Genomic DNA, 60948 nt, shown 5'->3' on the forward strand with positions numbered 1-60948 from the left:
TTAATATATACACAGACACTTTAATGGGCTCACTCGAATACCCAGGAGTACTGGAACTGGAACTCATCTTAACAAGCAACTTCCTTTAGATAGAAATCCAACTCTGGATGCCCAAGTTACACCAACACCTGAGCGTGTGGACCTACTCCAATTTATAGGATCCAATATGTTGAAGATGCATAAACGGATCAATGAATAAATATGCAGACTCTCCATGATGAGTTAGAGTCACTAAAAAAGGAACAAACCTAAGGGTTTCTAGCATTATTTTTCTTTTTTCTGTTATTTCAGCTGCCGGTGCCATTCTCAGGGTACTAACTGATCCATTTAATTACGGACACATTCCAATACCGAGGACAGGGTTTTATTGAAATGTGCATAAGGCACTTTTCCAGAGGCAGAATTACACTTAGAGCAGCGGCAGACCCCACGGCTGTTAGAAGGGTGGCGAGCGAATGAAAAAATGTGCAAAATCACAGGTTACCCGCAATGTGCTATTATAGCCGTATGGGAAATGTTTGGGAGTTTCTGTTTCCTTGTAATAGAATCTAAGGTGCTTTAATGAGCCAGTGGACTTAGGGATTGATGAGAAATTTGTGATAGCGATACGCCAGGCAAGTGAAGTCTAATATTATAGGGCAAGCAATGAATACATAGTGCTTACATGATCCCTTGGTGTGCTGCCCTGGGCCAACAGCCATGGGAATAGATAAGGGAATGTATTTTCCCTTCTCCCAGGTATCCCTTGTGATGCCCTGGGTGCATGTGCAGTATATTGCTTCTTAGGAGCTTACCGTACTGTAACCAGCCTACACTGGCACACATGGGAAAAGGAAAGACAATGGTGGTGCAACACTCAGTAGGAAATTACCAGGATGGTTAGTACTTTAAAGTAAATGTGAGCTTCCTGGACTACAGAGTGAGTGATTTTAGTCAGTTGGGGGCGACTACCTGCTGTGTTTGTTATTTGTTCTTTAAACTTTGGCCACAGTGGTGCTGGGGAATAGGGAGGCTAATGTCCAACTGGTGCGATATCTGATGTTTTCTTTTAAACCAATACAGCCTACAGCTGAATGCTATGGGTGACTCCACCAGTAGAAAACATTGCCCCTTTTATTATATTACTCCTATATATCCTACACTGAAAATATAGATGTGGGAAGCTTGATGTATTAGAAGAAAGAAAACAATGGAAATTTCCCCATAGACTTCAATAGAGTTTTCATGAGCTATGACATAAGAAAAAGTAAAGCAACGCAGACCTTAAAATGAATGTATTTATATGGCTGCAGAATATACTCATATTCACCAGCAGGAGGTGCATAATTCTATAACAAAAACATGAAATAAGAGTGAATTGAAACTACATAAAAATGTGATAATTAATCTAAACACAGAGCAATTATATGAAATAATTAGGGATGCACCGAATTCACTATTTTGGATTTGGCCTAACCCCCGAATCCTTCCCGAAAGATTTGGCGAATACCGAACCGGGTCCTAATTTGCATATGCAAATTAAGGGGGAAGGGGAAAACATTTCTTACTTCCTTGTTTGTGACAAAAAGTCACGCGAGTTCCCTCCTTGCTGCTAATTTGCATATGTAAATTAGGAATCAGATTCGGTTCGGCCGAATCCTGGTTTCGGTGCATCCCTGTAACAATCGGCACCCAAAATCCAGAACCAATGCTAGGCTCCCTGGTCTCGGCTTCCAACTTTAACAGCCGCCTTTCACCTTGGGAGGAGCCCTCGGCTCATCGGATGCCGCCAGGTCTTATAAAGAAAGGAGCCAAGCTAAGGGTTCTGGATGAGCAGAGGGGCACAATTGTTATGCAAAAGTCTTTTTGGGCAGAAGGTCACAGACAGAAATCGTAGTCAAATCAGGCCGGGTCGATGCAGGCAGAAAACAAGCGGAGTCAAACAAGCAGGGGTCAGAGCCGGGAGATCAATCAAGAAACCCCCACCCAAGAAACTCACAGGAGATAACTGGCAATGAGAACATTTTTGAATTTCGCACCATTGCGCAATGGCGTCATCACGCCAGTGTGAATGCGACTATAAAAAGCTAAGATACGAGCCGTGGGTGCACTAAGTTATCGGCACAGAAGAAGAGGAGTGGCGGGCGTCCCCGCCGCACCACTAGACCACCAGGGTGAGTTATTACAATCCCTAGTCCTGCTTGTTTGTCAATCTAGATGATTTTCAGACAGATATCGGTGGGACAGGGCTGCCATTCTTATATTACCTCCTTATTAAAAATAAACTGTAATCAAGTATCTTTAAACAACCATAGAATAGAGTACCTGATGGGCCATAGAATAATGGTCTCTCATTAAACATCATGTCCCTCTCATGCCCCAATGATATTTTGATATGACCTATGTTCATCTAGGCACCCTTTCTGGATTCTTGCTTGCCTGTCAACTCCCTCCCTGTTTTTGGTGTCACCCATGTTTATGTACTAGCATCTCTGAATCTGTCTATTAGGCAAATAAAGAGGTGTAGTGTTCAAGATGCCCCCTTGGGGGTAGATATACTAGTAATATACTCATGCACGTGGATATTTGCAGTGGACTGTTTGCAGCTCAGTTGCTATTGACTATTGCACTGCTCCAATCTAATTTTTTTGTTAGTAGATCAGCCGCATTGTCTTACTGGGCTGAGTTAGCATATCTTTAGTTATTGGGCGAGGTGTAATTGCACGTGGAATATGATCCACTTTGGCACGGGGTACGGAGTGATGAATGCAACCCACATACCATTCAAACTTGTGGTTATTGCATTAAGCTCTGCCGCACTCCAGTACATTTTCAAGCATGCAGTTCAATAAATCCTACTCTTTGTGTTGCAGATCATGTACTACTTTTTTATTGCCATTGACTAGATGAAGCGGCTATCATTACTATCAGGAGAGCTGGAGAGGAGACAATTCTACTTGCATATTTATGGGGTGATTTAAGGTAACTTTTCAATCCCTGGCAAGGCTCCTTGTGCTTATTCCAGTCCCTGCTGAGTTTGAGTGCAGTCACTGTAGATCAAGGGCCAAACAATCATCAAGATACACAAAGTATGTTAAATGTTTTATGAGAATATAAGAATGCACCCATTTCTCACTGTAAATCCAGTGAGATGTTTGTTTTTATTTGCAGGTTTCTGATGTAGACAATGATATTTCTCTGTTGGGACTGAGCAACTACAGTCAAACCTCAATTTTAAGTCAAATACACTCAAACCTCAATTTTAAGTCCCCTGATTTTAAGTTTTCCCACATATTGCATTTTTTATTTGTGATCCCACCAATTTATAATGCATTTCAATGGGTGCATTTCCCTGATTTTAAGTAATGTTTTCCCGGATTTTACATCAAACTTTTGTCCTGAAAAAACGTCTTTTTTTCCCCTCTATGAATGTTATTATTTGCAAAATAGAGGTTTAAAATACTAACCAGATGTATATTTTGCCATGATTCTGCCTGTCAATGCCAATGAGTCTGCCCCTAATACAGTCCTTCACCAATCACTTATTGCTTTAGGTTGTGTATGTGACTGACAGAGAGACTTGCACCTGCCCCCCATATTGTAACATTAACACTGTAATGCTTAATCCTTGTTATTAACACAGTAAATATTGTATGTCAAAGTAAAACTGACTCCTGTGCTTATATCCTTTCAGTACTTGAAGAAAAAGTAACTTTAACACATTTCCCTGAATTTAACTTTTTCCTAGATTTTACATAATTTTTTCCCTGGACCCTTGAAAAACATAGGGTTCTACTGTAAATCATTAATTATCTAAATGAGGGCCATCCAACAGAGACCTGCAGCCCTCAAAAGGATTTTAATAGCACCCAGTCTGCTCAAGGGATCCACAATGTGCAAAAGAAGATTTTGGCTTCTACCCAAGTCAGACTCCTACCCCTGTGATAGAAACAGCCTTACTTAAGACACCAAAGGGGAAATTTGCGATTTACTAACGGGTGCTGGTGTAACTTCGCTAGCAAAGGAGATAGACTCTAGCGGTACTTCGCACCCTAACGCCAGGTGAAGTTACGCTCTGGCGAACGAATGTAACTACGCTAATTCACTAAGATTGAGATTTGACTGAACGTTACCTTTTGCGCCAGACTTGCCTTCGCCACCTCAGACCAGGCGAAGTGCAATAGAGTAGATAGGACTTGGTCAAAAAAATAGTTGAAATATTTTCTAAGTCCCAAAAAATACGGGCGTCTTTTACTTTTTACAGGGTGATAGGCTGCAAAAGATCGTAATTTTTTTGGGGGTACCCAGCTTCCCCCCCACATTTCTTAACATATGGCACATAAACTATATACTGGGCTCATGTGTAGGGCAATATAACAATTTTATTTTATTTTATTAAGGTTCCCTGGGCTTGTGTAGTGTAATGTATTTGCTGCAACCTATACGTCCATTTAACTTTAACTTCCCGCTGTATGCAAATTAGCCAATGCTAGCGCAACTTCGCTTTGCTTGCCGCAGTAACGCCAGCGCAAGCTCGCAAGTGTTCGTCACCCTGGATGCAACTTCGGATTTTCGTGAATTAGCGTTGTCCTGGCGTATATACGCCTGGCGAAGTGTTGCCATATCAGCAAAGCCGTCACTGGCGCAATTTCGGAGTTAAGTAAATCTGCCCCCAAGGTAAGATACTCTTTGCAATATATTGCAATCCATGTGATGGTTTGACTCTACATCTTTCAGGTTGGATCTTAGCTCCTAGAGGGCAGTACTTTAGGCCAGGACAGCTAAATTGGTACTTGTGCATTTTATGGCGTGTAAATCTTTCTAAACAATGCAAATCTGCAGGATTGTGAAGTTACTCCAACACAACCAACCAAGACAAATAATTGTACAATTGAACATAAAATAATATGGGACATGGATCACAGATGTATTTATAAATTGGTAATTCAGCTGTATATTGCTATTTTGGAGTTAACTAGAAAGCACCTCTATGGTATTTGCATAACCTGTTATTTTTGATATAATGGTACAAATTGGTGTGGCACTATTTTCTACCTTGTATGGTTTGATTTGCATTTAAGTACTTCTACGACAACATGGCCTCCACAAATGATTAACCTATGTTGTAAATTATGATAAAAACCCCCAGAACCCCCACAGTGGCAATTTCACGTACAAATACTCCCAGAACTGGCACAGTGGCAATTTCATATAATTAAGGCGAGGAAAGAGTTAAACATGTGACTGTGGAAGAAACAGAGAAAACACACCAAGTAGGAATGATAAAACTGTACTGGTAGTTACTATGGAATAACATAGTAGTTCTTACCAGCATTTTCTGTCTTTACTCAGTGTTTTCTTTACTCACAGTTTTCTGTCTTTACTCACAGTTTTCTGTCTTTGCTCAGTGTTTTCTTTACTCAGTTTTCTGTCTTTACTCACAGTTTTCTGTCTTTACTCACAGTTTTCTTTACTCAGTTTTCTGTCTTTACTCACAGTTTTCTATTTGCACTGCTAGTTTGGGGGGGAGGGGCAACTGCAGAACAGCCATGAGGATTTTTACTGTCAGCCAATTCAGCCACAGTCAGGGCTGGTCCTATCAAATGTGGGGCCCAATTGGGACCATGTTGGCGGGGCCCCTAGACAAAGTTTTGCTGGCTCCCGACACACCAAGTATTTAGGAAAATAAGGGCATACAGGCACAAAATAGAAAGGAAAGGGGCAGACAAGGTAAGAGAGTGAGAGGAGTTGGGGGCAGGCCAGGCAGCATCATGTGCTGGGGGAAATATTACCTGTGCTGCCCTCTGGTGCGGGGCCCCCAGAGGCGCGGGGCCCAATTGGTCCAATAGGCCTAAGGCTGGCCCTGGCCACAGTAACATAATTCTTTTCCTCCCCAAACCCAGTGAAGCGGGGAATTCAAGTGCGTGCTACCCTTCAGCTCCCTGCACTTCTCAATCACTGCTACGTGAGCTAGTCTGAGACCATTGGAGGTCCTGAGAGAAATTGGGTGACTGAAGATACTCCTGAGTCCTGTCTCCTGAGAATAGCAGCCATTGGCTGGGGGGCGGGTGTGTTTCAGTCAGGGAAAGTTTTAGTCCTCCCTGGACGGACTGTACTGTGAGGAACAGGAGGCCCGGGGAAACAGGAGCCCGGGAAATAAATTCCCTCACAGAGGAGAGCTCCGGAGTAGTACGGAGTGTGAGGTGGTTGATGATGGCACAAACACTTTCTTCTGGTGAGACTCGGGCTAAATATAGCACTAGCGGGACTTTTTTTATTATAAAGCTGGCAGGACCCATTTATTATCGAGTTGGCAGGACCCTCCTGCCCTTGTAACTGACCGTTCACGAGTTTAGCAGGAAAGCTCATGGCAATGTAGAGAGGCGGGGGATTGAATGAGGGGGGAGGGGCTACAGGCTGGGGGAGGGTTCCTTATGCACCTACTGATAGTATTTAACAATAACAAGTGCCAGTCCACTTCCCTCTCGGCCTGGCTGGGGCCCTTCATCTGTGGCTCCTTGTGTGGATCCAGAGTTGTCCAACCTACCTGTACAACTCCCACCCTCCTTCAGCTTAGCGCAACAATGCACCTGATCCTTTACACATTACTCACTGAGGTCAGAAATGGTCACATTGTCCAGCCCTTTAAGGAGCAAACAAAGGGTTAATGAGTGGCCCCACACCCCAGTGATTATAATGGCTGACCTCAGACCTGGGGTACTAATCTATTTAGTATGTGCCACCAACATGGGTTTTGCCCAGGGATCCCTGGAGTTGACCAGTATCTTAAAGGAGAAGTCAAACTGTACGGGAAAAAAACCCTCCCATGCGTAGGCTCACCCCTGGCCTACCTACCCCCCGGGCAAATGCCCCTAACTCTTTTCTTACCCCTCCTTCCAGGTCCTCTGCTGCGGACCAGCGTTTTTTGGCACATGCGCGGAATGAGGCATTTGCCGGTAAGGATCTTCTGCGCATGCGCCGAAAGTCACGAAGAACAGAAACTTCGTGACTTTCGAGCGCATGCACAGTTGGAGGCATTTGCTGGTACAGAGCTACTGCGCAAGCGCCCGAAATTCACGAAGTTTCCGATCTTTTTTTCCCCCCCGAACTTGTAAGTAACAAGTTAGGGGCATTTGCAAGGGGGGGCAGGTAGGCCGGGAGGGAGAGGGCCTACACAGGAGAGGGGGTAGGGGTTTTTTCCCCGTACAGATCGACTTCTCCTTTAAGGGCAGAGACACACGGTCAGATTCGGGGAGATTAGTAGACCGGCGACAAATTTCCTCTTCTTTGGGACGACTAGTCTCCCCGAACTGTCTTCCCCTGCCTTCCTGCCGGCTAGAATGAAAATCGGGATGGCACTAGGATGGCTTCGTTTTCCAAAGTCGCATAAAGTTTCCTTGTGAGGCAACTTCGGAAAAAGAATCGCTCAGGATAACATTTTAAATGATAGAGCAAATTATTTGCAGTTTAAACTGTGTCATTTAGAAATAAAAAGTAAACCATAAAAGTCATGACAGAATCCCTATAAAATTCTCAGCACAGCACCCCTAGTGGTTGTTGACAGATCAGGCGGTTGTGCAAATCATTATAACAAATGCCTCAGATGAGGTTAATATCGTTACCACCACCAGGGAAGAATTTTTCCAATGTACAATTGAAAATAAATTTCATATAAATAAATATTTCATAAATAAATATAATTTCCCTTTACATTTCCTCATAAAGAAGAAAACTGGCATGAAAATACATGAAATCAGATAGGGATGCATCGAATCCAGGATTCGGTTCGGGATTCTGCCAGGATTCGGCCTTTTTCAGCAGGATTCAGATTCGGCCGAATCTTGTGCCTGGCCGAAACCGAATCCTAATTTGCATATGTAAATTAGGGTCGGGTAGGGAAATCATGTGACTTTTCGTCATAAAAGAAGATTGTTTTTCCCACTTTTTCCTTTCATGGCCCTAATTTACATCTGCAAATTAGGATTCGGTTCGGTATTCGGCCGAATCTTTCACCAAGGAGTCGGCCTAATCCCAAATAGTGGATTCAGTGCATCCCTTAAAAAAAAGGTTCCCACATTAAAACAGATCATTACACTTACTGCATAGGATGACGACAATATTGATAACAGCTAAAGCAAAATGTGGTATAAAAGATTTGTAATGGAATGCAAAGGGTTTTTTCTTCAGATACAGTAACAGAGTATATGGTTACAAGACAATGCTGTAATCCTATATGCCATGGAAAGTCAAGTGTTGGATTTGGATAGTTTAAAAAAATAAAGGCCGTCGTCTTGTTGACTTGCTGCTCTTCTGTGATTGAATAATTTACAAGGGAATGTAGGCTGGCGTCTGTGTGGGAGTCACCCAGATGAAGGGCACTTGTTGCTTGTGGCAAGGTAAAAGCACTTGTCTTTGTGAAAGAGGCGGCACAGCAACGAGCTATTTCTGAATGAACAGAAGATATTGAATCACAAAGCATTCATGTGCATAGATTCGTTTTATAAATCTACAACAAGCCAAAGTACAGGCGAGGGATCTGTTATCTGGAATGCCTGGGGGTTTCTTGTAATTTGGATGATCATTTCTTGGCTAAAGTTTCTCCAGACCAAAGCATATATTATATATTGCATTATAGGGGAGACATCTCCAGCACGTTGGGTTCCCTTTATTTATTATGGTGGCTTGGCAACTAATCCTGTTTTAGAAACATATACACCAGCGCAGATACTGAATTACTGATAAAGCAGGGGACCAGGAAACATGCATTGGTCAATCCCCTCTCTTGTATTTCCACTGTTAACCTGAGATCATGCAGTGGCACTAAAGTCAACTTTGCCTACAGAGTGAGTCTTTGCACTCCATTCTAGGAGCATAAATAGTTGCACCTCAGGGCTCAGACTTTGCACCCATTTTCCCAAGGGCAGAACCCCCCAATTGCCCATATCCCCTCATGGCCCGCTGGATGATCATGCTCAAACTGATCTGGCATAAAATTTGCGCCTGGGATGGGGGGCCGGGATGCACGGCCTACACCTGGGCTCGGGAACTACTAATTACGTTACTTCACTTTCCTATTTCTACAGTGACTGCACTCAACTTCAGCAGGGACTGGATGATAAGGCAGCGAGTGGAACAAGCACAAGGAGCCTTGCCAGGGACTGAAAAGTTACCTTAAATCACCCCATAAATATGCAAGTAGAATTGTCTCCTCTCCAGCTCTCCTGATAGTAATGATAGCCGCTTCATCTAGTCAATGGCAATAAAAAAAGTAGTACAGTATCAGCAGCCCAAAGAGTAGAACTTATTGAACTGCATGCTTGGAAACGTACCGGAGTGTGGCAGAGATGCAATAACCACAAGTTTGAATGGTATGTGTGTGTTGCAGTCATCGAAAGTGGATCATATTCCTCGTGCAATTACTTCTTGACCCAATAACTAAAGATAAGCTAACTCAGCCCAGTAAGACTATGCGGCTGATTTACTAACCAAAAATATTAGATTGAAGCAGTGCAATAGTCAATAGCAACCAAGCTGCAAACCGTTCTGATCAGTCCACTGCAAGCTGGGGATGAAACAAAGAATAGTTATTTGCTAGAGGAACCTGCATGGGTGCCAGTGACCACGTGCATTAGTATATCAATAGCATGTCTGCCCCCAAGGGTGCCTCTTGAAGACTATTTATTTGCTAGAGGACCCTGCATGGGTACCAGTAACCATGTGGATTAGTATATCCTTAGTATTTCTGCCCAATCAGTCTGCAGCATGCATCAAAATTAATTACAAATTAGCTATGCAGGATGTGGATTAAATATGTGGCCAGTGTATAAGGGGTAAGGTGGCAACCCTAATGCCCTTGTATAAAGCACAATTCTGCTACAAAATCTGTGGACATTGGGGTTGTTTACAGATACTTCATTACAATTTTTTTAATAGGGAGAAAATATAAGAACGACATGGAGGTGGGTCTTTTCTCCTCGAAAAGGTGGCCATCAGGCCCGGACTGGCAATCTGTGGGTTCTGGCAAATGCCAGAGGGGCTGCTATAAGGTGCCATAGAAAGTCAGTATTTAGTGGGCTGGTGGGGGGCTGTTTGGGCCTCTGTGTAGGCTGATTGGGCCTCTGTGTACCTGAAATGCCAGGGCCTATTTTAATTCTCAGTCTGGACCTGGTGGCCATACGTGCACCAATAAAAACTGCAGACACAGTCGCTCCAGATTGAGTTGCCCCTGTCCCATCAACATCTGGCTGAAAATCGGCAGATGTTTACATGTATGGTCAGTCCCTTTAAAGTAGAAGGAAAGTCTGTTTGCATTTGGGGGTGCCAAATGTTAGGCACCCCCAAGTGATTGTATTGACTTACCCGAAACCCCGGGCTCCTATCAGCACGGCCTGGGGTTATACCGTGAGCACCACGGAGCAATCCACTTCTGTCTTCTTATTTCTTCAAATTTCCCTGGGCAAACACATGCGCAGTAGAAGGAAATAGCCGACTTTTTAGTTAACGTTTGGCTTTTTGTTCTACTGCGCATGTGCAGCTGGGCGAAGACAGAGGAAGACGGAAGAAGAAAGCTCCGCGGTGCTCACTGGTATAACCCCGGGTCGGTGCAGTTTTCAGGTAAGTCAATGCTATATGTAAGGAAAAGTAGGGGGGAAGCCGGGTACCCAAAAAAAAAATCACAATCTTTTGCAGCCTATAACCCTGAAAAACTGAAAAGTCGCCAGCGTTTTTTGGGACTTAGAAAAATGTTCACATTTTTTTGAGGAACTCCTATCTACTCTATTGCACTTCGCCTGGTATTGAGGTGGCGAAGGCAAGCAGTGTGAGCGGGCCAGGGCCCGCACCCCCTCAGGGCCCCCCGGCAGACCGCGCGCTTCTCACAAATGCGGCCGTTCGGAGGGGGGCGGGCCCTGGCTGTGCGTCACGCACCAGGGCCCGTCCCCTCTAGTGACGCTTCTGAAGGCAAGTCTGGCGCAAGAGGTAACGTTCATTAAAATCCGCATCTTTGTGGATTTGCATAGTTACGTCCATTCACCAGAGCGAAAAATTCGCCTGGCGTTAGAGTGCGAAGTCACGCTACAGTCTATCTCCTTTGCGAATTTTCGCCTGCGTTAGTCACTTCACCCTTTAGTAAATTTGCCCCTATATTCTCAGTTACAGAAAAATGTGCCTGTAGCTGCATTTTACAATTGACCCACAGTGTAATAGTGGCAAATAAATCCTTACGCATTACTGAGCTGCGTACTGATGCCTTGCCTTTGTGTTTTGCCTGCCTGTTCCTTGGCTAGGAACCCTGCCCTCAGCTTGTGTGTGCTGCTATTATTTCATATAAATTACCTTTCATTCAGTTTAATGATCACATTTGCATGTATTTCCATTTACACTTATTTCACGTTTTTGTTCTGTGACCATGTACAGTAAATACAGGTATGGGACCTGTTATCCAGAATTCTCGGGACATGGGTTTTCTGGATTACGGATCTTTCCAGAATTTGGATCTTCACTAGAAAATGATGTAAACGTTAAATAAACTCAATAGGCTGTTTTTTGCTTCCAATAAGGTTAATTATATCTTAGTTGGCATCAAGTACAAGCTACTGTTTTGTTATTACAGAGAAAAAGGAACAATTGGATTACTTGAATAAAATTGAGGCTAAGGGGTATATTTATCAAAAAGTGAAGTTAGAGATCACCACAGTCCATTAGATTGAAATACCACCTCTCTCCATTCATTTCTATGGGATTTTTAAAGGTGTATTTATCAATGGGTGAATCTTCACTTTCACCCTTTGATAAATACGCCTTTAAAAATCCCACCGAAATGATTGGAGAGTGGCAGTATTTCACTCTAGCAGATTTTGGTTATTCTAACTTCAATCTTTGATAAATATACCCCTATGGGAGATTTTCTGTAATTCTGAGCTTTCTGGATAATGGGTTTCCAGATAATGGATCCCATACCTGTACTTTCATTTCAAGGTCTCCATTGCTTTACACATAATGGGCCAGATTCAATCCACTGAGAATTTTCTTATAGATTAGCTCATAAAAACTCTTTTGGAGTCATTGGGAAATGTTCTATTATCCTTTATTTCTTCTCCTACATCAAGCTTCCCATTCCTGTGCTTGTTAGCGAACTGACATCCATATTTTCAGTGTAGAATATACAGAAGTAATATAATAAAAGGGGGACAGTTCTCTACTAGTGTAGTCACTCATAGTATTCGAAGGCAGAAGTAGTTTAAAAGTAAACTCATTGGTTGCTATGGGTAACTAGACCTGGGCAAATATTGCCTCTTTTCTTTAGATCAGTAAAAGCAAGATCTCTTGCGACTGCTCAGGTCATGTGATTTAATAAAGACTTTTTTTTCCTCTAAATATTTAATTGGACAGGATGTACATACTGTGTTGAAAATGATGGCTGTCATGTTAAAAATGATTTATGGCTATCATGCCTCAGCACTAGGACATACCAAGTGCTTGGAGCAGGTATGTACTGTATGTATTAAAGTAACGTTTTGGTCATGTGATCATCACATTATTAATGTAAAGCCTTACAATAGAGAGAAGAGCTATCAGCATATACTCTATATGGCTGTCAATATACGTAGATTCTGACTACAGATTTGTCTACTCTATTGGATATCTCACCAATTGGACTTTAGCCTAATTCTCCTTGTTCCCCAGCACCACTGCAGTCGAATTGTAAAGGACAAGTAACAAACACTGTGGTGTGTCGCCCCCAAGTGACTAAAATCACTCACTCTGTAGTCCAGGAAGCTCACATGTGCTTTAAAATACTAACTGTCTAAGTACTTTCCTACTGAGAGCAGCACCGCCATTGTCTTCCCTTCTCTCATGTTACATAGTTAGTTACATAGTTAAATCGGGTTGAAAAAAGATAAAGTCCATCAAGTTCAACCGCTCCAAATGAAAACCCAGCATCCATACAAACACCCCTCCCTGCTTTCACATAAATTATATATACCCATATCTATACTATCTATAGAGTTTAGTATCACAATAGCCTTTGATATTATGTCTGTCCAAGAAATCATCCAAGCCATTCTTATAGTCATTAACTGAATCAGCATCACAACATCACCCGGCAGTGCATTCCACAACCTCACTGTCCTGACTGTGAAGAACCACCAACGTTGCTTCAAATGAAAGTTCTTTTCTTCTAGTCTAAAGGGGAGGCCTCTGGTACGGTGATCCACTTTATGGGTAAAAAGGTCCCCTGCTATTTGTCTATAATGTCCTCTAATGTACTTGTAACGTGTAATCATGTCCCCTCGCAAGCGCCTTTTTTTCAGAGAAAACAACCCCAATCTTGACAGTCTACCCTCATAATTTAAGTCTTCCATCCCTCTAACCAGTTTAGTTGCACTTAGTCTCTGCACTCTCTCCAGCTCATTTATATCCCTCTTTAGGACTGGAGTCCAAAACTGCACTGCATATGAGGCCTTACCAGGGACCTATAAAGAGGCATAATTATGTTTTCATTGAGTTAATGCCCTTTTTTATGCAAGAAAGAACTTTATTTTCTTTAGTGGCCACAGAATGACACTGCCCAGAATTAGACAACTTGTTATCTACAAAAAAAACCCTAGATCCTTCTCAGTTAAGGAAATTAACAACAAACTGCCATTTAGTGTATAACTTGCATTTATCAACATTTAACCTCATTTTCCAGTCTGCTGACAGTTTTCCAAAGTGGCAGCATCCTGCATGGAACCTATAGTTCTGCACAATTTAGTATCATCTGCAAAAATAGAAACAGTACTTTCAATGCCCACCTCCAGGTCATTAATAAACAAGTTGAAAAGCAAGGGACCTAGTACAGAGCCCTGCTGTACTCCACTAACAACAGATTAGAAAATGTTCCATTTACCACCACTCTTTGTAGTCTATCATTTAGCCAGTTCTCTATCCAGGTACAAATACTATGTTCCAGGCCAACATTCCTTAATTTAGCCAGTAACCTTCTGTGTGGCACTGTATCAAGTGCTTTAGCAAAGTCTAAGTAAATCACATCCACTGCCATCCCAGAATTGAGGTCCCTGTTTACCTTCTCATAAAAAGAAATTAAGTTAGTCTGGCAAGATCTATTAAGCATAAAACCATGCTGGCACACACTCATAGTATTATGATTTGCTATGAAGCCAAGTATCTTATCCTTTATTAACCCTTCAAAAAGCTTTCCTACCACTGAAGTCAGACTAACTGGCCTATAGCTTTGAGGCTGAGAACGGGATCCTTTTTTGAATAAAGACACCACATTAGCAGTTCGCCAGTCTCTCGGCACAATGCCAGACCTCAATGAATCCTGAAAAAATAGGTAAAGAAGTTTGACAATCACAGAGCTAAGCTCGCTAATACCCAGGGATGAATACCATCTGGCCCGGACCATTGTTTATCTTAACATGTTCTAGTCTCTTTTGAATTTCCTCATGTGTGAACCATGCATCATTAGTTGTATTACTAGAATTGGGACTATTAAGAAGGAAACCTTCATTAACTGGTTCCTCATTTGTGTAGACAGACGAAAACTATTATCTCAGCTTTCTTTTGTTCTCATTAACCAGCTGACCCCCCTCTATTATTAGGGGCCCACCCCTTCCTGCTTAAATTTTTTTACTATTTACATATTTAAAAAATAATTTTGGATTATTTTTACTGCTTGCTGCATTATCATTTTCCATATAGATTTTAGCTTGCCTTATAGCTTTGTTGCATGGTTTATTGGCCTCCTTGTACCTTATAAATGATTCAGCTGTCCCAGCTAACTTAAAAGCCTTAAAAGCACGTCTTTTCTTACCCACCTAAACACTTCTATTGAACCAAAAATGTTTTGCAACGACGTTCCTTGCTTACAAGGGGAATATACTGACGTATATTTATTGAGGCAGCATTTTAAAGATTTCCCATTTTTGTTTAATCCTGTGAAAAGCATTTCCTACTTAATATATAGCAGAGAAGCCCTTATACTGTCAAAGTTTGCACGTCTGAAATTTAGTGTTTTAGTTACTCCCTTATAGATTTGCTTCTGCCCCTCACCAGTGCCAGCTATGGTTATTTCTTTAGTGCGTGGCTTTAATTCAGGCTTTACATACGAACCCACTCCTCCACCCTTTTAAAATCCCTCTCTCCCTCCTAAAAAGGGTGTAACCATTTAAATTCACAGTCCAGTCACATGTTTCATCCCACCAGGTATCAATGATACCAATTATATCATATTTTTTAGAGCATCCAATTAATTCTAGGTCTCCCATTTTACCTGACAAACTCAGTGCATTTGCCAGCATACAGCGGAGGTTACTAGTTTTGAAATTTGCATTACTTAGTGGAGAATTATATCTTAAGTTAGTATTAGTCTGTTTTCCTTGTAACTGAGGGACCTCCTTAGCTGTTAAACTGTATTCCCCACTTACTCCTCACCCATGATACTTTGCTAATCCCGCTACCCCATCTACCATAGCTTCCCCATAATTCTTTTCTCACCCCCCTTGCCTAGTTTAAATACTCCTCCAACCTCTTAGCCATTCTTTCCCCTAGCACAGTGGACCCCCTTCCATTGAGGTGCAAACGGTCATGACTGTATAGGTTGTACCCCAAGGAAAAATCAGCCCAGTGCTCTAGGAACCCATAACCCTCTTTCCTACACCAAGACTTGAGCCACACATTTAGCTCCCTAAACTCCAGCTGTCTTCCTAAACTTGCACGTGGCATGGGCAAAATTTCTGAAAAAATTACCTTCCCTTGATCTTAAAGCCTAGATCCCTGATACTCACTCTTTAAGATCTTTCATCTACCATTTATTTTGTCATTAGTACCAATATGTACTAAGAAAGTTGGGTCATGCCCAGCCCCACCCAATAATTTGTCTACCCGATCAACCACTTGCGGAACCCTACCCACACGTCGAACCCAGTTTGTGCCAGTGTAGGCTGGTTACAGTAGGATAAGCTCCCAAGAAGCAATATACTGCACATGCACCCAGGGCAGCACAAGGGATACCTGGGATAAGGGAAAATACAGCTGTGTGTCCCTCCATAGGCATATACCCTGGGATGGTTTGTGTTTAAAAGAAGAGGCGCAAGGTGTCCCCATTATCCATTTCCATGGCTGTTGGCAAGGCAAGCCCTTGAGTGGAACCCACAAGGGAAAAGAAAAGTTGGCCGGCCACGACAGACATGGAGGAGGTGCATGGAGGCTGAAATGAAGGCAGCCGGATGGACATGGGCTCAGCTGAAGAAGACCGATGCGAACCGAGTTCGTTGGAGGAGTGTCGTTGAGGCCCTGTGCTCCCCGCTGGAGCAAACGGACTAAGAGAAGATGGTTGTTGGCAGAGGGCAGCGCACCAAGGGATCATGTAAGCACTATTTATTCATTGCTGCCCTATTATATTAGACTTCACTTGCCTGGGGGTAGCGCTATCACTAATCTCTTGGGGCAGCGGGGACTTGTCAATAAGATATTTTACCCTGGGCCCACTGGCATCTTAGATTCCAATGCAAGGCAATGTGAGGGTATGGAGGTGTCAGTGTGTGTATGTATGGATGCTGGTTTTCATGTGGAGGGGTTGAACTTGATCATCTTTGGTCTTTTGGTCAATGTAACCCCAAACCTTTCATCCCCCCCCCCACAAAATTGCAGGTCACTTGCTATGTTGCCATAATTGCGGGTTGCAGGTCACCTGTGATTTTGCACCTATTGCCAGTCGCTCACTACCCCCTGCTTCCCCCCCCACAGCAGTTTCCCTTAAACTCTGCCCTCAGTATTTGAATGTGTCAGTAATTAAACAGATAATTTGGTTCCCTGGGAATGGCACTGGCAGCTGAAACAACAGAAAATAGAAAAATAATGCTAGAAAACCTCAGGTTCGTTCATTTTTTAGTGACTTCAATACATCACGTGAGATCAAAGTTACACATTTACAAACACACGAGAGATTAAACTTTATTTAAACAATTATCAAAGTGAAAATGGATAAGCAAACAACAGTGTGGACCATTACTGCTCTCAGGCCACTGTGGTCAAACCACCCTACCCTCCCAGCACAGTGGTTTCCCTGAGAGCACAGTAGATCTTTATCATTATTCCTGAAGATCAGGGCAATCAATACGTCCAGTTTTAGACTGCCACCTTAGCTGAAGTCTGCTTCATGCCCATTAGAGAATCCGCGTATATACTCATTGATCCCTCTGTGTATCTTCATCAAACTGGTCCCTATAGATTGGAGCAGGTCCACACGCTTAGGTTCTGGTGTAACTTGGGCATCCTGAGCTGGGTTTGTATCCAAAGGAAGTTGCTCATTTAGAGGAGTTCCAGTTGAAGTACTGCTGAGTACTTGAGTGGCTGCTTTAGGCTTCCGCAAATTAGCCAGGTACAACTTCAGTGATTTTGTTTGTCTAAACGGAGTTGCTTCTGACGGGCACGGGGTAACTCGACCCGGTGCTGTTGGTAACTCAGACAGAAGGATCCGTGCTAGTAAAGACCTCTTAGTCCTATTCTTTTTCCCTAAAGCATCGGCAATCGCATATTTACTTTTGCTCCCGTATATCTTCCTATCGATCCATTCAGTGAATGCTTGGGTGGCAGTGAAAACCCGAGGATGTGCCCTGGTGGGACAGCCGTTTGTCCAGCTTTTTACTCCAACCACTATATACGAATAAGATAACTTTCTCTGGCATATAAGAGGCCCTCCTAAATCACCCTGGAAAAGAGAAAAAGCAAAATGAACACCACCTTAATCACTTTTGGAGAGGAAAAGGCAAGTGCAGTAGATTGTATGCAGAAGTTTTCTCTTACAATGCAGGTGTCAACGCTAATATCTCTGGCGCACAGGGTGTTCTTTGGGAGTTTGCCCTTATAATGTAATTTGCCGTTGCAAACATCCGTAGGCACAAAATCCGTGTCAGACTGAAGCTGGATAGTTGCAGATTCTGACCCTAAATAACAAAAAGAAACAGAACAGACAATGATTTTCCACTTTCCACTACTATTAGTGCAGGCAAATCCCAGTGTGTAAATTAGGGGTTTCAGTATATTCAGTATTCAGCGGCATTTTTACTTCTCGGCTCTCTCAGTAATCTGGTTGCTAGAGTTCAACTTACCCTAGCAACCATGGACTGATTTAAATAGGAAACTGGAATATGAATAGAAAAGGGCCTGGATAGAAAGATGAGTAATAAAAAAGTAGCAATAACAATACATTTGTAGCCTTACAGAGCAGTTGTTGTTTTTTAGATAGGGTCAGTGACCCCCGTTTTAAAGCTGAGAGAGTCAAAAGACCAAGGCAAATAAAAAAACGATTAAAAATAAATAATGAAGACCAATTGAAAAGTTGTTTAGAATTGGCTAATCTATAACATACTAAAGTGTTAACTTGAAGGTGAACCAACCCCTTTAACTGCAATGCCAAAATAATCAGTATATAACTATCACTCTGTAATCATGAAACATTGAACTTACCGTCCAAAGCTTTCCACCCAGCTACATTGCAGAACATCATATCCTCTACTTTAACTGATTGAGCGGGTAGACAGGCCGGCTGGGCGTAGTCATTAAAGTGGAAGCTCTCTTTCAGCTTAATCAGAGCAATATCATACGACTGGCTTTTTACGGACGAAAACTTTTCATGGACGATCACTTCTTCAACTGTTCCATTCTGGACATGTGCACCGAATCGAGTAAGCTGGTGCACTCCAATAAATACTTTCAGAGTCTTGAAATCGCTGAAACAAGAAAAGAACATCAATCAGGATATGTTGGTTTCTTTCCCTTTACTAAGGATTATTTTTACATGTTTTTCATTAAAGGGGTTGTTCGCCTTTAAATTAACTTTTAGTAGGATGTAGAGACCAATATTCTGAGATGATTTGAAAATGTTTTGTTTTATTATCTATGGCTTTTGAGTCATTTCGCTTTTTAAACAGCAGCTCTCCGGTTTGAAATTTCATCAGTCTGGTTGCTAGGGTCCAAATTACCCTAGCAACCATGCATTCATTTGAACAATAGACTGGAATATGAATAGGAGAGGGCCTTGATGAAAAGATAAGTAATAAAAAAGTAGCAACAACAATACATTTGTAGCCTTCAGAAGAAGAAGAAGAAGGAGGCAAATACTGAAACTATAAAAAAGATATAATGAAGACCAACTGAAATGGTGCTTAGTATTGGCCATTCTATAACATGCTAAAATGTAACCGCTTTAATGATACTTATTCACACTTACGTTGTCAAATTGACGAAGCAGCTCGCCGCCGTTAGTATCCATTTCTCGTTCAAGATGGACCCGCCACAGAAATGCACATACTCGCTACCTTTTTTGTACTGAATACTCACTGTCCAGGGCCAGGCTCCTGGCACAGTATTTATCCCTCCAAGAGTGCGAGTTCCGCGAAGGTAGAGTTTTACGAGAGGTCTAGTTCCACAATCTGATGGAGGCAAACAGGATACAGTAAATTATAAGGGTTTGGAATTCATTTTTTTGACTAAATTAAAAACTTTATTTACTCTATTTAATTGAAGCCATATTAGAGATGCAAATCAACAACACATTTTAGTGATTGAGGTAAAAAGTAAAACAGGAGATGTTATTAAAGTGTGTTATAGACAGTAAACCTACAGGTGCATGGAATGGAAACACCAGATATGATTATATATACAGTATAAGATTTTATATATATATATATAACAAACAAGGGAAAGTTGTGCTCACCACTAGTTTTTAAAATCATTAGGCGGGGGTGCAATGAGGGTGTGACCACAAAATACATATAGACAAATACAAGATTCCTCTGCACTCAACCCATTATCAATATATTTAAGACAGACATTTTGTGCATACTGCTACTGAAAAATGCCTTACCCTTTAAACAAAACAGGGATTGTTTGTCCATATATTGCAATATATTTAAGCTGGCCAACTACGTCAAAGTCATCCCATATCTGGCCAGTCCTACGCTCAATTTTCATCTGATTCATTAAGAATTCTATGGTTTAATTATACATTTTATAAAAGGGACGAATACGTTTTACCTGCAACTTACTAGCTGCTTTCAAAGTAAAACTCCCAAACTTGGCTGCCCTTTTATTAGACACCAGTGGGATCACCTGACTATAGTTGGAGGTGAATCAGATGAAAATTGAGCATAGGACTGGCCAGATATGGGATGACTTTGACGTAGTTGGCCAGCTTAAATATATTGCAATATATGGACAAACAATCCCTGTTTTGTTTAAAGGGTAAGGCATTTTTCAGTAGCAGTATGCACAAAATGTCTCTGTCTTAAATATATTGAGAATGGGTTGAGTGCAGAGGAATCTTGTATTTGTCTATATGTATTTTGTGGTCACACCCTCATTGCACCCCCGCCTAATGATTTTAAAAACTAGTGGTGAGCACAACTTTCCCTTGTTTGTTATAGTTATACATGAGCAGTGACCAGCTCCATGTTGTAGCTCCCACCCTCTCCAACTATAGTCAGGTGATCCCACTGGTGTCTAATAAAAGGGCAGCCAAGTTTGGGAGTTTTACTTTGAAAGCAGCTAGTAAGTTGCAGGTAAAACGTATTCGTCCCTTTTATAAAATGTATAATTAAACCATAGAATTCTTAATGAATCAGATGAAAATTGAGCATAGGACTGGCCAGATATGGGATGACTTTGACGTAGTTGGCCAGCTTAAATATATTGCAATATATGGACAAACAATCCCTGTTTTGTTTAAAGGGTAAGGCATTTTTCAGTAGCAGTATGCACAAAATGTCTCTGTCTTAAATGTATTGATAATGGGTTGAGTGCAGAGGAATCTTGTATTTGTCTATATATATAGATAGATAGATAGATCGATAGATAGATAGATATTACATCAATTAAACCCCCAACCCTAATGGAACTATTACTTACTGCAAGGTTTAGAGCCCGATGAAACAGAAATGATAAAAAATAAAGAAAAAAGAAAAAAAAAGGAAAAAAATGAAAAAATAGCTCTTAGCTCCAGAGTTGGTCTCGCCATCTCCAAAGCTAAAGCACAAATGAGCGCTTACAGCAAGCTGATCAAGATATCAACAGTTAGTTATTATGACTTCATCGGCATAAAGCAGCATTGTGACAGCATCAGCATAAGCATTGTGACATCATTAGCATTGTGACATAATCAGGGTGGTTCAAGCATTATGACATCATCAGCACAAGCATTGTGACATCATCAGCATAAAGCAAGCTGAATAGGGTGTGGTTTTAAGGGAATGTCAACCCAAAAAAAAAATATTTTTTTTGTGCTAAATAAAAACACAATTCTAAGCAACTTTGTAATATACGTTCATTACACATTTTCTATGTATGGTACCTGGCTAACACAGCAGTACTGCAACTGGAACTCAATTAAATAAGCAACTTAAATTGGGTACAAATCCAGCTCAGGATGCCCAAGTAAAGGTGCCCATACATGGAGAGATCCGCTTGTTTGGCGATGTCACCAAACGAGCGGATCTCCCTCCGACATGCCCACCTTGAGGTGGGCAATATCGGCTGATCAACGAATAGATACGGCCGCGATCCGACGGGATTTTCTTTCCCATCCGATCGAGATCTGGCCGACTTTCGGCCAGATCTCGATCGGTGAAGCCCGTCGTGGGGCCCCATACACGGGCCAATAAGCTGCCGACACGGTCTGTGGGCAGCTTTTATCAGCCCGTGTATGGCCACCTTTACACAAGTTTGTGACCCTGCTCCAATCTTTAGGGGCTAGTGTGTTGAAGATGTATAGACAGTGAGTATCCCATTACAATTAGTAAAGGAGCACTTTTATCTTTTTTATGAAATCGTCCTTTTTTAGGAACATGATAATGTCCCTTTAACTCACCACTGCAAAAAACACAGAGGATTGTTTATGATCTCAGGTTAATGGTGGAAATACAAGAGAGGGGATTGACCAATGTATGTTCCCTGGTCCCCTGCTTTATTAGTAATTTAAAACGGATTATAGTTACAAATTCATGATCATAAAGTTGCCAAGCCGCCATAATACATTATAGGGAACCCAACATGCTGGAGATGTCTCCCCTATAATGCAATATATAATATATTGAGACCTTTGGTCTGGAGAAACTTTAGCCAAGAAATGATCATCCAAATTATAATAAACCCCCAGCTCCCAGGCATTCCAGATAACAGATCCCTCGCCTGTACTTTGGCTTGTTGTAGATTTATAAAACGAGTCTAAGCACATGAATGCTTTGTGATTCAATATCTTCAGTTCATTCAGAAATAGCTCATTGCTCATTTCACAAAGACAAGTGCTTTTACCTTGCCACAAGCAACAAGTGCCCTTCATCTGGGTGACTCCCACACAGACACCAGCCTACATTCCCTTGTAAATTATTCAATCACAGAAGAGCAGCAAGTCAACAAGACGACGGCCTTTATTTTTTTTTTAAACTATCCAAATCCAACGCTTGACTTTCCATGGCATATAGGATTACAGCATTGTCTTGTAACCATATACTCTGTTACTGTATCTGAAGAAAAAAACCCTTTGAATTCTATTAAAAATCTTTTACACCGCATTTTGCTTTAGCTGTTATCATTATTATCATCATCCTGTTTAACAGCTGTGCAGTAAGTGAAATGATCTGTTTTAATGTGGGACCCTTGATTTCAACGAGATTTTTTATTTTCATGCCAGTTTTCCTCTTTATGAGGAAATGTAAAGGGAAATTAGGATTTATTTTCAATTGTACATTTCAATTCTTCCCTGGTGGTGGTGACGATATTAACCTCATCTGAGGCATTTGGTATAATGATTAGCACAACAGCCTGATCTGTCAATGACCACTAGGGGAATACAGGGATTATGTATACTAATTTGCTCTATCATTTAAAATCTTATCCTATACCAGTAAATGTTTGTGCCTGATTCTAAACTTTGAGAAGGAGCTAGCACTTCAGGATGGAACTGCTTTGAGACAGCTATTGTTTCTCCTCTTCTTGTTGTACTTCAATACGACCCAAGTAGTGCTCCCTAGTGCTAGGGAAGAAAGGGGGTGATATTACTCCAACTTGCAGTGTAGTAGTAAAGCGTGACTGAAGCTTATCAGAGCACAAGTCACATGACTGGGGGCACCTGGAAAATTAACATCATGTCCAGCCCCATGCCAAATTTCAAAATAAAATATAAAACAAATCTGTTTGCTCTTCCAGTGAAGAATTTTACTGGAGCAGCACTATTTACTGATCTGCTTTGAAAAACTATATTTTTCCCAAGAAAGTATTCCTTGAAGCAGCATCCTCTGATTATACAAGAACAAGAATACAGAGCAGCAGTGCATTGGTTGTGTTTAATCAATACACATTTAAAGGAAAATACAGGGATACTAAACCTTGATTCTAAATAGGCTTTACTTATGGATCAATAAACACAAAGACGCTCATCAGCTTGCCTGCTGTGAATCACATGCAAACTAAGGGTGTCCAAGGAGTTATTCATGTGCCACCCACTTTCTGCCCCTTATGTCTGCATGCTGTATATATATCACTAGTAAAGTGTATTTTATACTATGTAAAAGTGATATAATCCTATATTACATAAGAGTTATCACTGATTGGGAGCTGGTGCTTACTGGGCTATCGGCTCATGTGGCAAAGTTATGTTTATGTAATGTGATAACAGGGCAATAAAGTGATTATTACACTGTCACTTGCACAAAAGAAGCTTCTTATCTGTCATCCCAGTGACAACTTTTGACCTTTCCATAAGTCACTTCATTTGTACTTTAAACACCAACAAACACGTCGGAAGCTGTGGGGTGATCTGCTCACCTTATTATGTAAGAAAGAACAGAGTAAAAAGATGCAAGTAGAGAATTTGGGTCCAGTAACAAAGGACAATATTCACTTACAGGGGAGTGTGAAAAACAAGAGCAGCAGATACACTGAAATAAAGAGGAATAGCCCAAGTAAGCAATAAAGCAAAATGATTGTGAACGATCTTCAGGGCAAGATCTAGTTCCCCCAGGAGTAATTCTGCCCCTTGTACTTTCTATACCGGATTTAATTTGCATCCACTTCTACTTTCCCTTCAGAAATGAAATACTGGCACTGCACTGACCACTCTGCAGGTTATTTCAATTGCCACATTGATGACACTGGGATTTGTAGCTTACACTTTACAGTTTTCAGATGACACTGGGGTATGTAGTTTACACTTTACAGATGACACTGGGATCTGTAGTTTATACTTTACAGATAACACTGGGATCTGAAGGCTGGGATCTGGAGTTTACACTTTACAGATGACACTGCGATCTGTAGTTTTACAGATGACACTGGGATCTGGAGTTTACACTTTACAGATGACACTGGGATCTGGAGTTTACACTTTACAGATGACACTGGGATCTGAAGTTTACACTTTACAGATGACACTGGGATGTGGAGTTTACACTTTACAGATGACACTGGGATCTGAAGTTTACACTTTACAGATGACACTGGGATCTGGAGTTTACACTTTACAGGTTACACTGGGATCTGGAGTTTACACTTTACCTTAATGTATCCCACCAGTCTCAATAACAATCCCTTCTGCCTGCACTTTCTGAACCCTGAAAAGAAAGACACAAGGCAAAGATGCAGGGTTGCCAGGTTTAATTTTCAAAACCAGCCAAATTCAGCTACAAAATCAGCCCAAAACTAGCCAAGAGGCACTTCAAAAGTTGCCCAAAAATAGCCCAATATGTGCAGTAGAAAAAGTCTAAAAAATAAATGAATATATGTGACAATATGCCTTTTTCAAATGTTCACTGTTTTGCAAATTTTTCCACGAAGCAAAATGGGACAGATCCACCAGTCACCAGGGGCATAACTATAGAGGGGGGGGCCCATAAGGCCCTAGGGTTGCCACCTGGCCTGTAAAAATGATGGTTGATCTCAATGTTATTAATAGGGAAAAAAGATAAATATATAGGAAGGCCGGTCTTTTGTTCCGGAAAAGGTGGCCCTAATACATAGACAATTTCAATAAATATTGGTAAAACACGTCAACCTCTAGGCATTTTGGTGGCCAGCAGATTTTTGCAGCAAAATTGCTTGAAATTGAGGGAAATCACCGTAAAATGCTGGGGGGAGACTGGGGTACAGAGCCCGAAATCTGGTAAATCCCGACTTCTACGCAAGTCAATCCTCATTGCATTCTGGGTTTTGTAGTTTTACATTAAACTTGGCAACTTGCTAAACAAAAACTACATTACCCAACATGCATTGGGAGACGCAGGCTTGGCACATTAGGGTAAGAAAAACCATTGGCTGGTTTCCAAAGTAAAAAGGCCCAAAAAAGTAGCCCAAATACGTACCTTGGCTAGTTTGTACTTTCAAAACCCGCCTGGTCTTTAAATTAGTTGCCCATTTTGTCTGGAAAACCCGCTATTCTGGCAAAGGGAATATTCAGAAGCAGAGGCAGGTCCTGTGATGTCAGTGGGCGGTGCCACCAGCAATGCTGTCTCCTGATTGAGCAGCTGGGCTGGCAATAAGCCACAAGGGGCGTTTATAAGGTGACATCACTGCTAGTGCCCGCCCAGCCGCTCTCCTCATGGATTAGACAATGTATTACTGACAGGCAGCCTCTGATACTGCATAAGAAAAGCCGCTGCAAGCAGGTTATCTGAGGAGCCAGTTCATGTGCGAGCAGGGAGAGGCTGTGGGGCTATGCTGCGTTCCGACGGGAGGAGAGTCGCTACTGGGAGGAAGGCTTCCCTGGACGGACTGTACTGCGAGGAACAGGAGGCCCGGGGAAACAGGAGCCCGGCTAATAAGTTCCTTCACAAAGGAGAGCTGCGGAGTAGCACAGAGTCTGAGGTGTTTGATGATGGCACCAACACGTTCTTCTGGTGAGACTCGGGCTCCTTTAAATACAGCACTAGTGGGACCCTCCTGTCCTTGTAACTGTCACAGGGCCCGAGTTAGGCAGGAAAGCTCATGGCAATGTAGACAGGGGGCGATTAATGAGACCTGTGGGTTCCTGATGCTCCTACTGACCGTCTTTAACTCTTCTCTGTATAATAATAACAGTCCAGTCCACTTCCCTCTCTGCCCTGTGCTTCTTTACCTGCTGCTCTTCAACTGCAACTCCCAGCATCCTTTCGTTGGAGTGTTGTAGTTCAGTCCTTACGCTGGTATATACAGTTGCACAGAATAGTTGCATGTCCAGTGCTTTAAAGGGTTAATCAGTGAGAAATGGCAGTTTGTTGGGCTCTCCGTGGGTTATAATGGCCAACCTCAGACCTGGCAGTTGGGTTGTATTGAGTGTGTGCCGCTAACTTTGGCCAGGGACCCCAGGAGTTGGCTAGTGACACAACAGTACAGATCATGCTCTGCATTGGCACCAGCCGGGGCAGCTGTGAGTGAGTCAACATGGCAACGTTGTGGCGCTCAATGTAATAATAGTACCCTGGTCTGGACTTGGCATTTCACTAACCTTTTCCTTGTCCTTTTAAAGTCGTATAAATATAAGGGGTTTTCAATTTTACAGAATTTCCCTGCGATAAATACAGAATGATGATTTAAAACACATGATGTGCTCTCCGGGGACGACTTTAAAGGAACAGGAACACCAAAAAATGAAAGTGCTGTAAAGAAAATATCACATTGTGTTGCCCTGCACTGGTAAAACTGATGTGTTCTCTTCAGAAACATTACTATAGTTCATATAAACAAGCTGCTGAGTAGAAATTGAAAAAAGGCTACATGGCACAGGATAAATAATGGATAACAGATAACACCTTTATGTTCTACAGAGCTTATCTGCTTTGTAACCTGAGCCTTTTCTCCTTTGAATGGCTGCCCCCATGGCTACACAGCAGCTTATTTATATAAACAATAGTAGTGTTTCTGTAGCAAACACACCAGTTTTACCAGTGCAAGGCAACACTGAATTATATTTTTATTACTTGAAAACAATTTAATTTTTTTTATGCTACTGGTCCTTTAACTCGATTTGGAATTTGGCATCCTGACATGGGGGCTGCAACCTGTTGAGAAGTGCCACAATACGGTTTGTTAATCCAGTATTCGTTTGGCCATATCTACCCCTTGCAACAAGTGCTGGGATTCTGCTGAACCCTCAGACCAAATCCCACATTCAGAACGTCCCTGTTCCTACATTTACCAGGGAACCCCTATTTCTCTAACTGGGGCCCTGCTTGGAATACAAGTTTTCAGCCTGAAAATCTCAAAGCACTTAATGTTTCACAGGCCCTTTAGCTGCTGTGAACTACAACTCCCAGAATGCTCTGCTTCAACGCTGAAGGACAGCTGCCCTGCCATGTGTTTGCCGTTCCCACATTGATAATTAGCTCCAGTTTTTTTGCTCTCCTGCTGTTCATTAGTTCATATTTTTCTTGCATGGATTTTGTGATCCAAGTCTAAATGCACAGCAAGAGAGAGACTGATTTATGCCTTTGTTTTTCTATAGTGACCCATATATGTCTAGGTATTCGCTTTCCACCAAACATTTGATTTAGAATGATATACAGTATCTGTTGTGAGCTTTTTACAGTGTGCCATTTAAAGGGGTGGTTCACCTTTAAGGTAACTTCTATTATGTTATAGAACAGCCAATTCTAATCAATTGGCTTTCATTATTTTTTTTTTTATAGTTATTTGCCTTTTTCTTCTGACTCTTTGCAGCTTTCAAATGGGGGTCACTGACCCCTTCTAAAAAACAAATGCTCTGTAATGCTACAAATGTATTGTTGCTACTTTTTCTTACTCCTCTTTCTATTCAGGCCTCTCCTATTCATATTCCAGTCTCTTATTCAAATCAATGCATGGTTGCTAGGGTAATTTGGACCCTAGTTACCAGATTGGTTAAGATGCAATATAAAGAGCTGCTGAATAAAAAGCAAAATAACTGAAAAACCTTCAATAATAAAAAATGAAAGCAAATTGTCTCAGAATATCAATATCTACATCATACTAAATGTTATCTCAAAGTTGAACAACCCCGTTAATCTGTTTGTGACATTAGCCTGGGGGATAAACCACACTATTGAATTAACTACTGCTGGGACTGTTTGTTGTTGATATAAAAAGCTGCAGCGATGTTTAGCTAGTTGTATATCCATATTATTTGCTTCTTAATAATCTAACCATCAAGACATTCCTGATTAAAGCAAGTTGTTGTAAGGGTGTAATTCATCAGGTAAAAGCGCTTTGGCTGCCAAACAGCAGTGACCAATTGCATGCAGGGCTTTATCATCTTTCTGTCCCTTATTGTAGGTATTTTTATTGAAGGGGTGACTTGCCTTTAAGTTAACTTTGTTATAGAATGACTGTTTCTAAGCAGTTTTTCAATTGGTCTATATTATTCTTTATAGCTTTAATTTTTGGTTCTTCTTTTTTGACTGATGTCAAATGGGGTTGTTGACCTCGTATTAAAACCAAAAGTTCTGTAAGGGCAGAGACACGGTCAGATTCGGGAGATTAGTTTTCTTCAGGTGACTAATCTCCTCGGACTGACTTCCCGCCGGCTAGAATGTAAATCGCTTCGTTTTCTCGATGTTTCCCTGAAGTTTCCTCACAAGGCAACTCTGGGTGACTTCGGAAAACTAAGCGTTCCAAGTGCCATCCCGTCTGCGATTTACATTCTAGCCGGCGGGAAGGCAGTTCGGGGAGATTAGTCGCCCGGTGACAAATCTCCTCTTCTTCGGGCGACTAATCTCCCTGAATCTCCATGTGTGTCTCTGCCCTTAAGCTACACATGTATTGTTGTTGCTACTTTATTGCTCATCTTTCTATTCAGGCCTCTTCTATTCATATTCCAGGCTCTTAGGGTAAGATCACACTGGGGCATTCGGGAAGATTGTCGCCCGGCGACTAATCGACTCTTCTTTAGGGCGACTAATATTCCTGAACTGCTTCCGCCTGCTAGAATGAAAAATCACCTGAGGTATGGCACTCGTCGCGCTTCGTTTTCTGAAGTTGCCTGAAGTTTCCTCGTGAGGCAACTGCGGCTGACTTCGGAAAACGAAGTGCCACGCTGTAGGTGTTTTTTCATTGTAGCAGGGGCAAGCAATTCGGGGATGATTAGTCAACCCAAAGAAGAGGTGATTATTCGTCGGGCGACTAAATCTCCCCGAATCTGCTGAAACTGCAAACTGGAGAGCTGCTGAATAAAAAGCTAAATGACTCAAACCACAAATAATAAAAGAAAACATCAAGCCCTTTAATGTTGCAAAAAAGTGCATTTAGAATCAAACACGGTCCCTATATTGAGTTGCTTGTGAGTTGTTAGTAAGCACGCCCTTATTCTCCGCAGTTGGGGTAAACAGTCCGTCAATGAGTTCAAGGGCAATGACATTATGGTTCCTAAACTTCCTTTATCCCATTGTACTAAGTTGCAATCCTTACGGCTTATGCAAGTATTGCTAGTGAATGCAGGCTTCCACCTCCTCAAGAGATGCGTCTGGTGTGGGCAGTGTTATTCCTGTTCTGTTGACGAGACTGCACACTTTCAGGAGTCTTCGTTTCTGCTTCCTAAGAGCATTGGGCTGATTTCCTATGACTTTGCCCCAAGTGCTTCCAAGGTCAGGTTTGTATTCTGAAGGGCAGTTGAAATGAGTGTTCAATCCTTTGCTCCAGTTGCTACTTAAAGGAACTTAAAGCAATCTGATTATGATGTTGGGAGGGTAAAGAGATCTTAAAGGGGTTGTTCACCTTTAAATGAACTTTTATTTTAGTATGGTGTAGAGAGAGAGAGAGATAATCTGAGACAATTTGCAATTGATTTTAATTTTTTATTATTTATGATTTTTGAGTTATATTGCTTTTTATTCAACGTCTCTCCAGTTTGCCATTTCAGCAATCCAAAGCAACCATGCATTGATTTGACTAAGAGACTGGAAATGAATAGGAGAGGCCTGAATAGAAAGATGGGTACAGGTAATAAAAAGCAATCACAATACATGTGTAGCCTTACAGAGCATTTGTTTTTAGATGGGGTCAGTGACCCCCATTTGAAAGCTGGAAAGAGTCAGAAGAAGGCAGATACTTTAATCATAAAGAAAATAAATAATGAAGACCAATTGAAAAGTTGCTTAGAATTGGCCAATAACAATAACTTGCAAAAAATGATCAACATGACTTAAAGCTACTTTTTAATGTACATTAATATTTTAAAGTTTTTTTAGTGTCCGTATCACTCCACCCCCCCCCCCCCCTTGGAGTTTGACTGCAAATAATAATTCTGCTGGAGGAGTTTGTTGGTGTTAGTTGGCAAAGGACAAAGTTGGAAGCAGAAAGAAGGGCAGGCTAATCTTTCACATATTTTCTGTTTTGGAGGGCAGAGTAGGTCTTTTTGTCCTGAAAACAAAATATCTACATATTTAGATGACTGCAGTCATTTTACTCCTAGTATGTAGGTGTGCTGTCCAATTAAATGTGATTTTGCTGCTTGCAACAATATTTTTTTAATCCAATTGGGCATCTTGGTAAGAGTGCATGGTGCAAAATACTAAGCTGTTTTAGATGCTTAAAGGAATTGTTCAGTGTAAGAATAAAAACTGGGTAAATAGGCTGTGCAAAATAAAAATATTTCTAATAGTTAGACAAAATAAAAATATTTCTAATAGCTAGACAAAAATGCAATCTATAAAGGCTGACCAGTAACACATACTTGCCTCTTACAGCTGCCATCATGCAAACATCTGACTTTGCATCGGGGGAATTACACTGTTAAGCATGTGCCAGTGATGGAGGCCTGCAGTGTATTCAGCATTATAACATCACTTGTTGCCTGTTTGAAGTGCCACTTTTGCTTTCCTGAGAATTTCATTATGGGACATCTCAACACTTCAAAGGAAACCTATACCCAGGGTCAGACTGGGCCGGCGGGGGAAAAACCCAGTGGTCCCAAAGTCCTCATGAGCCCCCGCTGGCCCAGACCCACTCCCCCCAAATTGGAGGCCCCCTAAAGAAAGATGTGATGACATGAGCGAAGGGTATGGAGGGGGGCTGGAGATTGGAAGTCAGGGGGGCACCCATAATTTGGATTTTCATATCTTAAGTCTACTAGGAAATCATGTAAACATTAAGGGGCCCATTTACTTAGTTCGAGTGAAGGCATAAAATAAAAAATAACTGATTTTCGAATGTTTTTTTTTGGCTACTTCGAACATCAAATTGGCTACTTCGACCACGAATCGAACGATTCGAACTAAAAATCGTTCGACTATTCGACCATTCAATAGTCGAAGTACTGTCTCTTTAAAAAAAACTTCAACCGCCTACTTCGCCACTTAAAACCGACCGAGGTGCAATATTAGCCTATGGGGAAGGTCCCCATAGGGTTTCTAACAAGTTTTAAGTCGAAGAAAAATCTTTGATCGATGGATTAAAATCCTTCGAAACGAACGATTCGAAGGATTTAATTGTTCGATCTAACTATTTGCACTAAATCCTTCGACTTCGATATTCAAAGTCGAAGCATTTACATTCGGCAGTCGAATATCGAGGGTTAATTAACCCTTGATATTCGACCCTATGTAAATCTGCCCCTAAATATACCCAATAGGCTGGTTTTGCTTCCAATAAGGATTAATTGTATCTTAGTTGGGATCAAGTACAAGCTACTGTTTTATTATTACAGAGAAAAAGGAAATCGTTCTTAAATTTGGATTCTTTTATAAAAAAATAAAATAAGTCTATGGTAGACGGCCTTTCTGTAATTTTGAGCTTGTGTGTATTTTGGTGCTGAGTGTGTTTATTTTGAAAAATGTTTAAGGGCAAGCAGCGGATCGGTTCATTCTGTTGTATAAATATAGGGCACTGGTTTTAGAATTGTCCAGCATACTGAATAAATGGGATGGTTGTGAACAAAAATGCTTTTTTTTTTTTTTTTTTTTTTTATATAATTTGTGCTTTTTGAGTTAAGATTTTTGTTCTGGGTCAAAATTACCTTTGCAACGATGCACTGATTTGAATGCGACTGCAAAGTGAACAGACGAGGGCCTGAATAGAATGGTGAACAAAAAAGTAGCAAAATCAATGCATTTTTATCCTCCTTTGTTTTTAGATGGGGTCAGTGACCCCCATTTGAAAGCTGGAAAGAGTCAGAAGAGAAAGGCAAATAATCAAACTATAAAATAATAAATAATGGAGGCTAATTAAGAAGTTGCTTAGAACTGGCCATTTAAGAACATTCTAAAAGTGAACTGAAAGGTGAACATATTGCCTATACATATATATGAACATATACGTATGTTTTGGAACAGAGAACTGCTGGCACAACTTTTTTTTATTTTTTTCTGTTCTATGTATGGTTTGTTCAACAGATTTTTTTTGGGGTCAAATGGCAGCCCCTCCCTTCCCACTCCAAATTCCACTCCACATATCTGATGCACTTGGTGTAGCCAAGAACAGTGTGTCTTGCACAATATGACTTGGTGGTGAAATCTTTGGCTCAGCATCTTGATAGTTATTCAGTGTCTGGTATTTCTGACAGTTGTGTTATCTTAATTACTTCATGGCTGACAAGCGAAATCTTTATTTTTTTTTTTTTATGGAAAATTTAGCCATCACAACTAAACCTTGATTTTATGGTTTAATTGCTGAAAATATAACTGTATATCTACCCTATATATTGGATCTCTTGCTACATTCCCTGTTAAAGATAAATTAAAATATATATGATTTGAAATTTTCATTATACCTATTCATATTTTATTTTTGGGTACTTTTCTGTTACCCTTGAATAAGCGGGATTTAATAAAACAAAAAAATGATACATGGGCTTCCTTGTGATCAGATTCGATTCTTAAAGGAGAAGGAAGTAGATAGATATATAAGCCAGAAGAGAAGTGATCTGTGGTGCTCGCTGGTATAACCCCGGGCCGGTGCAGTTTTCTGCTGATAGGAGCACGGGTTTTAGGTAAGTAAATACAATCACTTGGGGGTGCCTAACATTTTGCACCCCCTAAGTGCTAAACGACTTTCCTTCTCCTTTAATCCAGAGGTCAAATCATTGGATCAGCCTGGTTTAGCCACCACTTTTGTAAGCAAATGGGTAAAAAGGCTTTGTATTTGCAGTTTTAAAGGGGTCGTATATCTTTGAGTTGGCTTTCAGTATGACGTAGACCGTGATATTCTGAGACAACGGATTTTAATCCTGACTAGTTTCATGTGCTTACTATGTTGGGACGCCAAAACCCAAATGTGTGAGGGTTTTTTTTTGTTTTTGTTTTTTTTTTAAGATTAATTTATTATTTTGTCACTTTAAACTATTGCCGGTTTTTGTCTAAAATCATCTCAAGGTCAATTTTCCTCTCTAACAAGGGAGCTCTTATTATTCCAAGAACAACAAACAAGCCTCATTGTTCCATTTACTGTTCAAGCCTCTGTAGAACTGCATGTAGAGCCTCTGTGTTCTGCGGGTTTGCTGCATCTTGCATATTCGTTTGTATATAAGCCCGGGGAAGTCAGAATGGCACTCTGAATTAAGTGAAAGCTCGGCAGCAAAATATAACTTTCAACTGGTAAAACTGGGGCTAAGTAGTGCAGCAAGTAAAGCCTCGGCAGAACTGAACCCTGTTTACAGCTTGTGGGAAAAGTACCGATTGCTTTGCATGATTATGTTCAATTCAGAAACCGCTTAGCTTTTGCCGCAATTATAAATATCATTGCTTTTCTTTAGTGGTTCCTTTCACTGCATTGCTTATGATAAGAGTCTTGCGCGGGTCCATTTTTTTTTTTTTTTTTTTTTTTGAACCTGCAATTCGCTACATGGACCCACATTCATATCCGCTACCCGACCCACAAGTACCTTAACCGCAACCCGGACCCGCGACCCACTGACCATCAAGATTTAGGAAGTGCTGTCATTGTAAACCGGAAATGACCTCATCGGAAGTAGGCGTGATCAGAAAAAAGGAGTAAAAATCGATATTGAGAACACCCGCAACCAGCAGAACCGCTGACCCGCATCTATACCTGCACTTGGAACTTCAACCCCCAGGGTACCGCAGGTTTTTGCGGGTAACCCGCGGGTACTTGACCGGCTGCAGGACTCTAGCCTATGAACAGGCCTTTATGCACAGTCCAAGTGTGTCTCTTCTGCTTGTGGACTGTCCCTTGTGACTCCAAAGATGCCATCTCATTCCCTTCCCCTTTTAGATTGTAAACTCTTGTGCAAAGGTCCTTCCTCACCTTTTGTACTGGTCATTATGAATGTAATTCTAGGGGGCAGATTTATCAAGGGTCGAATAGTAAATTTAGAATTTTCGAGTGTCAAAATTCACACCTTCGAATGTTAATCCCCCAATTCGAATGAGAGATTTATCACAACTCGACCATGGAAACAGTCCTAATTCAAATATTTGCCACATAAAACCTGCTGACTTCATATACAAGTCAATAGCAGAGGTCCGTTGAGCCATTTGGAGATGTTAAAGGGGTGGTTAACTTTTAGTATGTTATAGAATGGCCAATTCTAGGCAACTTCAATTGGTCGTCGGTGTTTATTTTTTATAGTTTATGAATTATTTGCCTTCTGCTCCCGACTCTTTCTAGCTTTCAAAAGGGATCAGTGACCCCATCTAAAAACAACTGCTCTGTATGGTTTTTGCCGTTTTTTATTACTCCTCTTTCTGTTCCGACCCTCTCCTATTAATATTTCATATTGTCATTCAAATCAATGTATGGTTGCTAGGGTAATTTGGACCCTAGCAACCAGATTGCTGACATTGCAAACTGGAGAGCTGCTAAATAAAAAGCAAAATAACTCAAACCACAAATAATAAAAAATAAAAAACTTAAACTTTACTCAAAGGTGAATAACCCCTTTAATAGCCTTCCTGACATTTGGTTTTTTTTTTTTGTTTTTTTTTCGGGAGAAAAATCCAATTCATACAAATCGAATACAAATTGAATTTTCGTGTTGGAACCATTCGATCAAATTTTAACCATTCAAATTTATACTTAAAAAACCTCCCAGTCGAATTGTGAGTATTTTTGAATTTAAAAAAAACATTCACATTAATTTCTACATTTGACTTTTGATAAATGGGCCTCACAATGTTCTATGTGTATATAATTCATGTGATTTCTTTGTATTAACACATTTTACAGGGCTGCACAATATGTTGCTTCTATAAAATATACACGCTGATAATAAGCATGATGGGAAATTTTGGCACCTTGCATGAAAGAAAAAACATGTAGGCACACTCGGCACTAATCTTAAAATACCCCTTATGTCCTTTAAAACTGGAAGAGGCTTAGCGCTTTGCAGATTATCTTATATGAAATGTAATTAATCCGCTTTAGCACATAATAGGGAATCTGTAGTTCTAGTCATACTAGGGGGATATATGTGTGTACACACTCACTCACTCACTCACACTCTCTCTCTCGCTCACTCTCTCTCTGTATATGTGTGTTTTGTTTTTTTTTGTGTACAAACCGAAACGATATACAGTGGAATCTCTATTTTACATCCCCTCATTTTACATTGTTGTTTTGTGGTCCCACCTATATATTATACATAATAAATTTCCCTGCTTTTACCCATTTTTTTCTGGTCCCCAGAAAAACATAAAATGGGGGTTCTACTATCATTTTTTTTTTTTTTGACCACATCTGCTGTGTAAATGTTCCTAATGTGTAATTTCTCTAGTGTTCCAAAGTATAAGGCTCTGAATAAAACCTTTCAAATATTTATGTACTGTTCATAATGATTTGCTGATTTTTGCACTTAAATATTTTTTTTTTTTTTCCCCACCTCCTTCTCTTCTAGGAGAGCTCATACATTAACTGTATTGTTTATCCTCACGTGTTCGCTTGTATACGTCACCTTGCTTGAAGAAACGCCTCAAGATACCGCGTATAATGCGAAAAGGTACAGTTTTGTATTGAAATGCTAAACCCTACGCTAGTAATGGTGTAGTGCTTCAGTTTCAAAAACAATGTGTATACAGTACAATTAATACAAATAGCAATTTTCGCAACAGAACTTGTCATTGTATGTTATGTTTTTTGTCAAACACCTTTCTATGCTTTCTTTGTGCGTGCGTGTGTGTGTGTGTGTGTGTGTGTTTTACCACACCTGATTAAAGAGTTCTAGAAGCTCTGTTTGTGTAGGATAGAAGCTGCCATATTAGCTTGGTGCGACATCACTTCCTGCCTGAGTCTCTCCCTGCTCACTCATAGCTCTGGGCTCAGATTACAGCAGGGAGGGGGAGAGGAGCAAACTGAGCATGCTCAAGCCCTAGCCCTGGAGGTTTAAGCTGAAAACAGGAAGTCTGATACAGAAGCCATGTGTACACAATAGAAGGAAAGAAATGCTGTGTTTCTTTTGACAGAGCAGCATTACTTTGAGGGTTTACTGGTATATTTAGGTGGACCTTTCTTATAAGGCTTACTTAGTTTTAACCTTTCCTTCTCATTTAATGGAGTCTATTTATCATGCTGTGTAAAAAGTGGAGTCAAATATTACCAGTTATGTTATTCACAGCAACCAATCAGAGCTTTGCTTTTGTTTTACAACTAATTGCCGATTGATTGCTATGGGCAACATCACCGGAAATATTTCAAACCACTTTTTTTTACACAGCATGATAAATAGACCCCTAAGCATTTACAGGAAGTGGTTACACCTATCATTGAACTGATGCGGAGGGTTGTTAAACATCTGTTATGCAGAATTGTTTCTATGCTGCCATGTAGTTTGAATCACCATGGCCATTCCCCCTTTTAAAGCATTTGTCTGCTTGAAAATACATTATCCTGATGCAGTTGAATAATTTACTAACCATGGCTATAAATTACTTTCTGGCATATGTAAGGGGTTTTGCTGTACCGCAGTATGTATTGGCAGCATTCAACGTTGTGTATCTGTACAATGCATTACTGCAACTTCAGCATTTCTCTGCAGTCCAGTCTTTTTTTTCCTAGGGGCTTTACCTCTTTACCTGTAGGATATTAAGTGGTAGATGAGAGCCAGGGGATGACAGTTTGTATAGACTGCCACATAATTAAAGGGGTGGTTCACCTTTCCGTTAACTTGTAGTAGGTTATAGAATGGCGAATTGTAAGCAACTTTTCAATTGGCCTTTTTTCTGTTTTTTTTTATTTATTTATTTATTTTTTTGAATTATTTGACTTCTGACTTTTTCGAACTTTCAAACTGGTCACTGACCCCCATCTAAAAAAAAAATGCTCTATAAAACTACAAATGTAATGTTATTGCTGCTTTTTATTATTCCTTTTTCTTTTGAGACCATCTACTATTCATATACCAGTCTCTTATTCAAATCCATACATGGTCGCTAGGGAAATCTGAACCGTAGCAACTGGGTCCTTGAAACTGCAAACTGGAGCTGCTAAATAAAAAGCTACAGAACTCAAAAACCACAAATAAACAACAAAAAACTATTTCAAATTGCCTCAGAATATCGCTACATCATACGAAAAGTTAATTTAAAAGCGAACAACCCATGTTAAGTGCTTACTGCACTGTGTTTTGTGTGATAATGTGTTGGATATAAGACAACCTACAACCAATTGATAACCAGAGATAAAGATGGATATATATGTATTTTTTCAATTTTAATAATCTATAGAAAACAGAAACTACCAATTTGTTGCTACACTTTATTGCTCGTCTTTGTATGCAGGTCCTCTCCTATTCGAATTCCAGTCTCTTATTTAGATCAATGTGTGGTTGCTAGGGTAACTTTAACCCTAGCAACCAGTTGCTGAAACTGGAGATCTGCCGGGAAAAAAAAATCAAAAATCACATCGTAAAACAAAATAACCAATTGCAAATTGTCTCAGAATATCATTCTCTACATATTTAATCAGTCTGTTAGCTGGGGTATTCTTCTTTTTCTTCCTTCAGCTCAAGTATCTGTGTTAAGGTTTCTGTCTATATGGAGATCTTTACCATAGCAACCTTCTCCAGAATGAAGTTATACAAACAACCAAATGTTTTTTTTTATTGACCATCGATGCTTGCAGATTGTGACAAAGAAACAGTTGTTTTTCTTTCATTTCCTTTCTTGTAGATTTCAGTTGCTTGCACTCATGGGCATCTATTGTGCTGGTTGTATGTGAATGCACAGCTTTGTACATTTAGACACCTGAAAAGCTCTTGGCTGGCAGTATGAATCAGCTTTGACTTCACCTTGGCTTCAGCAGCATAATTGACTTGACCTGTAATTGCCGGCAAGCTTACAGGGTGAATAGATGTGTGATAGGGAGGGGATGATATCACTTAAACTTGCAGTACAGGGGTAAAGAGTGACTGAAGTTTATCCAAGCACAAATCACATGACCGGGGGCACCTGGTAAACCGAAGATATGTCTAGCCCCATGTGAGACTCTTAGCTATGCGCTATGGACAAACCTTTGCAAACAGAGTAGTCTCAATGATCCAGCTCTCCAATGCCATCTCTGTAACTCAGTATTGCATTGGGTCATTCCATGAAACAATAGACATGTTTAATCTTGATCATTGCTGAAACCGTACTAGTACATTATTTATTTTTATTTATCCTGCTGCCATTATAATATCTAGTATCTTCCTCTACTTTTAAGTTCAGTTCTTCCAGTATATGTATCTGCCTTTAAGTTTAGTTGTTTTTTGGATAGTCCCTGGTGGGACATTCCCATTCTCCCAAAAGCAAGTGCAGAGCATCCTGTTTATAACTTGCTGAAGAAGGGATTTAGGAAACCCAACTTCCTTCCTGCTCTGTTTAGAAAAGGACATTTGTATGACCGCTTGCATTAACACAAGATCTTTGGTAGTTTTGTGAGCAAACTAATTTGCTAAGTGTTTTGTGCTGCAACATTTGTAGACCGGTTATGTATTAAGCTTTAAAGGGGTCGTTCACCTTTAAGGTTTGCATGTTCTAAAATGGCCAATTCTAAGCATCTTTTTAATAGGTCTTCAGTTTTTTTATAGATTTTAAATTGTTTGCCTTCTTCTTAATTTCAAATGGGGGTCATTGAGCCCATCAAAAAAATGCTCTGTAAGGCTACCAATTTGTTGCTACTCTTTATTACTCATCATTTTATTCAGGTCCTCTCCAATTCGAATTCCAGTCTTGTTTACATCCATGTATGGTTGCTAGGGTAACTTGAACCCTAACAACCAATTTGCTAAAACTGAAAACTGGAGAGCTGCCAAATACAAGATTTAGAGCTCTAAATGCAAAAATAGAAATGAAAAAATGCAAATTTTTCATAATCTAGGTATTTACACCAGAAAAATATTTATTTTAAACACAAAAATTAAACTGATTTGGAATGTCTCAAGTGTCTTGAATGTGCCTATACCAGATATGTATAGTTTTGTGGAAGATTTCTGACTAATACAGATCAAAAACCCCCAACAGTAAATTGCTGAATTTCAAAGCACTAAGTAGAAATGGCATACTTTGGATTCCAAAGCCAATAAATCCTAGAACATTGGTTTTTTCCCCAGGAAACGATATCTTTTTGGAAAGTATACATTCTTCCGAATCTAAAATGGGTTACCATGTCTTTCTGCTCCTAATTACCAAACATCTAAGCTTTTCTGAACTTATTGGTTTTTATAAAAAATTTATGTAAATTTGGGAAAATTACCTTTAAAACGTTCATTTTGTAAGTTTGTATCTCCCACATAGCATTTGGTAGCACAAAAAAATCTTAACCTAAATATGAATCCCAGGGGTCCACTGAATAGTTTGATGCCTATTATGATAGGATTACCAAAGAAATATGGCGTTTAGAGACCCCACAATGAAGTTAGTGCTGAAAAATCAACACATTTTGTGTTTTTGCTCTGCAAAAACTTTTAGTAAAAGGGAAGGGCCCCCTACACGGGCCAATAAGCTGACGACTCGGACTGACGGCAGCTTTTATTGGCCTGTGTATGTCCACCTTTATTTACAATTTACAGGCTTAAAGTTTATGAAAAAACCCACAACATGTATATACACAGGAGACATTCCTTTCTGCTCTGATTTTTATATCCACAGTTGGGCAAATTATAATCCATGTTTAAATATTTTCTCTTCTCAGAGGTATTATTGCCAGCATTTTGGTTTTCCTGTGTTTTGGAGTTACCCAAGCTAAGGATGGGCCGTTTTCAAGACCACATCCAGGTATGTTTTATTTAAAACAATACAGTTTCAAAAAATGGTTGGGATGTGGATTGTGTATACCTGTATTTGAAAATCTAATCTGCCAGTGCACCATATCAACCTGTGCATTAGTAGCTTCTTGGCCACTGCTCCTCTTTACTCGTTGCCAGATCTGTAGTCCTGAATGAATAGACAACAATACTATGTCTTGAGTTATGTATGGTATTTGATCAGAGACTGTGTGATGTTGGACCATGTATGGCCACAGTGAAAAGTAAAATAACTTACTATGCTTTACATGGCTGCTTAAAATAAGCTCTTCCCAGCAAGACACAAATCTCGTGATTTAGAATAGTCACTGTAAGAGTGATTGTCCCTTTTGGTTATAAAAAGTTTACAACATTTTAGTGTAGAGATTGGATTCCTCGTAGCCAAAAGTAGAATCCTAGGACATTGACGCTTATTTTTTACCTCTGCTGCCGTCTGGCCACCTCCAAGTGGCAACTAGACAAAAGCATTCTGCAGCATGTCTTTATTTATGTCTAAACTAGGGATGCAATGAATCCACTCGTTTGGATTCGGCCGAACCCCCAAATCCTTCACGAAAGATTTGGCCTAACCAAATCCTATTTTGCATATGCAAATTAGGGGTGGGAAGTGGAAACTTTTTTTTTACTTCCTTGTTTTGTGACAGTCTCTCAATTTCACTCCCCGCACCTAATTGCATATGCAAATTCGGATTTGGATTCCGTTCAGCCGGGCAGAAGGATTTGGCCGAATCCAAATCCTGCATTCGGTGCATCCCTAGTCTAAACGGCAATCTTCATTCCAAAATCGGAATATTTTGTTGCCCTCTACATGCGGTAACTATGGCTATGAGTGTAATTGCAAGAACCTTAGATCAAGAATGCAAAATAATTCTGTACCATGTATTTATTTTTATAGCCTATTGGAGATTCTGGTTATGTGTCAGCGTGGTGTATGAGCTTTTCCTCATCTTTATTCTTTTCCAGGTAAGACCATACACATTAACAAGCAGCCCCCGGCTACCACAAACCAGCAGTAGGGATGCACCGTAACACATATTTTGCCTGGGATTTCAACTGAATCCTTTTGTAAAATATTCTATATTCGGCTGAATCAAGAAAAGTGGGATTGGTGCATCCCCCTAAGCAGCAGTGTTTCAAGTCATAACTAGTTATAAAATCTGTCCCCCATTACATTTATGGTACAGGACCCGTTATCCAGAATGTTTGGGACCTGCGGTTTTCCAGATAACTGATCTTTCTGGATCTTCATAGCTTAAAGGACCAGTAACAATTTTTCTTTTTGTAAAAAATTTTTTCTACATAACGAAAAATAACCCCACCAAGATACATTTAACTCACTGATACTCCACTTGCGCTCCTTCAGAAAAGGCGACAGGGCGATGATCCATCATGTGACTCTCTCTCATCCCTGCCTTGTATAGGAGATGGCCAGGGAGGAGAAATCAAGCGCCGCACGATGGGTCGTCGCCTTTTCTGAAGAGGAGCACAAGCACAGTATCGATAAGTTATTTCTTAATAAAGACCTTGAAAATTTAAAGTTAAATGTGTCTTGGTGGTTTTTTTTCCGATATGTAGAAACAAATTTTTTTTTTTTAAAAAAAAAAGTTACTGGTCCTTTCAATCTACTAGAAAATCATGTTACCATTAAATAAACCCAACGGGCTGGTAATGCTTCCAATAAGGATTAATTATATCTTAGTTTGGATTAAGTACAAGCTACTGTTTTATTAATACAGAGAAAAAGAAAAAAGTTGAGTTGATGGGTCGCTATACTTTCCATTGCATATTTCATTAGCCTTCTGTAGCAGTAGGCTTAAAGTACCCACTGAAGTTGTGAATATTGTGCCAAAACCACATTTACTATATTGGCTGGTATGTGGTTTCTTCCAAGGATTTCCTGCTCTGAAGGAAACTCTCTGCATTCAGTCTGTTTTATACCGTAGACATACGACTACAACTCATTCTATATGGTCTCTTTTTTGACTCCTTTCTTTCTGTATAGACTGTCCATGATGGGCGGCAGTTTATGAGGTTTATAGATCCCAAATTGGGTGTCCCGCTGCCTGAAAGAGATTATGGTGGGAACTGTCTCATTTATGACCCTGGTAACAAAACGGATCCTTATCACAATCTCTGGGTAAGTATATTATTCTGTTTTAAGGGACACGTCCCCTGACCGTATATTCTCTTTACTGTTTTTCAAATATAAAGCCCATATCTAGCATCCACTTGTTGGTGCAACACAATAATATTTAAAACTACGGTCAGGTATCTGGGGGTTTAAATCCTTAATGGAGTGGTGGTGTTTAACATCATTTTAATCTGTGATTAGCAGCCAGTGTAAAAGAGAATGTAGGAAAGGTTAGTTAGTGTTCACTGGGCTTATTTGTTAAAGAGTAGGGTTATTAGTACCCTTTTATATTAAGAGCTCCAATACATTATTATAGTGTTAAAATGTTTCTGTTCTCCTTTTCTCTGTAGTTAATGTCAGTTTGTCCAAGCCCAGATATGCAAACAAGGACGTTATTGGACTATATCCAGGACAAATAAGATTAGATTGTAGGGCTGGATAATAATAGATTTAGATTAGGGCAATAACGCTTTAAGTAGCCCACGTTTTGTTGTGGCTACAGAATACCCTGCCATAGCCAATACTGTGGATGTAGCCGAGACCATTCCCAGAATTGTCTAAAAAAATTGCTTTGTAGCCACAGCAAAACGCTTGAGTGACAAATAGTGCTGTGTCCGTGGGTAGTTTTAAAGTATATGGCCTGCAATTTCCTAAAAACCCATGTCCATATACAGGAAATGGTATTATTTCACTTAACTATTTTACCACAAAGCCCTGTGTGAAAGGGATAGTGTATGTAGCCTTACTTTTAAAGGGATAGTTTAACTTTTAGTTCAGACAGATATTCTGAGAAATCTGCAATTGATTATTTTCTATGGTTTTTGAATTAATTTATGGTGGAAGCAGAGACACAGCTTATGGTACCCCAAGTCTTACTCATGTTGGGGGGTCACTTACACATTTCTGCATAGTCTGCTTCCATCAGTCAACAGTTTGAGGCCCCATTCTACACCTTTTCTACCTCCATACTCATCTGTATATGAAGGCACAGTTTAACTGAAGCAGCTTCCTTGTAAAGTTGCACCAATTTGCCCTTTGAAATGATGTCAACATTTCAAAAAAGGAAAATGTGAGTATCCCCAGAAATAATGAACCAATCAATTAAAAAATTGAAAAATGTATTGGGACATAAGAGCAAGAACTAACGCGTTTCGTGCCTGCTGGGGCACTTACTCATAGTGAGTAAGTGCACCAGCAGGCACGAAAAGCGTTGGGTCTTGCTCTTATGTCCTAATAAATTTTTTTAATTGATTGGTTCATTATTTCTGTGGATACTCACATTTTCCTTTTTTGAAATGTTGACTTAGACCTACACCCTAGGACTGGAGTGAATTTTGAGTATATTCTCCATGATTAACTTTAATATTTGATTTTGAACTATTCATTATTTTTGTAGTAATACCTATACATTTACATATTTCTTTGGCATCGACACAAATTATATTATTATAGATTGTTCAGTCCTTTGAAATGATGTGCCTTGTGCAGCAGATGTATTCTATGCCTCTCAGCCCATTTGTCTGCAGTGCTGGCTATATTCTATATCTTACACAGGGATAAGTAATGGAGAATTTCTGCACCCACACTTTTGTGCAGCGACCAATCTCCCCAAACGCCTTTCCTGACTCTGCGCCGGCTAAAATGAGAACGCCAGTGCTAATGACACGTGTCGATTAGTTTTCCGAAGTCGCTCGTGAAGCTACTTCGGAAAACTAACTGCCGCGTGTGATTAGCGCTGGCTTTTTTTTTTTTTTTTCTTCTAAGCCGGTGCAAAGTCAGGGAAGGCGTTTGGGGAGATTGGTCTCCGCGAAGACGAGGCGATTTAGTAGCCAGGCGACCAAATCTCCCCAAAATGCCCAGTGTGGACTTACCCTAAAGGTGGCCATAGACGTAACAATTACCATCTATCTTGGAAAAGATCTTTCCAAGAAAGATTGTTTGTTTCAACACACGTGTAGAGCTGAATCATCAGATATACAGGAAGAAATATAGAATTCTACCTGTATCTGACGATTCAGCACGAAGAATGGATGATGTTTGGGTGCCTTCAAAGGCCCCCAATTAAAAAATTTCACGTCCAGCCCGATCGACGAGCCGACCGATATCCATTTCTTCTGCCGATAACGGTCGGCTCTTTTTCCACCATACACACACTGAATATCCTACGAAAATAAGTGTTGTAGGATATCTGTGAGTAACTTTTTAAATTGGGCAATTTAGTACAGAGCTCCCTATCTACCTTTAAACAAACAACCCTCCCTTATCTAAAGCATCAGCCTTTGAGCAGCGTATTATCAGAGGTTTCTCGCTAGACTGGTATCTAGTTTTCAGCTCCTTTTGAAGTTATCTGGGACAATAAGTGACAGGAAATACTAAAGTGAAGCTGGCTTCATATTCTTGTTTAGTGGCAGAAATACCTAGATATCAAGATTAATTCAATTATCTTAATGGGAAAAAAACAAAGTACAATCCCTATTTATTCAGCTCATGTACTGTCCCTTTAATGGTTCACATTTCTTATCCCTTGGTATATAAATCTTTAATCAGTGTTTTTTCAGATCATCAAGTGTATTGTTGCAGCCGTTGCACTTATTGTTTTTATTCTGCTCCCTAGGATAAAATGGACGGCTTTGTTCCTGCGCATTTTCTTGGCTGGTATATAAAAGTAAGTTATTGGACTCCTATGGAACTACCATGTTCATCTATTACTGACCTCTCATTCTTTCTTTTATACGCTAGGAAACCGTTGTGCCAGCAAATCTCATGTTAGAAATTCATATGGTTTTGTTATTTTTGGCCTGAATTAATTTCCTCATTAATTCAGATTTGATATTCCTTGAACTGTAGCTTTCTGTCCCACTTTATATATTTATACATGTGGGGGACCTGTTATCAAGAATGCTCGGGACCTGGGTTTTTCTGGATAAGGGGTCTTTTTTTAAATTTGGATCTCCATACCATAAGCCTACTGAGAAATCATTTAAACATTTAAATAAACCCACTAAGGTTTTTCTTCCAATAAGGATTAATTCTATCTTAGTTGGGATCAACTACAAACTACTGTTTTATTATTACAGAAAAAAGGCAATTATTAAAAATGCAAATTATTTGATTAAAATGGAGACTATGGGAGACTGCCTTCCTGTAATTTGGAGCTTTCCTTATAATGGCTTTCCAGATAAAGGATCCCATTCCTGTACCACTAAGTTATTTGTCCCACTAGTTAGTGTGGATCATGTTTTTACCCTGCAATTCTTTTTGCTCTTGTGATGGCCCAGTAAATGAATATTCTGTCTACATAGAACCTATATTTTTTATCCTTTAATTTATTTTATTTTTCCCCTTAGACACTAATGATAAGAGATTGGTGGATGTGCATGATCATCAGTGTGACGTTTGAATTCTTGGAGTACAGCTTGGAACACCAGCTGCCAAACTTCAGTGAATGCTGGTGGGATCACGTAAGTGGTTAAACAGTGCTTATCCTATAAATCTCAACCTACCTCCTGCTCCTCCACTCATTAAAGGAATACCGTCATGGGGGGGGGGGGGGGGGGAAATATATAAATATATTTCTTTCTTTCTTTCTTTCTTTCTTTCTTTCTTTCTTTCTTTCTTTCTTTCTTTCTTTCTTTCTTTCTTTCTTTCTTTCTTTCTTTCTTTCTTTCTTTCTTTCTTTCTTTCTTTCTTTCTTTCTTTCTTTCTTTCTTTCTTTCTTTCTTTCTTTCCGCATCAGTCAATAGTGCTGTTCCAGCAGAATTCTGCACTTCAATCCGTTTCTCAATTTTTTTATATTTCATTTTGAAAATCTGACATGGGGTTAGACATATTGTCAGTTTCCCAGCTGCCCCCAGTCATGTGACTTTGATCAACTTAAATCACACTTTACTGCTGATATGGGGAGTGATATCACCCCCCAGTAGCCTGACAACAGAACAATGGGAAGATAACCAGATAACACAAGATCTAAGAACTGCAATCAATAGTAAAACCCAGGTCCCACTGCGACACATTGTTACATTGAATAGGAGAAACCGCCTGCCAGAAAGCAGTTCCATCCTAAAGTGCTGGATCTTTCTGAAAGCACATGACCAAGCCAAATAACCTGAGATGCACCTACACACCAATATTACAACTAAAAAAAATACTTTCTGGTTCAGTAATGAAATGTTATATTTGTAGAGTGAATTATTTGCAGTGGACCACATTGATTGATTTGGACGTCCCCCAATGGCCTGCATTTTACACGGTCTCAAGGGCCCAACTTGATGAGGTCGAGCATATAGGTAGCCATATGGGGCAAAGCTTTGCTCATTTTGCAGCCTCGCCAATGAGCACATCTACAAGTTTCTGCCTACCTTTAGGGTTCTGGTCCCTGGCCCTAATGTCTTGTAAAGATATATCACAGTGTTTCCTGTTGAAGGAACGGTTCAATGTAAGAATAAAAACTGGGTAAATAAGCTGTGCAAAATAAAAAATTTCTAATATAGTTGGTTAGCCAAAAATGTAATGTATAAAGGCTGGATGTAACAGCACAGAATACTACTTCCTGCTTTTCAGCTCTCTAACGCTGAGTGACTTTAAAGGAGAAGGAAAGGCATCGTACACTTGGGGGTGCTAAATGTTAGGCACCCCAAGCGATTTTACTGACGTACCTGAAACCCCAGGCCGGTGCTCCTATCAGTAGAAAACTGCACTGACCCGGGGTTATACCATTGAGCACCACACAGTGATCTTCAGTCTTCCTCCTTCACGCAGATGCGCATCTACAGTAGAACGAAAAGCCGAACTTTAACAAAAAAGTCGGCTATTTCGTTAAACTTCCCACGTGTTTGCCCCGAGAAATCCGAAGAAGTCAGAATAGGATCTCTCCATGGTGTTCACTGGTATAACCCCGGGTCAGTGCAGTTTTCTGCTGATAGGAGCACCAGCCCAGGGTTTCAGTTAAGTCAATACAATCACTGGGGTGTGCCTAACATTTGGCACCCCTAAGGGTAGAACTACATAAGCGTTTTCGGCAGAAAACAAGGTAAGAAAAATCAGAAATTCAAATGTCGGATGGTGTCGTAGCGTTCATCCGACGCGACTGTCCGGAGCAGACTGCATCTGACATTGCTACAGCTTAACTTATTTTCCATCACATCCGACTTGATGCCTGTGTTTTGGCACATGCGTCGGATCCACCGAAAACGCCTGGAAATCGCCCATATAGTTCTACCCTTAGTGTATGATGCCTTTCCTTCTCCTTTAAGGGGGGGCCACATGGGACATAACTGTTCAATGAGTTTGCAATTGATCCTCGGCATTCAGCTCCGATTAAAAAGCAACAGTTATGGCCCATGTGGTCCCCCCCTCAAGTCTCCGATTGGTTACTGCCTGGTAACCAATCAGTGGAAACCAAGAGAGCTGATAAGCAGGAAGTAGTGTTCTGGCTATTATGTTAGACATCCAGTCACTCCAGCCTTTATACATTACATTTTTGGCAAACTAACTATATATTAGAAACATTTTTTATTTTGCACAGCTTTACCCTGTTTTTATTTTTATACTGAACAATTCCTTTAGGCATCATTCTGATTCCCATCACTGGTGCAATTGTGCATGACCAATGTTTTTTTTGTGCATTTTATCCAGGACACTTGTAAAACAAAGGCAGCTGGGCTTATCATACTGGGAAACACAAGGACCGAGTACAATGTTCCTGGCCTGGTGTCTGCATCCAAGTGCCTTGGAACAGGCTGCATTTTTAATGAACTGTTTATTAACCTCACTGGCACAGTTATGTGTAGAGGCTGCGTTAATGTCCCCGCAGGGATTGCCAATGTGCTGATAGGCTTTGTTTTTGTTAAAGCTCTTTCTCTGGGGTGCCCTTTGTTTTCACTACTGTTTTTATTAATGGCCTGCATCTGCTGCTATAGAGCTTTACGCAGCTAGTAAAATTAAATGTTAAAGGGGTTGTTCACCTTTGAGTTAACTTTCCATATGATGTAGAGAGGGATATTCTGAGACAATTTGCAATTGGTTTTCATTTTTTATTATTTGTGGTTTTTGAGTTATTTCGCTTATTATTCAGCAGCTCTCCAGTTTGCAATTTCAGCAATCTGGTAACTAGGGTCCACATTATCCTAGCAACCATGCACTGATTTGAATAAAAGACTGAAATCTGAATGGGATAAGGCCATAATAGGAAGAAGAGTAATAAAAAGTAGCAATAACAATCAAATTTGTACAGGTATGGGACCTGTTATCCAGGACGCTCAGGACCTGGATCTCCATACCATGTCTCTTAACTTGTACCCCCTGATGGCGGCCCTGGGCAGAGGAGATGGGGGGGGGGGGGGAAGTAAATCAATTTATTTATGAAGCAGCAGGGACAGACAATTTTACCTTAGAATTCCATTAGTAAGTAAACAAAGGCACTGGTGTTAAATCCCCAGGCTGAATTTCTCATGTCCATTATATGTGACTCTTTAGGGCAGAGACACTCGGATTTGGGGCGACTAATCTCCCCTAAGTGCCATCCCGCCGGCTAGAATGTAAATCACTGGTAGGATGGCACTCTGAGCGATTCGTTTTCCTAAATCGCCCGAGGCAACTCCGGAGTGCCAGTTTGGGGAGATTAGTAGCTGAACAATTGCTGGCCAACTAATCTCCCTGAATCTGAGCGTGTCTCTGCCCTTAGAGGGTCATCTTCTTTTAGAGCCCTATGTTGGCTACACTGCCTGTAAGCTCTTCACACTCAAGTAGGTGTGTGGTTGTTCTGTTTAAGGAGATTAGACATCCTCTTATTTTGATAAACTCCTAAACATTGAACAGCTTCACAGCACCGTCTAGTGATCAGTAATTTGTGTGGTGTTGGGATTGGCACAGCATTTTGTGCGTAGAACATTTTTAAGATCTAAAGGAAAACCATACTCCCAAAATGAATATTTAATCAACAGATTTTCTGTTTAGGATTACCCAATGGCACATACTACTTAAAAAAAAAAAAAAAGGTATATTATTATGAAAATGGTTTATTTACATGAAGCAGGGTTTTACATATGAGCTGTTTTAATATATTTTTATAGTCTAAATTGTTTGGGGGAGTTGGGTATAGTTTTTTTCTTAAGTCTTATTTATCTATCTGGAGAAAATCTGCTTGTGGACAGTAATTCATGGCAACCAACCAGTGTTAAGTGACCCCACTGACTGGTTGAACATTTTTCATAGCCACAGATACGCTGTGTTTTGGCACATGGGTGCTATAGAAATAAGTCTTCCAGCATGAAATAAAAACTGGATTAAAATGAGGAACATGGGAGTACTAATTGCACAACACCTTTGGTGTACAGGGAATGTAATTAGCATGGCAATCCGAATGGTAGTACTGTCCGCTGAATATAAATGTAGGGATGCACCGAATCGACTATTTGGGATTCGGCCGAATTCCTTGTGAAAGATTCAGCCGAACAGGCCTGGACTGGCAATCTGTGGGCTCTGGCAATTGCCAGAGGGGCTGCTATAAGGTGCTATAGAAAGTCTGTATTTAGTGGGCTGGTGGGGGCTGTTTGGGCCTCTGATTGGGCCCCCTGTGTACCTGAAATGCCAGGGCCTATTTTAATTCTCAATCCGGACCTACAGCCGAATACCAAATCCGAATGCTAATTTACATATTCAAATTAGGGGCAGGGAAGGGGGATTTTTACTTGTTTTGTTACGAAAAGTCGTGTGATTCCCCTTCCTGCGCCCAATTTACATGCAAATTCGGATTTGGTTCGGCCAGGCACAAGGATTCGGCCGAATCCTTCTGAAAGGCTGAATCCTGAACGGCATCCTGGATTCAGTTTATCCCTTTATAAATTTGAAGAAAGTGTTCTGGGCACATTAGGTTATGCCCTTTATTGGTCCTTACCGTTGATAGAAAGATAAAACCCTACTTAGCAAAAAGTTTGTATTTTGCTTTTATCTGCTTTTGTTGGAGAGTGCTGAAAGCCATTTAATCTCTGCACTTGTTGGTTTTGGAAAGCCAGTGTTTACTTTTTAGTGCTGTATGATAAGCCAATTGGATAAGGAATTTACCTATGGAGATAACTAATTTGAATTAAAGCAACTGGACAACATAGAGAAAACCCCAAAATAATTGGTCACTGATAAAACCATGATACGCCAATTAAAACACTTTAAGTAATTTACAGTGCTTGCACTGGTTTGGGGGTAAAACCTTTGCACTGGAGGCCCACACCTACCTGGCCTTCAGACTATGGATCCCAACCACCCTGTCAGTACTTTGGGTGGGTCTGCACCACAGTTTAGTAACCACTGCAGTAGATTTTGCCTGCTTTTAAAGGAGAACTAAAGCCTAACTAAAGAAGTAGCTAGAAATGTTGTACATTATGTTTTGTGCTTCTGTACCTGCCCAAGGCAACCACAGCCCTTTAGCAGTAAAGATCTGTGTCTCCAAAGATGCCCCAGTAGCTCCCCATCTTCTTTTCTGCTGATTCACTGCACATGCTCTGTGCTGCTGTCACATACTGAGCTTAGGGAGCCACTCACAATATACAGTACACGTAGAATAGAAATGTCACAATATAAGGCTGATTAGTAATTAATACAGATAATTACTACATGGCAGCACAGAAACCAGTGCAATTAGCATCAGAATTTAATAATCAGCCCTGTAGCATCCGCTTATATTACAGACAAACCTCATTTTCTGCTGGATAATTAGTGATGACCCCTAAGCTTAGCTTCTCAACAGCTGCTCAGAGCCCACTGAGCATGTGAGTGTCACAGACACTTTCCAAGATGGTGACCCCTGTGACAAGTTTGAAGTCCTGGATCATTGCTGTTATTGACAAGCTGAAATTCTAGGCTGGTGCAATGAGTTCAGTATATAAAATATGGTTTAGTTCTCCTTTAAGGGGCTCATTGCAACAAAATCATGACTTTTTTTACTTTAAAGGGGAAAGTCCAAAATAGAATAAGGCTAGAAATGCTGTGTTTTTTTTTTATACTAAAAATAAACATGAACTTAAATTTTTTTTAAATGGTATTTCCTCTGTTTCAGTGGATAATGGATGTGTTGGTATGTAATGGATTTGGAATTTATTGTGGAATGAAGACCTTGGAGTGGCTGTCCATGAAACCCTACAAGTGGCAGGGACTTTGGAACATTCCTACTTACAGGTCAGTTGACTGATTATGGGTATTATTGCTTTCACTTTTATACATACTCCTTACAACTAGCACCACTGCTCCCGCCAGTTCTGAGGAGTCGTGCTGCCTGCTTGCATAGTATGTGACAATTTAAAGAGAGAGAAAATATATTGGGCATACACAAATTTTTTTTTTTTTTTTTTGCAGACAACAGGAGGTAAGAAAAAAAACATTAAAACATACATCAAAAAAAATGAATGGCCTTTCAGTATAATACATGTACAACAGTATAAGAATACATACATACACACCACCTAGCAAGATATATCAAGGCAAAAAAGGAAACTACCACAAAAGACGGATACACTAGCCAAAGATGTATCTTTGGCCTTTGTCAAGGGGAATTCTTATGTGCGACCACTCTGTGTAAGGTAATTATACCCTGTTCAATTTCGCTCAACCAGCTCCGTTTTCGCGCAATCCTTGCATTCCGCGTTCGTGACTTCATGTCGGTGGACAGGGTATAATTACCTTACACAGATTTTGATGTATGTTTTACTGTTTGAAATATAAAGTATTTTTTTCATACCTCCTGTCTGCGAAAAAAAATTTGAGTGTGCATGCCGGATACATTTTCTATTGCGTTTTGGGTACGGAATGTGGGTGTACCTTTGGGCTATTTGCACCTCACTTACATATTATATGAGAGAATCTGCTTTATAATAAACTCCTCTGTAGTTGAGTTTGGTTTGCCCTCCATTAATCTGTATTTTTGTACAATTTTAAAGAGATACTGACACCAGAAATTAAACTTTTTTTTTTTTTTTTTACATCTATCATAATATTGCCTTTGAAAGCTACTTATAACTTTGCCCTAATGCATTTGCTCAATGCTTTTACATTACCTGTCTGATGCCCCATGTTCCTGTATGAGGGGGCTGCCATATTTGTGCAGCAGGAGTTTGTTAGCATTAGAAACTTTTAACTGAGGGGCTGAGATGGGACAGTCAGGTTGGCAAAACGTTCAGGTTTAGGAACCTCTCGGTAAAAAAGATCAACATGACCTATAGGTAACTTTTAATGTAGATTCATATTTTAAAAAGTAGTTTTAGTATCTGTATCACTTAACTAATGGTTGCTATAGAGGAAGCCGGACACAGCTGGGCGGGAGCCACTGATATAACTATAGAGGCAGACCCTGCAGTCTGGGCCCCTCAACTGCAGGGTCTTTCTCTACAGTTCCTCCGCTGGCTCATGCCCAGCCTGCTTTTGTACACAGTGAGCAGTGTACAGGCCCAGGGTTGCCATCACAAATCAATGGGGCCCTGTACAACATAATCATCTGGGCCCCCCATCCTAAACGTTATTAAACAAACCACACATTAGTGGCCAGGGGTTTTTTTTTTTTTAAAAAGCACAGATAGTAAGATTTAAAAATGTTTATACAGAGCTAAGAAGCCCAATTTTATCTATTAAACACTTTTTTTTTTTTTTTTTTTTTTTTTTTTTTTTAAGAATAAATAATGCTAAAATACAACTGTGTGGGGTTTAGCTTCACTATCAATCAATTTTATGTTAATAACTTTCATAACGTAAAATACTTTCTCACATGTTTCAGTCTCTGTTCCTAAGCATGGGTAAAGGACAAAATAGAAGAAATGCCTTGCCTGGTTTAGTTGCTCAGTACCATTAAAAATATTCACTCTGTACTCTCAGGGAGAAACAGAATCTGGTGGGGGGGGGGCGAAGCTGTAGTGCCTGCACGTTCCTCCCCAGCTTCTATACTATTGTTTTTCTCTTAAAGGGCATGTAAAGGCAAAAAAATAAAATCCCATTTTTACTTTCTTTAATTAAAAAGAAATCTATCTCCAATATACTTTAATTAAAAAATGTGTACAGTTTTTATAAGAAACATGACTGTATGCAGTGAAATTCTTCCTTCATTTACTGCTGTGGATAGGAATTGTCAGACGGTCCCTAACTGCTGAGCAGGGAAACAATCATACTTATGAACAGCAGGGGGAGCCCCCGCCTTACTTCCCAGTCATGCAGAACTCAAGTAGCTTTGTTTGTTTCCCTGTTTTGAGAATTTGACTATCCCTAAACAGCCCAGACCACACTGAGCATGTGCATAGTCTTGGTCTTGCAAAGATGTTTAATAAAGTTACAAGATGGTGACCCCCTGTGGCCAACTTTGAAAACATAAATCATTTGTTTGATTAGGCTTGTGCTGCAGTAACTTTATGTTTAGTATACAAAATACAGCATTTCTAGCCTTATTCTATTATAGACTTTACTTTCCCTTTAAGTCCCAGTAGATCTACACAGGCATTGGATAGGCTGGAGGGTGAAATTTGATCTTCCCTCCCAGCTTATCCAATCACCATGCAGCTCTACCTGAACTTCATTAAAATTACCAAATCGTTTAGAAGCTGGGGAGGGGAAAGAATTGTGCAGAAGAAGCTCCGCCCTCACCACAAGATTCTGCAGCTCCCTGACGGCAGTGGGGCCCGGCTACAGAGTACAGCGGCTGGGCCCCCCTAAGACCCAAAAAGCACTGGGCCCAGGACAACTATCCCCCCCTGATGACAAACATAACACCAAAATCTGTATTTGTATCTTTACAGGGGTAAAATGAAGAGAATCGCCTTTCAGTTCACCCCTTATAGTTGGGTAAAGTTTGAGTGGAATCCTGCTTCAAGTCTGCATCGCTGGCTCGCAGTTTGTGGAATTATATTTGTAGTAAGTACACTGGCTGCCTACAAATACCCGTTGGTTCTTGCTAGTACTGGTTCAGTAGCCTCTCTCGCATGGATTTGCCATTTGGATAGAAGGATCCTGAAGAAATTTGTCTAGTGAACTTTTGCTTTCTGTTGTGTTGTCTTCTAGTTGCCACTGGGGCTGCTAGGATTTAATGGATGAAGATTGTAATTATCTGAGAATAGAACTTTCCAGTAACCATTTACAGGATGTAAATCCGTTTCTTAAATGGGTGGTTCACCTTTAAATTAACTTTTTTAGTAGTAATGGCCAATTAACTTTTATTTTATTTTTTTCATTTTTTATAGTTTTTAAATTATTTGCCTTCTTCGTCTGACTCTTTTCAGCTTTCAAATGGGGGGTCACTGACAGCAAGCATCTAAAAAAAAAAAAAAACCAAATGCTCTGTAAGGGCAGAGACACGCTGCTATTTCGGGAGATTAGTCGCCCATCGACAAATTGCTTCTTCTTCAGGGCGACTAATCTCCCCCGGGATGGCACTCGGATCGCTTCAGCTTTCCGAAGTCGCCTGAAGTTTCCTCGTGAGGAAAACGAAGTGTTCAGAGTGGCACCCCGCTGGCGATTTACATTCTAGCCAACGGGAAGGCAGTTCGGGGAGATTAGTCGCCCTGAAGAAGCGATTTGTCGCTGGGCAACTAATCTCCCAAAATAGCGTGTCTCTGCCCTAAGGCTAAAAATGTATTGTTGCTACTTTTATTACTCCTCTTTCTATTCAGGCCTCTCCTATTCATATTTCAGTCTCTTATTCAAATCAGTGCATGGTTGCTAAAGTTAATTTGGACCCTAGTAACCAGACTACTGAAATTGCAAACTGGAGAGCTGCTGAATAAAAAGCTAAATCACTCAAAAACCACAAATAATAAAAAATGAAAGTCAATTGCAAATTGTCTCAGAATATCACTTTCTACATCATACTAAAAGTTGATTTAAAGGTGAACAACCCCTTTAAGTGAAGCTCCAGCAAACCCTGCCACAAGATCACGCTCCATGCATTCCCTGCACAATCTCTTCTTGATATTTTGTATTTACTTGATGTGCCATCCATTCCTGGGTATGAATAGGGTTTTCAATAACCTTCTCTGCCCATCCTTTAAGGGTAGTTGGAGACTGTAGCAGTCTTAAAGCGTTAATTATTGTTTCAGTGGACCAAGTTTCCCTTCATTCATATGCACATAAAACAACACTACTTGCATCAAAATGCTCTCCTTGCACATAATGCCCATGTTCTCTCCTTCCTCCACAGTTTTTATTGGCAGAGCTCAATACATTTTACCTGAAATTTGTCCTGTGGATGCCGCCAGAACACTACCTGGTCCTGTTGCGCCTTGTCTTTTTTGTGAATGTGGGAGGCGTGGCCATACGAGAGATGTACGACTTTATGGATGACTTGTAAGTTTCTTGCCAGTTTTATTCATTTCATAACTAGCCTTTGACTGGCCTAGTATTTTATAATATTCTATAATAAGTTCATGGCCTTGCTCCTGAACGGTCTTCCTTGTTTTAGATCATGGAAGCACTGCCCTCATGTGGAACAATTAAGGAAAACCATGCTTAAAGGATTCTGTCATGATTATTATGATGTATTTTTTATTTCTAAATTACACTGTTTACACTGCAAATAATTCACTCTACAATATAAAATTTAATTCCTGTACCAGCAAGTGTGTAAATTTTTTTTTTTTTTTAGTTGTAATATTGGTGTGTAGGCGCATCTCAGGTCATTTTGCCTGGTCATGTGCTTTCAGAAAGAGCCAGCACTTTAGGATGGAACTGCTTTCTGGCAGGCTGTTTCTCCTACTCAATGTAACTGAATGTGTTGCAGTGGGACCTGGATTTTTATGATTGAGTGCTGTTCTTAGACCACCTACCAGGCTTGTGTTAGGGAGCTGCGATCTGGTTACCTTCCCATTGTTCTGTTGATAGGCTGCTGGGGGGAGGGGGTGATATCACTCCAACTTGCAGTAAAGAGTGACTGAAGTTTATCCGAGCACAAGTCACATGACTGGGGGGCACCTGGGAAACTGACCGTATGTCTAGCCCCATGTCAGATTTCAAAATTAAATCTAAACAAATTGGTTTGCTCTTTTGAGAAATGGATTTCAGTGCAGAATTCTGCTGGAGCACCGTTTTGAAAAAATAAATATTTTTTCACATGATGGTATCGCTTTAGGGTCTATCACACTAGCCTTAAAGGACATTAAAATGTTTTCCCATTCATATTTTTATCTTCAGTGTCGATGAAGCAGAATACTATCCTTTTCTTTCCTTCACATCATACATAATTTCTTCCTAACGACTTATAGTTTATGCCTACCTGTTCAAAAATAACATGGCAACAGGTATGACCCTTGCGTCCCGCCCCTCAAGTCTCTGGTTACTGCCTGGTAACCAATCAGTGGAAACCAAGAGAGCTGCAAAGCAGGAAGTAGTGTTCTGGCTATTATGTTACACACCCAGTCACTCCAGCCTTTATACATTACATTTTTGACTAACTAACTATATTAGAAACATTTTTTATTTTGCACAGCCTATCTATTTACCCAGTTTTTATTAAAGCTAAAGTTAACATTCCTCTTGTATCCAATATATGTACTGAATTTTGGACTTAGAAAAACCTTCTGCATTTCAGGAAATTTCATAAAAAGCTGGGTCAGCAGGCGTGGATGGTGGCTGCTATAACAGTGACAGAGTTTCTCATTGTTGTAAAATACGACCCCTACACCATAATGTTGCCTTTGCCGTTTTATGTCACGCAATGTTGGATTGTGGGTATCGTTCTTGTTCTTACATGGACAGTGTGGCGTTTCTTTATTAGGTAAGAGTTACTTTTGTTTTACTTTTCTGTAGTGGCAAATCCCTTTATTGTAAAGTAAATGGTTCTGTGCTATCCGGGAAACCCATTATCCAGAAAGTGCTGAATTACACAAAGGCCGTTTCCCATAGACTCCAATTTATCAAAATTTTGTAAAATGATTTCCTTTTTTTCTCTGTAATAAAACCGTAGCTTCTATGTGATCCCAGCTAAATACTTATTGGAAACAAAACCAGTCTATTGGGTTTATGTTTACATGATTTTATAGTAGAATAATGCTAGAAATGTTGTATTTTGTATACTAACCATAAACATGAACTTACTACACGACAAGCCTAATCAAACAAATTATTTATGCTTTCAAAGTTGGCCACGGGGGGTCACCATCTTGTAACTTTGTTAAACATATTTGCAAGACCAAGACTGTGCACATGCTCAGTGTGGTCTGGGCTGCTTAGGGATAGTCTATCCTCCAAAAAAGTAGTAACCCCACACTATCTGAATAATTTAGTCTAAATCAATTTAAAACAATTGTTACCATTAAGGTGTATCAATTAGTGAAAATGCTTAGTGCTTCTTATCCCGTGCAAATAATATGTAATTAAATAATTAACTCCATCAATTGATTTTTCAATATAGATATCAATCAATTTACAAATTTTTAAAAACTGCTTAATATTAGTTTCAGTCACCAATTAAACTCACAAATTCATTAAAGTGCTAGTGCTTACATATAAGACCAATTAATTTATTAATTCATCTTGAACTACCAATGAATTAAAGTGCAATATAAATCATTTATTTTATTTATTTTTTTTAAATTCTTTTTTTCTAGGCCCTGGGACATGACACGGGTTGAAAGGCAGGACGCTGAGGACTGCGGTCTCAAATGTTAACTATTCTGTAAGAGAGCCATTTAAAAAACCACAAATCCTCTGTGCCTCAGATTAAAAGACAGTAAAAGGCACTGGGGATTTGTGGTTTTTTAGATGGCTCTCTTACAGAATATTTGAGACCGCAGTCCTCGGCGTCCTGCCTTTCTCCTCGTGTCGTGTCCCAGGGCCTAGAAAAAAGCTTCATTTAGGAGATTTTGGGACAACTCCACCTCTACTCTATTTTCATTTTCAATCTTTCTATTTCATGAATTGCCGCCTATTTTTAATTCCTTTTGATAACTTGAATTTTTTTTTTAAAAAAAAAACACAACTGAAAATAAATAACAAAGACAAATTCAAATAACATTTATAACATACTAAAAGTCCACGTAAAGATGAACCACCCCTTTAATACCCCCCACCTCAGTCCAGCTCCATCTTAGCAAGTACCTGACCTACGTATTACAGTAAACACTGCCCGTCTTTGCAACAGGGGTTTATTTTTCTCTCATCTGCAGGGACATCACACTGCGATACAAAGAAATCCGACAGCAAAAACAGCACAAGAACCAAGAGGAAAAATCCCACGGCAACGGGGAAGTGAAGTCCGAAAAGGACGCGAACAAACACAAAAAGCTCTGAAACAAAATTCTGCCTCTGCACCCAGCTCCATGTTGCTGAACAAGAATTGTACTTTTTATATTTTAATGGATACTTCTGCTATTTAATAACGATACTTCTGCTATTTAATAACGAAACACCTAAACCTCATTTGGTTTTTTTTCTTGTGGAATATAAACCGGAGCTTGAAGAGATCAATTCTTCTGATTGCTCAAGGCAGCACATATGTATTTTCCAATTTGGGAGTCTTTCTTTTTCTTATTTAAAGAAGAATATTTGCTGGTTTTCATGTAGCAAGTGTTCTCAGTCTGTAACCCGTGGGAGTTATGTATATTTGTTAGATATTTCCAGAATTCCGTTTAAGGGTTTTATTAAAATATTTCTGCAGATTCTTTTGCTAATCTTTTTCAGAATTTTCAGTGTAAAATCCAGTCCACTCAGGCCACTTACAGATCCGGAATTGAACTTGCAAGTGTTGGGACTTATTTGGTAAAGTCCAATTAACTCTTCCATGTGCTCTTGCGGTTTAGTTTCTTTCGGAGAGGTTTGGTTGCATTGTACCTTTGCTGGTTCATGGCATGACAACTAGTAATTCACTCATTCACAACTTTAAACCAGCAAACTACCTGTCATAATCCATATTCCAGAAGTAGCCTGCTTCTGTACATTGAAAACATATTGCTTAAAGGAGAACTAAACCCTAAAAAATGAATATGCCTATAAATGCCATATTTTATATGCTAAACGTATTGAAGCAGCCTAAAGTTTCAGCATCTTTATAGTGGTTGTGATCTAGGACTTGGATTTTGTTAGAAGTGTCCGACACTCACATGCTCAGTGGGCTAAACTAAGCTTAGGGGTCGTCACAAATTATCAAGCAGAAAATGCGGTTGGTCTGTAATATAAGCTGATGCTACAGGGCTGATTATTAAATTCTGATGCTTAATTTGCTGGTTTCTGAGCTGCTATGTAGTAATTAACAACCGCCGCTGGTTTTATAGATTGTATCTTGCGTGTTGGTCCTTGAGCTCAGTGAGTGACAGGAGCACAGAGCATGTGCAGTGAATCAGCAGAAAAGAAGATGGGCAGCTAAAGGGCTGTGGTTGCCTTTTGCTTCAGGGCAGAACTATATTGGCGATTTACATGCGTTCCAACGCAAGGTGACGAAACGCTGGCGTTGTCGGATGCGCCGAAAATAAGGTAAGTTATAGAAATGTCGGGTGTTGCCGCAGCATTCGTCTGACATGACTGTCGGATGAAGACGCAACATACAGCGTCTGCATCCGACAGTTGTTGTGACGGATGCACCGTGCGGCAACACCCGATATTTTCAGTGAATCCAACTTGATGCCAGTGTTGGAAATCATGTAAATCGCCCATCTATTTCTGCCCTTACAGAAGCCCTAAATACAATGCACAACGTTTCTAGCTACTTTTTTAGTTAGGCTTAAGTTCTCCTTTAAACACGGGATCATTTATAAACACTGCAAATTTGCCTCTGGGCAATAACCCATGGCAACCAATCAGATGTTTGCTTTCAGCGTTCACCCTGCAGCTGGCTAAAAATGCTAATCACTGGTTGCTATGGGTCACTGACCAGGTACAAAATTGCCCAGTCATTTTAAATGGTGTAATACATGTGATCCTACATGTACAGTCGTCATTCCAACTGGAACTGTATATCCTACATATGGAAACACAAGGCTGCAAACTAGACCTCTAAATTCATTGGCCATGTCCTCCATTCTAAGGGCTCGGCCCTGGTTACTGGCAAAGAGCAACTGGATTTTACACAGTGTCTTTTGTAGTGTAGTTCAACTACTTCCTTTGAAACTGAGAAGTGTTTTGAGTACTGTATGTTAACTGTAGTGCATTTTGTATTTGAACAATATCCAGATCAGAACGGCTCAAAAAAAAACAAAAAAAAAAAAACAGAGCTCGCCAAACGAGTGGATCTCCCTGTGTATGGCCACCTTAAAGTGATACTGACACTAAAAAAACTACTCTTCAAAATATTAATGTATATTAAAAGTTATCTATCTGTCATTTTGCTGATTATTAATTAATTTCCCTAAACCTGACTGTCCCTTTTCAACCTGTCGGTTAGAGTTCTAATGCTAACTAACTCCTGCTGCACAGGGGGGTGATATCACTCAGACTTGCAGTAAAGAGTGATTGAAGTTTATCAGAGCACAAGTCACATGACTTGGGGCAGCTGGGAAATTGACAATATGTCTAGCCCCATGTCAGATTTCAAAATCAGTTTGCTCTTTTGAGAAATATATTTCAGTGCGAATTCTGCTGGAGCAGCACTATTAAATGATTTATTTTGAAGAGAATTTTTTTTCCCATGACAGTATCCCTTTAAGGTAACTTTTTTTTTTTATATATATATATATATATATATATATATATTATGTTCTAGCACGACCAATTG

General features: G+C 40.1%; 2 protein-coding genes across 4 annotated transcripts; one reads left to right on the forward strand and one right to left on the reverse strand.

Annotated features, from left to right (window-relative positions):
* Positions 1-16864: 16864 nt before the first annotated feature.
* On the reverse strand, positions 16865-25533 carry LOC108713848 (acrosin). Of its 3 annotated transcripts, XM_041589948.1 has the most exons (6): positions 25338-25533; positions 24535-24590; positions 19217-19418; positions 18454-18716; positions 17791-17930; positions 16865-17695 (listed from the first exon to the last, which is right to left on the reverse strand). In XM_041589948.1, exons 4-6 carry the CDS (start codon positions 18491-18493, stop codon positions 17126-17128), a joined length of 750 nt encoding a protein of 249 aa, XP_041445882.1. In that variant the 5' UTR covers positions 18494-18716; positions 19217-19418; positions 24535-24590; positions 25338-25533; the 3' UTR covers positions 16865-17125. The 3 variants fall into 3 exon arrangements, with proteins under 3 accessions (XP_041445882.1, XP_018113006.1, XP_041445883.1); XM_018257517.2 differs by lacking the exon at positions 24535-24590; XM_041589949.1 differs by lacking the exons at positions 24535-24590; positions 25338-25533 and adding an exon at positions 20023-20045.
* A 39-nt stretch (positions 25534-25572) lies between these two features.
* ptdss2.L (phosphatidylserine synthase 2 L homeolog) lies at positions 25573-60429 on the forward strand. Its single transcript, NM_001135228.1, is given in 12 exon segments — positions 25573-25871; positions 35771-35872; positions 40042-40124; positions 41049-41116; positions 42156-42290; positions 44899-44949; positions 45632-45745; positions 51334-51452; positions 54050-54164; positions 55447-55592; positions 56833-57018; positions 58409-60429. Coding segments are annotated over 12 exon segments (1425 nt in total). The 5' UTR covers positions 25573-25689; the 3' UTR covers positions 58533-60429.
* The last annotated feature ends 519 nt before the right edge of the window (positions 60430-60948 follow it).

Source organism: Xenopus laevis, chromosome 4L (genome assembly GCF_017654675.1).
Source record: "Xenopus laevis strain J_2021 chromosome 4L, Xenopus_laevis_v10.1, whole genome shotgun sequence".
In the NCBI taxonomy this organism is placed as follows: Eukaryota; Metazoa; Chordata; class Amphibia; order Anura; family Pipidae; genus Xenopus; species Xenopus laevis.

Bases quoted from the DNA above. Each gene is read 5' to 3' on its own strand.
- LOC108713848 (XM_018257517.2), bottom strand. From the start codon at position 18,493: ATGATGTTCTGCAATGTAGCTGGGTGGAAAGCTTTGGACG. The intron at 17,931-18,453 runs GTAAGTTCAATG...TTTGTTATTTAG, and splicing joins TGGGTGGAAAGCTTTGGACG to GGTCAGAATCTGCAACTATC. The intron at 17,696-17,790 runs GTAAGAGAAAAC...TCTCTTTTCCAG, and splicing joins TTAGCGTTGACACCTGCATT to GGTGATTTAGGAGGGCCTCT.